The following is a 57,294-nucleotide window of genomic DNA, read 5'->3' on the forward strand; positions in this document are numbered from 1 at the left end:
CATTCTCAATGCAAAAGAAAAATCAGATAATCAAAGGGAAGGTCAGCACCTTGGGAAAATGGATCCAATGTACAATTAAGGTTGAATCTCATGACCATGCTGATACTTGGATAGCAGAGTTCATTTCCAGAAGTTTGAAGAAAAATTGAAATGTCAAGTGTTTAAATTGTGGCAAAGAAGGTCACCTTAAAAGGAGTGTAAACAGGATGTTCCTAAAAACAATGTCTTTTCTAAGCATAATCCATTCAGAATGCCCCTCCCTTCTGGATTATGTAGAAGCTGTGACAAAAGCAGGCATTGGACTAATGGGTGTAGGTCAACAAGGGATATTCAAGGTGACCCTTTGCCTTTGGGAGACTCAGGAGGGGCCTCTTACAGGTTCAGTCATCTGGTTCAGTCATTTCCTGCCATTGTAGAGGGAACTCCTTCCCAGAGCAGTTACAGGACCTCATGCCTATTGTAAGAAACTGTACTGCTCTGGATAGTAGAACAGCTATAGAAGAGAGATCAAAAAATTCAGGAGAAACATAACGTGAGTATTTCAGCAAGCTTCTATAAGTGAATAAAGACCAAATTAAAAATACAAATAAATAGTGTCATTGAAATTCTGATAGACACAGGTACAGATATACCAATAATTTCATCAGAATTTTGACTCAAAATTGGCCTCTTCAAAATGTAAATGTTCAGTTTTTAGGAACAGGAACTTTATCTCAGGTAAAGCAGTGTGTGAGATGGGTTGAAGGTATAGGACTAGAAGGATGGAGAATATTAAAACCATATGTTTAAGATAGCAATGAATTTGTGGGGACATGATTTATTGCCGCAATGGAATACTCAGATTCACATTCCTCCAAACTTAGAAAAAAAACCATAAATCAACATATGTTTTGGGGGGAAAATGTTACAAGATACTATAAAGAACAGTCACCAACCAAGAACAGGGCAGAAAAGCTGCTGATCTTTCAAAGGGACCAACAGTCCTACCTTTAAATTGGCTGACAGACAAACCTGATGGGTTCACTATACCTTTACAAGAAATGGACAGAGAAAAATTTTCCTTCACAGTGCCTGCTTATAATTCTCAGTCTGCTAAGAGATATCAAGGGAAAGTTCTCTCACAGAGACTATTAAATAGCCCCACCCTGTGCCAACCTTTTGTAATTCAGCCATTGGAGAGGATACTTAAGCGATTTCCTGAACCTATCGTTTACCAAGACATGGACAACATTTTCTATTGGATTCACATGTAGATATTTTAGTAAGAATGCTTGAAGAAGTAAAGAAAATTTTGCCTTAATGAGGATTATAAATTTCTCCTGAAAAAATACAAAGGAGATTATATTGATTATTTAGGCTATAAAATAGGTTTACAAAAAAATAGACCCAAAAGGTACAAATTAGGAACGATCAATTACAGACTCTAAATGACATCCAAAGATTGCTAGAAGACATTTCCTATCTATTGGGATAGGCCCTGGTGATGTGACTAATTTAAACAAAACCTTAGATGGTGACAAGGACTTAAATAGTCCCAGGGAATTATCAGCTGGGGCTGAGAGAGAATTGGCTTTTATTGAAGAGAAATAACGTAAGGCACAAATGGATCCATGCTGATCAGATTCTTAGCTGCATTCTGGCCATATCACCCTCCAGTCAGAGGGAAGACAGTATCTTAGAATGTGTAATTTTACCACATAAACTGAGTAAAATATTAAAAATGTATGTGGAAAAGGTCTGTGTGTTAATTCTAAAAGGGAAAATGAGACTTGGTCAATTAGCAGGGAGAGACCCACTGGAAATTATATTACTTTTCATAATGATAAAATTGACAAATTATAAGAAGAAAGTGAACTCTGGCAAAGAGCTTGTAGTAATTTTTTTGAGAGATAAACAATAACTATCCCAAAAGTGAGAGAATTCAACTTATAAAAGAACTAATTGGATTCTTCCTCACATTGTATAGGAACCACCAATACCTGGGGCCCCCACATTCTACACTGATGGAAATAGTTCAGGACAGGCAGGTTACACATCAGAACATTTAAGTAAAGTGCAGCAAAGCTTTCATGTTTCTGTCTAAAAGTCAGAATTTTGTGCTGTTCTCATGGTGCTAAGAGAATTTTAAAGACCCGCTCCACATAGTTACTGAATTGTATTATGTAGAAAGAGTTGTTTTTTATCTCAAAACCATTGAATCTGTACCAGATGATACAGAATTGTTACAAGCTACATCATGAATAGGAACCCTCCCCTATATGTAACACACAGTTGATTCCATACCAGTCGACAATGTCCTCTAGTCAAGGTAATGCAGAAATCAACCAATTACTTATTGGAAATATACTGGAGGCCTCGGAAATCTGTAAAAGAAATCATGTCAATAGCAAAGATTCAAAAAAAGACTTTCCCATCATGTGGCAACAAGCCAAAGATATTTTAAGGAAATGTCCTACTTGTTCTTTATTTATCCAAACACCACTAACTGTAGGAAGTAACCCTAAGGGTAATCAAAGGAATGGAATCTGGCAGACGGATGTGTTCCATTTTGTAGTATCTGGAAAACTAAAATCTGTACACCACACCATTAATACCTATTCAGGTTTTCAATGGACAACTGTTTTGAGTTCAGAAAAGGTGACTTGGTAATCACACTATTGTAAGAAATTATGGCCATCATGAGTTTACCTGCACAAATGAAGGCAGACAATGCTCCAGCATATGATTCTAATGAAATGAAACAGTTTTTGATTTATTATAATATAAAGCATATTACAGGCATACCACACAATACTACAGGCCAGGAAGCTATAGAATGGCCAAATAAAACTCTAAATGATATGTTGAATCAACATAAAGAGATGTTCATAAATACTCCAAGAAGTTGATCGCATGATACGTTATTAACTTTGAACTTTATAAAGGCCAATGAGAGAGGAACAACAGCTGTGGTGAGAGACTGGACAGTAGAAAAACCTACAGAATTAAATCAGATGATATACTTTAAAGACATACTGACTTTAGAGTGGAAACCAGGACATGTGTTATGTTGTGCAAGAGATTTTGCTTTTGTTTCCATAGGAGAAGAAAAGCTATGGATACCATCAAAATTGATGAAGATTTGATGTGAACAAGAGATACCTCTTAATTAGAAGAGATGATAGTTCATCAAGCAACTTGGCTTTTTAATCTGAACTAACCTATAAAAATAACAAGTGTTTTTCATTTGAACAGATATAAATTGCCAAATAGGAATTTTCCCAAAATTAGGGTCAGGGAAGGGTTTTGTTTCTGTCTTTTCAGGAGAATGAAGGTATCCAGCTGAAGAATCTGGAAACCACGGACAAATGAGTCATCTGAAGAGAAAGGGCAAATCATGCATAAAAAATGTCCCAAGAAACAGAGTAAATTGGCAACTGGTATATCACATTCCCAACAGGGTAAATTTCATAAATCTTGGCAAATGTTTGCTTCTGCTGTTTTCTGCAGACATATAATGCAAATGCTCTTTTTTGTAGCCCCAGTTCAATTAAAGATCAAAGCTGGCTTTACAGTTGGAGTGTGGCTCTCTTTCTCTAACGGAAGGAAGCCTATTAAAGCGAAATCCAAAATGTCTGTCTCATTTCAGAAGAACCACCTGATATTTGACAGAAGAAAAAAATTTAAGGACATTTTATTGCCATTAGTCTTATAATCCTTTCGCTATATATTGACTCTTTAACAACTTTTCTTGAGGTATAAATTTTATACGATATATATATACACATTAAACCTTTAATCATGATACTAATGGCCTTATAGAAAACTAAATAATTCTATGAAATCGTTTCATCTACCTTCCTGTACACCATTTTGGGTTTGAGTCTCTATCACTTTTATGCAGTGGACCATGAGCATGCCTAACAGCGATCTCTGAAGTCTCCATAAGGAGGATGGGGCCCATGACAATGATTCCCCCAGGACTATGACAATACCACTCAGGTGAGAAACACCACCTAAAGATCAGTTTTGGACTATAAACTGCTCAGAAAAATTTCAAGTTCATCTCCTCAGCCCACAGTCTCCTGAGTGAAGGGGCCTAGTTGGACCTTGATAGGACAAGGGCAGAAAAGTCCTCCCACTGCTGTCACTCAGGGACCCCACAGGCACCACTCACAGGAACAAGAACAGGCCTAGTCCTCCATACAGACCGGAAGGATAAGGAATAAACAGAGAAGACAAGGAAAGGGCCACGACGAGGCCAGAGCCCAGGCTGACCTCTCACAGCAGCCCTGGCTGCTCACAGTCCTGGGGACAGGACAAGGCTCTGGCCTTCCCAGTGTCCCTGTGATCACAGACCTCAGCATGTGGTTGTAAGGAACCAAGAGAACAAAGCCAGGAAGGGACAGAGCTGAGGAGTGACCACGTCACAGCCAACTGGGGACTGAGTTCTAGCTGGACACGGTCCTGTTCTCACTCAGCTCCCACAGCCTCGCCTTGTCTCATTGAATACCCACAGTTAAATGAACACAGAGTCTGGGAGGGTCTCCATGCGGCCATTTATTTCCTCCAGGAACTCAAAGTATCACAATCCTTCAGTTTACCCACCAATCCACCTGTCAGATCAATGATGAGAACAATCAAGTTCACATTCAGATCCTTATTTCAGTGGGGAAGTCAGGGCCTGCAGCTCAGGGCAGCAGGAGATGGCAGGAGGGAGATGTCCCCTTTTGCCTGCACTGAACCAGGGAGACTGAAGGAAACCCAGACGGGACAGAGACAATCTTCTGGTGTGCAGGGGTGGGCTGGGTTCCATCTTTCTTCACAATAATTCTATTGGAACCCATGGAAATTCAGACAATGTTGCTGAATGAGAACAGAACATCACAGGAGAGACCTGAACACATCTGTCGTTCTGTCAGGCCGTGCAGCTGTCTTCATGCTACAGAACAAGAGTCATGAACAGTTATTGTGAAGACAACAACCCAACAAGCCGCCACTCACTAAAAGATGATTCTGGGAGGCCCTGAAACCCAATCATGTCCACTCTGCCCCTCCCGATATCAGCTCTCAGAGTGTTACCATTACAGTCTTGGAAGGACACATCAGAGCTCTGGGTGCTGTCCCTGTCTAGGATAAATATATATATATATACATATATATATATACATATACATACATACATGTGCTTTATATACATTTGCTTTCATAGGAAAGCAAAAACAGGAACCACAGCAAATTTTAATAGAAGGGCTATTGTGCGTTACAAGATTACCAGAGATCTCCCAAACTATAGCTTTACCCCAAGGGCCTCAGGGCCAATCCTGCCCACCACTCTTACCTGGAGCCTGAGCATAGTTCCCTCCTTTTCCACCTGTGAGAAGAAAAGCTGTGAGAGACCAGGGAAGTTCCTGACCCTAGGAAGCTTCCAGACCTGACAGCAGACCCAGGGTAGAGACAGCAGCAATGAGGGTGTGGATGTGTTTCCCATTAATGAGGCAGAGCACACTTCTAAAAGGGGCTGAGAGAGAACTCAGACCCTGCCCTTTCCTACCTGTGTTTCTCCTCCTCTTCATCACCACAGCCACCACAGCTCCAATGATCACAGCTCCAAGGAGAACCAGACCAGCAATGACTGCCACGATGGGGACTGTGGACTGAGGAGGCTCTGGGAAAGGAAGGACAGGGAGGGAAGGTGAGGGTCATGACCCCAGCTCTCAGCCCTGACCTTGCTCAGGGTCTACAGAAGGCTCCAACTTTCCCTGACCCCAGCTCTGCACCCACTCCCTCCTTACCCCATCTCAGGGTCAGAGGCTCAGGCAGCCCCTCATGGTACACATGGCATGTGTATTTGTGCTCCTCCCCAGAAGGCACCACCAGAGATGCCCACTTCTGGAAGGTTCCATCCCCAGAAGGTCTGGTCTCCACCAGCTCCATGTCCTGAGTCTGTTCCTCCTCCTCCCTCTGCCAGCTCAGGGTGATGTCAGCAGGATAGAAGCCCATGGCCCAGCACCTCAAGGTGACATCACCTTTAGGTCCAGGATGATGGGTCACGTGTGCCTTTGGGGGATCTGTGTGGAAGATTAAAGAAATCCCACAATTAACAAGGTAAACTGAAACCTGTAAAGACAAGATAAATCGATGATCACACTGAACTATGTCTCTGTTTGAACACTTCTGTCATCACACTAGTGACCTGCAGGTAGAGCTGGTCCCCTCATCACAGAACTGCACAGTTTCCTGGAGAACCCAGAAGCTAAGAGGGAATCCACATGAGCCAGCAGGTCACCATGGTCTTTCTTATGCATAAGTCATGCAGGAAAAGGATGAAGGAATGGAAAATAATTAATTTATATATGTGATTAAATTCATATCAAAATAAGAAATTAGGGGCATGCACAACATGACGGTGCCACCACTGAGGCACAGCCACTGTGGCCATCTTGCTGTCCAGCCTTAACTGTCCATCCGAGTGAACAGACATCACCAAAGTGAGCCGTAGAAACGTGGTGAACCTCTGACATTCAGCCAGAGAAAATGCCTCCACAATCATTAGAACCTCTGGGAGACAAAGATACTAGGTATTGTCACCCAGGATCCCTGGAAGTGGAGGGCAGAGGGAGAAGTTGCCCACGACCCCTGCACCTGTGCGCAGCAGTGTGTCCTTCCCTTTCTCCAGGTATCTGCTCAGAGACTTCACGCACTCGCCCTCCAGGTAGACCCTGCTGATCTCCCCAGCACCAGCCTGCTCCCACTTGCTCAGAGTGATCTGTGCTGCTGTGTCCGCAGCCGTCCACGTCGTCAGGTCGTCGTTCAGTGCGATGTAATCGTGGCCGTCATAGGCGAATTGTTTATAACCCCGGAGAAGGCGCTCATCAGACCCCATGTCACAGCCATACATCTCCTGGATGGTGTGAGAGCCTGCGGGGACCCCGCGGTCAGCCCCGCCCACCTGTCCCGCCCCCTCACCTGCGCCCTCGGCCCCGCCCACCCGCGGACTCTAAACTGAAAGTGAAACAAGGTCGGGTCTCTCCAGAAGCTCGGTCCTGGGACCCTGGCGACTCCAGGCCGTGCTTTGGGACGTGGAGGGGTCGTGACCTCCGACCGCGGTCACTCACCGCCCTCGCTCTGGTTGTAGTAGCCGAGCAGGGTCCTCAGGTTCCCTCGGAAAGCCTGCTCGCGGTTCTTGGTTCTTTGTGTGCTACTCTCCCAATACTCCGGCCCCTCCTGCTCCATCCATGGCGCGCGGGGCTCCTTTCTTGGAGTCTCAGCATCGCTGTCGAAGCGCACGAACTGCGTGTCGTCCACGTAGCCGACTTCCACATATCTGGGCTCCAGGAGGCCGGGCCGGGACACGATGGTGTAGAAATACCGCATGGAGTGCGAGCCTGAGGGCGGGGCGCGGTGAGACCCAAACCCTGCTCCCGCGACCCCGGGCTGGAGCGCGGGCCGGGAGGGGAGCAGGGCGCGGGACTCGGGGCGCGGGTGGGGTGGGGGCGGGAGGGTCCAGCTGGGCCACGCGGGGACGCGGCTTCTTCGGTGCAGCCCCGCCCTCCCGGCAGAGCCCGTTTCCCTCCCGATCCCGCACTCACCCCCGCGGGTCTGGGTCGGGGCCAGGGCGGCCGCAAGCAGCAGGAGCAGGGTGCGCGGCGCCATCGCCCCCATCTCAGATCTCGGGCGTTTCCTGAGTTCCGCCGACTCCGTGGACTTTATAACCTGTAAACTGGGCTACGCTGGTTGTTTCTCCGGATTCTCTCCACCCAATGGAGATTAGAACAGCTTAGTTGTCAACAGTGTCTGGGGAAAAGGAGCTGACACTATAGGAGCCTGTCATTGTGTGCTAAATAGAAACAGACCACCCAAAGGAAGTTGTTCGCTTCCAACCATTATCACCGCCAGTGTAGGACTCAGCCATCCATGAGATTAGTGGAGGCCTGAGTCTCAGTAGTTTACCCTGAAGCAACACATGGGGGTTCTTACATATGGGACTTGGTCTCCTTGTTGGTTTTTTTGGGTTTGTGGATCTGGGCATAACATTTGGGGGCTCGTCACGGATCCCCCCACCGGAACTACCACCTGTAGAGTTTTCAACAGGTCGGTAAATCATCTGTGTTTTGTTTCATGTCTCATGTCTGTGTCTCATGTCTTTCTGTAAGCGGGCACAGGAAGTGTAAGAGCCTGTTGATGATCTAGGCAGAAGCAGGAAAAGATCATAGGCGGGCTACCGGGGAGGGGTCCCCAGGGTCCTCTGGTTTCTGTAGAGTATGGCGGGATGCTCCTGGTGTATCAGTTCTGTCTAGAGACATGCAGGCTGTGCTTCTCAGTTCTGTAGAGAGACATGGGGGATGCTCTCAATGTCTTGGTTCTCTAGATAGACGGGCTGGTTGCACTGGCAAAACAGCTTGAGGCTGTCGTCTTTGGTTTGTTTGGCACAAAGAGGATTTATCTGTCCATTGTCCTGTGTGTCTGCGTGTTGTTGTGTTTTGTCCTGGCTTAGACTGACACTGACGTGGGACAGATTCAAATTGCGACTTCTTTGACCTTGAGATTGGGATCACTAATAGGACTTTAGAGATAGGGCCATAAGCATAGGGGTATATTTTCCTAAAAGTCATAAGACAAATAACCTCTACCCGCTGCCTTAAGCATTTCATGAAAAGCAGTCAGCTTGGCCTGTAGTGCAGGGGCAACCTGGGCAGATTCTCCATACAAGCAGGAGGCTGCAGGGCAGCATGCTTGTATGGATGGGTCGCTGGGCTATGCAGCCTTGTTGTTACAATGTAGCAAGGCTGCCAGCCACAGCTGTAGAGAGTGGATGTACCTTAATAGTTTCAAATAGTTTCAAACACTGAACCGAGAATCTGGGGTTAATTGCTGTGGCTGGAGAGGGTAACATCATCCCCCCCCATACCACCCTGCCCCCTCCCATGCTGGTGGATGAGTTCCCTCCACCTGGCCTGGGGCCTGCTTGCCTCAACTTCTGGCCAAACCTGACCAAGGTTTGGCTTCACTGGTCAGGGACTCCCGCTACAGGTTTTAAGCTGCAGTGGCCATGTTGTGACACTGTAGCCAGACTCCCTCCACCAGAGCTGCTTTGGTCATTCAGATCCAATGTGTTATGAATATCTATCATCATTTAGAGGGGCCGGTTACAAATTATTATTCCTTAGGGTATGGAAAAAACTACAGTTAGTCTCAAATGTTTCACACTGATTTTATGTGATGTAAAGTTATTTTGTTATAGTATATGCATGTTTCTGTCCTTGTTTAAAATATTATAACCATACAATCTATTATGTACCACTGAGGGAAACCACAAGAAAGATTTTGGTAAGAGATTTTGTGTTGTCTGGAAAGCGAGGGAGAAAGCAGGAGACTGAAAGAATGAAGAGAGGAAAAAGGATTGAAGGTTTATAAAAAGTTACAGAAGGTCAGAAGGGGATGCGAGCTATGTTTGGGTGGTTTCTCATACCTGCAAATACTAAATGTGCTTGTTTTGTTGAAAAGTTTGTCTCTGTAGGTTTTCTTGCAAGCATGGAGCTGAGACAGAAATGGTTTGGCTATTTTCGCTGTCTCTGCCACCCATCACTGCTTTTATGGGCCTTCAGAGTTTATCACTGAACTCTAGTTACTGAATTTGGGTTAGCAGAAATTCAGATAATTTTTTGGTATAGATAATGTTAAAACTGTCTTGTTTATGTGAACATTCTGTAGCTTCAGATTTATAAGTTTATTTTTTCAGATACAGTCAAAAATCTGTTAAGATAAAAAAAACTAGTTAAAAGTTAATTAGTAACACTGGGTATTGATAACTCAAAACCTATGCATGGGTCATTTTAAAGGAACCATAAGGTATGATTCCATTTTAAATTTTGGATTGCCATTTTGCTAAAGTTAAAAAAAATATGGATGCCACATAATTTCACCACCATCTTGATTAAAGGTGACCACATGGACTGGGTCTAACAAATCTCCAAGATAGTTTGGATTGGGATGACTCATGTCCCACTCTAAAAACCTGGTTTAAAAAATACATATATAGGATTTAAAATCTTAAATTTGCGCCTTAAGATTTTTATACACAAAAATGTACCTTGTTCTGCCAGCTAGACTTTGTTAATTTAAGAGTCACCCAGGTGATAATGGTTATAAGGGCTTAAAGGGATCATAGCAAACAGCTGAGGGTTACACATGTGTGGCAGGACTAGAGTCCCAAAGAATGTGCAGAATGAACCCTAACAGTTTTAGAAATGCCAGTGCCAGGAGACAGCCACCAGAAGCACCAGCTACAGTGAATGGAGCAGGCTGAGATTAAAAGACAGGCTAGGTAGGTGTTGTTGAGGATGGGACCAAAGAAGTATTTTATTTTTGATATTGCAGGAAGATGTTTAAGAAATTTTAATCTTTCTTAAGAAAAAATTTAAATAACTTTATAAGGCTGTGGGACATCTGTGTTTATAAAATGTTTTGTATTGTTAATTTTTTTTTTTTTTGGTTTTTCGAGACAGGGTTTCTCTGTGGCTTTGGAACCTGTCCTGGAACTAGCTCTGTAGACCAGGCTGGTCTCAAACTCACAGAGATCCGCTTGCCTCTGCCTCCCAAGTGCTGGGATTAAAGGCGTGCGCCACCACCGCCTGGCTGTATTGTTAATATTTGAACTTAAAATAAAAAGACTAAAAATTAGGGTCACAGCCATAAGCACCAAAAGCAGAAGACAATGACCTAAGCAGTTTGACAGAGGACTTGCAACAGCACCCAAGCCTGTGATTCTCAGTCCTTGGGAGGTTGGACAGGGGTAGTCTGGGGCCACCTGCAGGTCAGATGTTTGAACTGAGATTCACAACACAGGCAAAACTGCGGTTGTGGAATGACAGCGAGGAATTCTGTAGTGGGGGGATCACTGTGACATGGAAAACTATATCAAAATGTCAAAGCATTAAAAATACTAACTAATGGTTTAAAAATGTATTTCCTTGTTCAAGGTCTATTCAGGCTTTTAAAAAAGTTTGTTTAGTCTCCTCATCTTTGCTAACTTTGTTGGGTTTAAACTGTTTCGATAAACTGAGTCATAAATTTTTGTATTGTTATTAAGAGGTTGGATCTCCACTTTTGGGAGAAGAATATTGTTTCTATGTCAATCACTCCGGGGTAATTAGAGATTCAATGGCCTTGTTTAGAAAATGGATCAATGATAGAGAACAGACGCTCACACAAAAGTTAGATGGTGTGAAAACTTGTCAAACAGGTCTCCTTGGTAAACCACCCTACTTTCAGCTCTTGGTCCCTGCCTTATCAACAGACTCATGGCTTTTGTTTGAGAATGAGCCAATACTGTTCACCTGATGGTATTGAGGTCCCAATCACCCCTTGAACCAGTGGACAGAGGACCCATGGTTGAGTCCTGTCATCAGTACTTGTGAAGGGGGGAAAATGTAGGGCCCAGGGCAGCTTTCCCAGGGCAACTTGGTACACACCTGACAAGATGAGTTCTATAGATCAGTGGAAAGGTAGACCTGAGTCTCAGTTTGCCCTAGGGCAGTGCTGGCTCCTAGACTCCCTCCTGCTCCCATCTCACCCTGGGACCTTTTCCAAGCCTCCACAGGAGACATTAACAAGTACATACAAACTTGTTCTGTTTTTACCCTCGGAATGATTAGCTTCAACTCCAAATCATCACAGAGTGTGGAGTTCTACTCTTGTGAAGGCTGCTAACTCACTGTAGACTGTTGGGAAGTACAAGTCAGTCATCTTTAAGGTACTGATATAATTAATTACAGGAATAAGCCTTATTTAGGTCCTTGTATATGTTTTCAAAGTCAAACTTAAAACAAGTAACTAGAAATAAAAGTTGTAATCAGATATACCTAGGCAGGCCCCATACTTCAGAGAGCTGCAGAATATGGCATTTAAAATAATGATTAAAAAGCTTATTATATTAGACAGAGACTCCAAGATCCTAGCAGTAACTCAAGGTCTCCAACGAAGATTATGGAACACCATGATGCCTCCACCTGGATTATGATGACGCTGACCAATGGGCAAGATGCACAGTGCAACACCTGCTCCCGGGACCCGGTCCAGACTGTGGACAAACAACAGGACATTGGAGAATTGATTGCACCTCTTTTGCCAAGACAATATAGGGTCAGTCTTTTCCGTGTTCCTCTTACATAGGAAGCAGTATTGCTGGATCTTGAGGTAGGTTGATTCCAAATATTCTGAAGAACCCCATACTGATTTCCAGAGTGGATGGACAAGTTTGCACTCCCACCAGCAATGGAGGAGTGTTCCCCTTCCTCCACATCCTCTCCAGCATAAGATATCATTGGTGTTTTTTATCTTAGCCATTCTGTCTGGTGTAAGATGGGATCTCAGAGTCATTTTGATTTGCATTTCCCTGAGGGCTAAGGATATTGAGCAGTTCCTTAAGAGTCTTTCAGCCATTGAGATTCTTCTGTTGAACTTTCTGCTTAGATCTGTACCCCATTTTAATTGATATATTTGGTATTTTGGTGTCTAGTTTCACAATAAAAGCAACATATAGCAAGCTGACAGCGAACATCATATTTTTGTTTTTTTATTTTTTAAAAGAGAAAACAGACTATATTTTTTTCATTATAGATACCAATCCAAGGTTCCACTCTCTCCCCTCCTCCCATCCCCTTCCTATACCCCTATCCATCCATCAGAGAGGGTAAGGCACCAAGGCCCTCCCTACTATATCTAGGCTGAGAAAGGTATTCATCGAAAGGGCAGAGGTTCCCCAAAAGCCAGTATAAGCAGTAAGGATAAATCCTGGTGCTACTGCCAGTGGCGACTCAGTCTACCCCAGTCATGCAACCGTCAAACCACCATCAGAGGGACCAGTTTGGTCCTAAGCTTCTTCCTTCTCAGTCTGGCTGGTGGCCAAGAGAGAGGTAGGGGAGAGGAGAAGGGAAGAGAAGAGAGCAGAGTAGAGAGAGAGAAAGAGAGAGAGAGAAAGAGAGAGAGAGAGAGAGATTAAGACAAAAAAACCACTACCCATTTAGGACACCTCTCCCCCATCACATACCAAGAAAATGATGTTAGGTTCAGCTAAAAAGAGGCTGATTTGGGGCTCAGCATCCTGGTGAGGCTCCCCATAGCCTCCGCTGCCTCATCCACCGGTTCCTGACTTCATTCTCCCTCTGTACCTCAATGCTTCTCTGCTGCAGGCTCACATCAGCCCAGGCTCTGTGGGTGCGAGAAGGAGCATGGAATTGGTTACTCCAGTAGCAGGCTCACCACTATTGCACCAGTGGGCACATCTTTTCTGGCCAGTGAGTCGTGCAGCACGTAGGACCCACAGCTAAGGAAGCCCTGATGAGAACCCTCCCCCCATTCCCACAGCACATAGGACCCACAGCTGAGGAAGCCCTGATGAGAACCCTCCCCCGATTCCCACAGCACGTAGGACCCACAGCTAAGGAAGCCCTGATGACAACCCTCCCCCAGTTCCCGCAGCACCTTCCAGCTCTGTGCACACTCTATAGCAGGGAGGACGCTTCCAGTCAGTTCCCACCTGGTGTCTCTATGTCCTGTAATTAGTGTGCGGTTCGTCAGCAACTGGTCTTGCTTCCTGGTTCTTGTGGGCAGCAGGGGCACTGGCAATTTCCTGTGTTGTTTGTGGGGCCTCTGGCTGACAGCTCAGGGAGATGGGTCAGCCCTGGCACTGGGTGCCATTGTTAATAACCCCTGGCTTTAGAAATAAACCTTTAGAGAGAGCATCTCACTGTGTATCCTTGGCTGGCCTGGAGCTTGCTTTACTGGGTAGATCGGGCTGGCTTCTAACTCACGAAAACCTGCCTATCTACGCCTCCTGAGTGTATATTTCTTCCTTAGGAGATTTCTGTTCATCCCCATGGCCCACTGGTTTATTGGGCTGTTTGCTTTCTTAGTGTCTAGTTTTGGGTTTATGTGCACTCTGGATATAAATCTTCACATGATGTAGAGCTGGCACAGACGTTCTGCAGGCTCTCTTCACTCTGGTAACTGCTTCCTTTGCTGTTCAGAAGACGGTGAATTCCAGGAGGTTCCACTGTTGACTGGTGTCTTATTTCCTGAGCATCACATGTCCTGTTCAGAGACTGCTCCTCTGCCTCCATCTAAAGGTGTTTCCCCTGCTTCTCCTTTTAGTGTCCCCAGAGTTCCAGGTCTCATACAGGGGTGTCTGATGCTTTTGAGGTTGGTTTGAGTGAGGAGTGAGAGATGTCCTCTCCTTTGTCCTGGGCCTTCGAGCTCTCCAGCATTTCCTTACTGTAGACCTATCCGGGTCCCAGCCTGGTGGGCATCCAGGAAGAAGGCAGGGTGGTGACCTATGGCCTGTCCTTGCTTCTGACCCCACGGGTGGTGAATTGCTTCGGAGGGGACTGGGGGACTGCTTTGTAGCTCTCCAGGATGATGGCACACGCCAGAGGGCCTGGGAACATGGACAGCTGTGGGCACTGTCCTGAGGGCTAGCATGGGAAAAGGGCCAGACTCTGGGATTGTCTGTCTCAGTCCCTAAGTGACATCACAGCTCCTCTGAGGGTGGAGGGTCTGCAACCCCTGCATCTAGACATTGGGGCAGGGGTGGACCTGGCTCCAGAACACACACCTTGTCATTCACATTTGATCCAGACCCTCCTGCTGCCCTGCTTCTGTGCCCAGTGAAGACCACAGCAGTGGGTCCCACCTTCCTAATGCTGCAATCTAATACAGTTCCTCACATTGTGGTTACCCCATAAAATTATTTTCATTGCCACTCCATAACTGTGATTTTAATTCTGTTATTAATCATAATGTAAATATCTGTGTTTTCTGTTGGACTTAAGCAACTGCTATGAAAGGGTCCTTCAGCCCCCAAAGGGGTCGTGACTCACAGGTTGAGAACCACTTCTCTAGCTTGAAGGAAGTTCCTTGACCAAGTCCTTTTTGGGGGGTTTCAAGCAGTTTCTCTGTGCAGTCCTGGTTGTCCAGGAACTCACTCTGTATAGCAGGCTGGCCTCAAACAGAGATATGCCTACTCTGCCTCCTGAGTGCTGGGATTAAAGGCATAAACCACCGTCCAGCCACCTGACCAAGTCCTAACCAACAGCCAGGATGGTTTTAGATGCCAGCTCATTGGGAGACTGAGGCACAGGATGTAAAACCTGTTTGGGTTACAGAATAAGTTCAAGGCCAGCCTGGACCAGGTTTTAAAAGTAGAGGTGGGGTCAGGGAGATGGCTCAGCGGGTAAGAGCCCTGGCTGCTCTTCCAGAGGTCCTGAGTTCAGGTCCCTGCATCACGTGGTAGCTCACAGCCATCTATCCTGGGATCTGGTGCCCTCTTCTGGCGTGCAGGTGTATGTGCAGATAGAGCACCATATAATAAGATAAATAAATCTTAATAATTTTTTTTTTTTAAAAAGGTCAGGAATGTAGTTCAGTGGCAGGAAGCTGGCAAGGCTGACAGCAGTCCCCAGGTTCCTTTTACAATGTGGGGGGAAAGAAGCTATCCAGAAAAAAAATCAACAATTTGACGTCATTTCCTCCTCCCCACTCATTTTCAGGTCTTTGGCCAGTGGCGGTTCTGAGCCCTCACCTAAGGATCTGGCTGTTGCAGCCCAGAGAAGGGAAAGGAAGGAGGAAGACTCTGAAAGCCGCTCTTGATTGGACCATATGTCTTGTGGGCGGAGTCAGTGCTGTCCTTAGGGAGCTTGCCCAGTCCACCTCATTTCCCCTTCCTGCTTCCCAGTTCCAGCTTTTCCAGTCTCGCTCCAGCTCCCAGGATCCTTGAGGCTCACCCGGCGAAGCACTAGGTTGGGGGCCACAGGCTCACCCCAGATCCAACCCTGAGAATCCTTCATGGTCCTTTCTAGCTTGCCAGGCCTCAAATATCTACTCCACCGCCGCCGCCCCGCCCTGCCCCAGGTGTCAGTCTTGGGGATCCCTGTGTTTTGGTTTCACCTTATAGCCCTGGGTATCCTGAACTTGCTATGTGGATCAGGAACTCGGAGATCCTCCCGCCTCTGCTATCTGAGACTGGTTTTAAAGGTTCCCAAAGAAATCGGGACCCTTTCTTCGGGTTACATCAAACTAAGCTGAGCTGTCGTTCAATTAGGACGAACTCAACACGCACGGTTTAATCCCGGGCAACATCAACAACTAAAGAAAAAGAAACTAACGCTGTGACGTGAGGGGCTTTGTGGGAGACAGCCGGTTCTCCAGTGTGGCGCAGACAGCCTCCAAGGCTCCTGAACCGGGCCAGCAGATGGAACTCCGCAGCCTTCAGACTGATGGGCATTTAACATTGTGCTGCTTCTCCCGGGACCTTCGGAAGCCGCGATGCCGCTAATGACCGCCAGGGGGCAGCAGGACACAGAGTGGGAGCTGGTCTGCTGCTCACCTGAGGGGCTGTGAACTTTGATTGCTGGGGAAGGCAGGGAGGTGTAGCCTCTGCCCTCTTCATCCTGAATCAGGGAGGGATTCTCCCTTCAGTCCCGAATCCTGTTTTGCGGTTTGCACTGGTCCTTGTGATCTCCGGGCTGAAACTCAACTTCTGAGGATAATTACACCACCAGCTCCTCCCACACTCAACATCACACACTCTCCAATCATTGTCACACACAGAGAGAGACAGAGACAGAGACACAGAGACAGTAAGAAACAGACACACTAACAAAACAGAGATGCTGACACAAGACAGAAGGATCAAGAATTCAAGGCCAGCCTGGGCTAAAAGAAGATAAAACAAACAGCGTAAACGGACACACAGACTTCACAGATCAGCAGCATCTAGACCCATCTGAAGCAGACGCTGTGTCAATTTCCCCTTCCTCCACAAATCCCTAAGACCATCTAGGGCAGGCGACCATAGTCATTTAGGAGGGGTAACATCCCCTATACTGTTCATGGAGCTCTTTCTTTGGAGAAATCGTATTTCCGTCCATTTATTATTTTTTTTGTTTGATATTCTTTTTTTATTATTGAGAAAAGGAAAAAAAGTTTCCCCCTCCTCCCAGCCTCCCATTTCCCTCCCTCTCCTCCCACTCCTCTCCCCCTCCCTCTCCAGTCCATAGAGCAGTCAGGGTTCCCTGCCCTGTGGAAAGTCCTAGGTCCTCCCCCCTCCGTCCATGTCTAGGAAGGTGAGCATCCAAACTGGCTAGGCTCCCACAAAGCCAGAACATGAAGTAGGATCAAAACCCCGTGCCATTGTCCTTGGCTTCTCATCAGCCCTCATTGTTCGCCATGTTCAGAGAGTCCAGTTTTATCCCATGCTTTTTCAGTCATAGTCCAGCTGGCCTTGGTGAGCTCCCAATAGATCAGCCCCACTGTCTCAGTAGGTGGGTGCACCCCTCGTGGTCCTGACTTCCTTGCTCATCTTCTCCCTCCTTCCGCTCCTCATTTGGACCTTGGGAGCTCAGTCCAGTGCTCCAGTTTGGGTCTCTGTCTCTATCTCCATCCATCACCAGATGAAGGTTCAATGGTGATATGCAAGATATTCGTTAGTATTGCTATAGGATAGGGTCATTTCAGGTTCCCTATCCTCAGCTGCCCAAGGAACTAACTGGGGACATCGCCTTGGGCTCCTGGGAGCCACTCTAGGTTCAAGTCTCTTGCCAACCCTAAGGTGGCTCCCTTAACTAAGAATTGTGCTTCCGTGCTCCCCTATCCAGCCTTCCTTTATCCCAATCATCCTGTTTCCCCGAGTTCCCCCCATCCTCCCCTTCTCACTTTTCTCTCCCCATCTCATTTATTTTCTTTATTTTAAAAAATATTTTTATTGGGGCTGGAGAGATGGCTCAGAGGTTAAGAGCATTGCCTGCTCTTCCAAAGGTCCTGAGTTCAATTCCCAGCAACCACATGGTGGCTCACAACCATCTGTAATGAGATTTTGTGCCCTCTTCTGGCCAGCAGGCATACACACAGACAGAATATTGTATACATAATAAATAAATATTTTTAAAAAATATTTTTGTTGTATGTGTTTGTGTGTTTTGCCAGCTTTATGTCCCTGCACCATGTGGATGCAGTGCTCCCGGCGGCCAGAAGAGGGCACCCTATACCAACCTCTCAATCCCGAGAGACTGTAGTTGCAAGTGTGTGAGCTGGTCCTGACCCAGGTCCTCTGGGAGAGCAGTGAGCACTCTATCCTGAGCAATCTCTCCAGCTCCAGGACGGTCCTTGAAAGTGACACCGTCTTCATTTTTATGCTGAGTTTTCCGTGGTTCTTTTCTCTGCAGCCCAGGGCCTGAGACACCAAACCCCCTGCAGGGAGGGTTTTAACTCAGGTCACAGCGTCCAAGGCATGGACACACTGATCAAAGAGAAGGAGCTTCCCCATCTGTGCCCACTGCACACTCTACAGGAAGGTCTGCTGTCCTCCAGCACCAATGCAGCTTTGTTAACACAAACCACGCAGGGAACTTTCCAGATGTCCTGGTCCTCCTGGAGGGTCCCCTGCTCAACTGGGTGTGTTGCCATGGCCCAGCCTATTTTTTAATTTGTAGCCTCTGATTTCGTCTTCATCCCAAAGTTTTAGTACATACAAGTCTTTGAAATGACTTCAATCCCTGTTGTTTGAGATTTCCCCCCATACATCAGGAATGTGGCTTGGTACGAGGCCCACCTCGTATACCCCAGGCCCCGGGTTTGATTCTTCAACACCTCCAAAATTAGGGTGGGGGCACACAGGCTGGGCAGGTGAGATGGCTCAGTAGTTAGAGGAGCTTGCCACCAAGTTAGACCACCTGAGTTCAGTCCCCAGAACCCACAGTAGACAGAGAGAACTGGCTCCCCAAAGTTCTCTTCTGATGCACACACACACACACACACACATACACACACACACACACACACACACACACACACACACACCATGGCCGGGTGTGCCCTTATTCTCACACCACACACACCGTGATACTATTAATGCATAAAATAATTTGCTGGGTGTTGGTAGCACATGCCTTTAATCCCATCACTCAGGAGGCAGAGACAGGTGGATCTCTGTGATTCTGAGGCCAGCCAGGGCTACAGAATGAGTTTCAGGACAGGCTCCAAAGCTACACAGAGAAACCTTGTCTTGGAAAACTAAAATAATGATGATAATAATAATGAGGAGGAGAAGGAGAAGAAGAAGAAGAAGAAGAAGAAGAAGAAGAAGAAGAAGAAGAAGAAGAAGAAGAAGAAGAAGAAGAAGAAGAAGAAGAAGAAGAATTTAACATTTTCCGTGATTATCTTCACATGACTTGACTTCCAATCCTTTGGACAATTTCTCATCACAGTGTGGGTTTTGGACACAGGAAAATTCCCCCACTGGAAGGTCTGAGGCAAACTAGACACAACATATAGATTTGTGTTTCTGTGTTCTTCAACATAAACTCATGCTTTCTTTTTTATTTTATTACATTGATTTACTAATTTAATGAGGGGCATCCATGTCCTGATGCCCGTGTGAGGCTTAGAGGATGACTTCTGGGCCTCAGTTCTCTCTGTCACCCTGTGGTTTCCATGGATGGAACCCGGGTTGTCAAGCTTGGTGGCAGAGTCCTCGAGCTGTGTATCTCGATGGTCTCCTTGGACACCAGTGTGTTTGAACTTTTAATTTGAAGGTTCCTTCATTTCTGGAGTTGGCACACAGGAGAACCCCCACCCTGACTTAGAAAAGGTGTTTACTGGTCTGATAAGTAGTAGCGTTGCCTTGGGTGTCTCTGCGGAACCGTGTCTTCCTGTCCACCTTTAGTAGAGCCAGCTAGTGTTGTCTGGAATGTTGTCAGCCATACTTTGGGGTGACTTCTGTCATGGTTCAGCCACGATGGCTTTGTATGTTCCAGGGTGGAGGGGGTGTGGATTAGAAATAAATATTTTAAAAAAGATTGATTTCAGGTGTAAATAGAATACTGTCAGATTTAGAAGTCAGACAAGTATTAATTGAATCTTTGACTTTTGAAAATGCTAATTCAGAATTCAAAAGGGCGATTGTGCCTTTAAAGGTAAGATCAGCACCAATAGATGAATGGATTAGAAATACAGCTGATACTGGACCTCAGGTTTATGATGATACTTTGATAGGAGAAGTGATTTCTAAAAATTTTAAGGAAAATCAAAATGTCAGGTGTTTTAATTGTGGTAAGCAAGGTCATCTGAAATGAGATTATAGGCAAGGCATTCCTATAAAAAATGTATCTTTTCTAGAGAGAATCCAAACAGAAGGCCCCAGCTTTCTGGAGTATGCAGAAGGTGTGGCAAAGGCCAGCACTGGACTAATGAATGCAGATCAACATAGGCCGAACAAGGTAACCCTTTGCCACTGGGAAATACCAAAGGGGACCTCTTGCACGCTCCAGGGTTCAATTTGGTTCAATTATTCCCTGTCAGCTTTGGAGAATATCCACAGAGCAATTAAAAGACTTAATGCCTGGGGCTGGAGAGATGGCTCAGAGGTTAAGAGCACTGCCTGCTCTTCCAGAGGTCCTGAGTTCAATTCCCAGCAACCACATGGTGGCTCACAACCATCTGTGATAAATTCTGGTGTCCTCTTCAGGCCTGCAAGCATACACACAGACAAAATATTGTATGCATAATAAATAAATATTTTAAAAATACTAAAATAAAAAAAGACTTAATGCCTGTTTGTTAAAGACAGCACTGGATTTGATCAAAGACAGATCAGCCTTAGCAGAAAAAAATAAAAAATCACGCCAGGAGATGGTGGCACACGCCTTTAATCCCAGCACTAGGGAGGCAGAGGCAGGCGGATCTCTGTGAGTTTGAGGCCAGCCTGGTCTACAAGAGCTAGTTCCAGGACAGGAACCAAAAAGCTACGGAGAAACCCTGTCTCGAAAAATCCAAAATAAATAAATAAATATAAAAATAAAAAATCACAAGAAGCCGGGCGATGGTGGTGCACGCCTTTAATCCCAGCACTCGGGAGGCAGAGGCAGGCAGATCTCTGTGAGTTCGAGACCAGCCTGGTCTACAGAGCTAGTTCCAGGACAGGCTCCAAAGCCACAGAGAAACCCTGTCTCAAAAAAGCAAAAAAAAAAAATCACAAGAGACAAGAAAACAAGTATTTTGGGCAAACTGCTATAAATGATCAGAGACAAAAGCTAAAAATACAGATAAATGGCATTGAGATGGAAGGTTTACTAGACACAGGTGCAGATGGAATATAATTTCACCAAAATCTTAGCATCCAGCTTGGCTTCTTCAGGAGGTCAATGTTCAGTTTCTAGGGATTGAAACTTTGTCTCGGGTAAAACAAAGTGCAGGGTGGGTGGAATGTATAGGGCTAGAAGGACGAATGGGAAACTGGTTTAAATTTTTGTTTTTTGGTATTTTTTTTTTTTGAGACAGGATTTCTTTTCTTTTTTTTTTTTTTTTTTTTTTTTTTTTTTTGGTTATTCGAGACAGGGTTTCTCTGTGGTTTTGGAGCCTGTCCTGGAACTAGCTCTGTAGACCAGGCTGGTCTCGAACTCACAGAGATCCGCCTGCCTCTGCCTCCCGAGTGCTGGGATTAAAGGCGTGTGCCACCACCGCCCGGCAAGACAGGATTTCTTTACATTGTCTTGACTGTCCTAAACTACCTGTGTAGATCAGCCTGGCCTCAGCCCCACAGAGATATGTCTGCCCCAGCCTCCCAAGTGCTGGGATTAAAGTTGTGCACCACCATTGCCCAATTCAAATAGGAAAATTAAAGTCATATGCGGGTAATATAGCCATGAATTTATGGGGCATAATTATTACAGCAATGGAAAACACAGATTAACATTTCCCCAATCTCAGAAATAAACCATAAAATAAAGAACACTTCTGAGAGCCGGGCGATGGTGGCGCACGCCTTTAATCCCAGCACTCGGGAGGCAGAGGCAGGCGGATCTCTGTGAGTTCGAGACCAGCCTGGTCTACAGAGCTAGTTCCAGGACAGGCTCCAAAGCCACAGAGAAACCCTGTCTCGAAAAAGCAAAAAAAAAAAAAAAAAAAAAAAAAAAAGAAAGAACACTTCTGAGAAAAATATTAAAAGCTATTATCAAGAACAGTCACAGCCCACTCAGGTTGTACATAAGCAGGACACAGCAGCTGTTTGTCTCTCAAAGACACCAACTCCCTACCTTTAAAGTAGATAAATGACAAATCTGTGTGTAGAACAACAACCTTTGACATCAGAAGAATTACAGGCACTAGGACAGCTGGTACAGGAGAAGCTAAATGCTCAACATTTGAAGCATCGACCCGTTCTTGGAATTCTCCTGTATTTGTCATTAAAAAGAAATCTGGAAAATGCAGGATGGTAGCAGATATAAGAGCCATAAATAAGGTGATTCAGCCAATGGGCTCTTTGCAGCCTGGAATTCCCTAGCTTTCTTTACTGCCTAAGTGATACTCTACGAGAGTGATTGATATAAAAGACTGCCTATTTTTACTATATCTTTACAAGAACAGGAGAGAGAAAAATTTGGCTTCATAGTGTCTAGTTATTATAATAATCTATTGGAAGGTGTCAATGGAAAATTCTTCCACAAGGAATGCTAAACAGCCACACCTTGTGTCAATATTTTGTACAACAGCCATGAGAACTAAATCATAAACAGTTTCCTCAATCTAAAAATTGTCATTACATGGATGATACCTTACTGGATGTTTCAGATGCAGATACCTTAGAAAAAATATTTGATGAAAAAGAGAATTTTGTCTTTCTAGGGATTACAAATTGATCCTGAAAAAAACACAAAGAGGAGATTCTACCAATTATCTAGGATAAAAGACAGGTTGACAGAAAACTCAACCTCAGAAAGCACAAATCAGAAGAGATAAGTTATGAACTCTTAATGATTTTCAGAAGTTGCTGGGATTTTTATTAACTGATTACAGCCTGTAATTGGATTAATTACTCAAGAGCTAAGTAATGTATTTCAAACCTTTCTAGGTATAAGGTCTTTTTTAAATTGATTTTTATTGAGCTCTACATTTTTTTCTGCTCCCCTCCCTGCTTCTCCCCTTCCCCCTTCAACCCTCTCCCAAGGTCCCCATGCTCCCAATTTACTCAGAAGATCTTGTCTTTTTTTACTACCTGTGTAGATTAGATCTATGTATGTCTCTCTTAGTGTCCGCATTGTTGTCTAGGTTCTCTGGGATTGTGATTTGTGGGCTGGTTTTCTTTGCTTTATGTTTAAAAACAACTTATGAGTGAGTACATGTGATAATTGTCTTTCTGGGTCTGGGTTAACTCACTCAAAATGGTATTTTCTAGCTCCATCCATTTGCCTGCAAAATTCAAGATGTCATTATTTTTTTCTGCTGTATAGTACTCCATTGTGTGGATGTACCACATTTTCCTTATCTATTCTTCAGTCAAGGGGCATTTAGGTTGTTTCCAGGTTCTGGCTATGACAAACAATGCTGCTATGAACATAGCTGATCACATGTCCTTGTGGCACGATTGAGCATCCTTTGGGTATATACCCAAAAGTGGTATTGCTGAGTCTTAAGGAAGGTTGTTTCCTTATTTTCTGAGAAATTGCCACACTGACATCCAAAGGGGCTGTACCAGCTTGCATTCCCATCAGCAATGCAGAAGTGTTCCCTTTTCCCCACAACCTCTCCAGCATAAGTTGTCTTTAGTGTTTTTGATGTTGGCCATTCTTACAGGTGTAAGATGGAATCTCAGAGTTGTTTTGATTTGCATTTCTCTGATGACTAAGGATGTTGAGCATTTCCTTAAGTGTCTTTCAGCCATTTTAGATTCCTCTGTTGAGAGTTCTCTGTTTATGTCTGTACTCCATTTTTTTATTGGATTATTTGTTCTTTTGATGACCAATATCTTGAGTTCTTTGAATGTTTTGGAGATCAGACCTCTGTCTGATGTGGGGTTGGTGAAGATCTTTTCCCATTCTGTAGGCTGTTGTTTTGTCTTGTTGACCACGTCCTTTGCTTTCCAGAAGCTTTTCAGTTTCAGGAGGTCTCATTTATTAAATATTTCTCTCAGTGTCTGTGCTGCTGGGTTGTATTTAGCAAGTGGTCTCCTGTGCCAATGCATTCAAGTGTACTTCCCACTTTCTCTTCTATAAGGTTCAGTGTGGCTGGCTTTATGTTGAGGTCTTTGATCCATTTGGACTTGAGTTTTGTGCATGGTGATAGATATGGATCTATTTTCATTCTTCTACATGTTGATATCCAGTTATGCCAGCATCATTTGTTAAGTAGGCTTTCTTTTTTACATTTGATATTTTTTGCTTCTTTGTCAAAAGTCAGGTGTTCGAAGATGTGTGGATTAATAACTGGGTTTTCTCTTCAGTTCCATTGGTCCTCCTGTCTGTTTTTATGCCAATACCGGGATGTTTTAAGTGCTGCAGCTCTGTAGTAGAGTTTGAAGTCAGGGATTGTGATGCCTCCAGAAGTTCTTCTACAGTAGAGGATTGTCTTAGCTACCCTGGGTTTGGTTTTTCCATATGAAGTTGAGTACCATTCTTTCAAGGCCTGTGAAGAATTTTGCTGGGATTTAGATGGGCAGTGATAAGGTCTTAAATAATCCAAGATTATCATCTGAGGCTGAGAGAGAATTGGCTTTGGTGGAAAAAAGATCACAGGATGCACATGTGGATCACTTGGATCCAGAACTTGATTGTAGCCCAGTCGTTCTACCTTCTACTCACTTTTATAAAGGAATTCTTTTTTGATTGTTTGTTTGTTTTATTTTGTTTTGTGTTTTTTGGAAAATGGTTTCTTTGTGTAGCTTTTGAGTCTGTCCTGGTTCTCACTCTCTAGGCCAGGCTGGCCTTGAACTCACTGATATCCACCTGCCTCTCTCCCAGTGCTGGGATTAAAGGCATGTGCCACCACTGCCTGGCTATAAAGGAATTCTTAAACAGAGAGAAAACAGTATTTTAGAGTTGTTATTTTTTAGCACACAAACAGGGTAAAGAAATAAAGGCCTATGGCTGGGTGGAGATGTGATGGAGGAAGGTCATTGGCTAATAAAGGAACTGCCTTGGCCCATTTTATTGGTTAGAACATAGGTAGGAGGAGTAAACAGAACAGAACACTGCGAGGAAGAGGAAGTGAGCTCAGACTCCACAGCTCTCCTCTCGGGAGCAGACGCCTCAGCAAGATGCCATGCTCCCGGCTCCTGGGCAGACACACACAAAGCTCCGACCCAGGATGGACATAGGCTAGAATCTTCCGGGTAAGAACGGTGCTACAGTTTATTAGAAATGGGTTGATCGAGATATCAGAATTAGCCAGTAAGGGCTAGAGCTAATGGGCCAAGCAGTGTTTAAATGAATACAGTGTCCGTGTAATTATTTCGGGTTAAACCAGCCGAGCAGATGGCTGGGGTGTTGGGGACGCAGCCCCGCCGCCCTTATTACTACAGATTGGCGCCCAGACGTGTGGACAGCTGAATCCACTGAAAGCCTGAGAAAGCTTGAGAAAGAGAAGAGCATGTTTTCTTGGTAGCTGCAATTTAATAGAGGCTTCCTGACTCAGCTTTAGCTGCAAAACCCTGCAGCTCATTAAGAGGTCCTGCCACAAAACACTTAAATGGTGTTGACGAAAAGCTGAACGCATGCTTTTCAGTTTTCAGCTGTAGCAGGAAAAAAGTTGCGCTGTTTAAAAATGCCAGCTTTCGGGCTGTCCTGCCAGGGCAAACTCTGACTCTTTTACGCAGGCGGTTCATGCGGTTTGCAAGCACAGGATGCTGAGGCTCGCTTGCTGGCAGGGACCTTGAAACACCATAGAGTTGTGGCTATAAACATGGCTTCAGCCTGTATATCCGCCATGAGGCTGGAAAGCTAAGGAATGGGCTGGATCTAGCTGGCAAAGCCACGGCTTTAGGCCTACTGAGATTGCTTGGTAAATTAAAGACTCATGTGGTCAGAAAAAGAGAGATATACAGTAAAGAGAGATTCAAAGACAAAGAAAATTTCAAATGGTTTACTGTGTGTTAAAAATATATGCAAGCTAAAAGTTGAAGTTCTTAAAGTAAAAAAAAAGGAAGAGAGTTGTTGTGTGTGGTAGTACACACCTTTAATCCCAACACTTGGGAGGCAGAGGGAGATAGACCTCTGTGACTTCAAGGTGTGGTAGCACACGCCTTTAATCCCAGTGCCTAAAAGGCAGAGACAAACAGATCTCTGTGAGTTCAAGGTGTAGTAGCAAACACCTTTAATCCCAATGCCTGGGAGGCAGAGACAGGCGGATCTCTGAGAGTTCAAAGACAGCCTGGTCTACAGAGTTATTCCAGGTCAAAGATATACGCTCAAAAAGCAAAAAGTTAACCTAGGAATGTCACAGCTTAGATTCTTAAGTGCCTAGTGATTTAAAGGCGCAAATCAAAAGTGCTCCTGGATAGTAAAAAATTGCAGATTCACAATAGGACAGATTCAGACCACTAAATGAGTCACACTGTTGGATGAATGTACGTAGGCTTGGGAGAGAGAAGAAAAAGAATATAGAGAATAAAGTCAATGGTTTTAAAAAAAATGTAAAGTCTTTAAAGAGACAGAGTATAGATAGTTAAGAGATTAAAAGAAATAAAGAAAAATAAGCCACGTAAAAATGGAAAATTCACAGAGAGTCTGGATTATGTACACTGTGTTTTCTTTAAAATTTTTGACTGTGAAGGAGCTAAGTACAGAGAGACATTTCATTATATGGACTGCCAAGTGTAACCAGAACGGATATCATGAGGGTATGACTTCAGAATTTGGGTCTAAGGATATGATGCTTTGGAGAGAGTCTTCTTTTGTTTTCACAGAGGATCAGACCTTGTGGATTGCATTTATTTATTTATTTATTGACACATGCTCTGGCATTCTTCATGCCACACCTCTCACAGGAGAAAAGGCTTCTCATGTCATTCAACATTGCCTTGAGGCATGGAGTGCTTGGGGCAAGCCCACATTTTTAAAAACTGATAATGGGCCTGCCTATACCTCTCAAAAGTTTAAGCAATTTTGTTTGCAAATGCAAGTTACACACAATACAGGCCTGCCCTATAATCCTCAGGGACAAGGCATTGTTGAGCGAGCACATCGCACACTTAAGTCTTATCTAATTAAACAAAAAAGGGGAATAATGAAGGAGTTGCCCCCGACGCCAAGAGTGGCCATTGCCACTGCTTTGTTCACTATAAATTTTTTAAATTTGTATGACCATGATCAGACCGCGGCGGACCAACACTGTTCGCAGCCACGGCGGCCAGAGGAACTTGTAAAAGGGAAAGATGTGTTGACTAATGAATGGAGAGGCCCGGATCCTATAATAATAAGATCCAGGGAAGCTGTTTGTATTTTTCCACAGAATGAAGAAAATCCTTTCTGGGTCCCTGAACGGCTAACAAGAAAAATCTTGGAACGGAAGGATGGCGGGGATCACTCTCATGCTGATCGTGTTGACCTTTCTGTTGCCGATGCCGGTGATGTCTTCGCGAGTTGAGAGCCCCCATTGTCCAGATCAACTCTACCTGCCTTGATCTGTCCTTCACAGAGGGACTGTCTGCTGTTTCATACTTCAAGGAATGGGTGGGGGTGGAATTATTTGGTGCAGTCATTTGCTGTGGATTGGTGTTACTTCTCTGACTGGTCTGTAAGCTCAAAACAAAAGAGATAAGGTGATGATTGCACAGGCTCTGGTTGCCCTAGAACAAGGGGCTTCCACTGATATTTATGCTCAAGCAATAGGCCACTGACTGAACAGCTCTTGCACACCTGGAACTCAGGTTCATTGCACAAGGTAGAGTGTTCAGCCTGACCTCCCAAGAGGGGTGTTGAGCTAAAGGCATCGCACAGAGAGTGGTTCTCTCTGAGAGACATGTTGTCCTGCATAAGAGTTGCCTGCCTCATTTTCCCTTTCCCAGAAAAAATGGCAGAGGGCAGGTCGAAAGCATCCCGGGTTCAGTGAATCTAGGGATAGATTTCGTACACGTCTTACATATTTTTACATTGGGAAGTACAACCACTGTCTCTACCCTCATAGGCTGGGAAAGCCTGATTGCTTTTAAAAATGAAAAGGGGGAGATGTGGGGAGCCGTTCCCACATACTCCATGGCAAGATGACGCTGACCATCAGCACCACCACTGTAATCAAGCCAGTGCGCATGTGCATGGTAAATGACAGTTTACCTTGTCAAGCCAGTGCGCATGCACATAGTAACTTTCCATCCCTTGCTCTTTGCCTCTCCCGTGGCGTCATAGGGTTTGACAGGCTGCAGCCAGTCAGAGTTTGACACGTCCGAGGCGAGGACTGTTAAGATATATAAGGGCCGGGTTTTCGACCCTTGAGGTCTTCGCTCTGTAAGCTTATGCTCTCCCTCTCAAGACGCATAAAGCTTTTCTGCAGAAGGATCCTGAACGTGCCGCGTCGTTCTTGCTGGCGAGACGGTAGCGCCGGACAGTCCTTATTGTACAGTTTTACTCCGTTAGAGTTAAAACTTTTCCTTTTTATTTAGACAAAGGGGAAAATGTAGAGGGATATTGGATTGTACTGTGAAATTCTAAGACTCTTGGTGAAGTTACCCTTGAGTCAGGGGGCGGAGTCAACAACCAGCTGTCTGGAATTAGCCATAGAGGTTTTGGAGGAGCCAGGATACGATAAGATAGAGAGGCACAGAAAAGTGTAGGGTGGGGCCTAGAAGGATTCATGGGTCTTTTTGATGTGGAAGCATGGAGAGAGAGGGTCAGCTGCTTGTTTCTCTGCTGCTTTTTTGCCCCGTTATCTGACTCCTGAGATTTATTAATGATAGAACAATTTATATAAACAATTCACACAGCTGTGTCCCCTGGTTGAGGAGTGGATTTCCTCCACTCCAGATAGAGACAGTGACAGCAGACCAAGGAAAACATCCATCCACAGTCAGCTCGGTGAGCCCTGAGCTCACTGGTCCCTCACAGGAGCCTGGGTGAGTCGGGGATCACCACTGACAGCCACCCCAGTGCGCATGTCCGCTCACACAGCTGCACCACTGACAGCCCCCCCAGTGCGCATGTCCGCTCACACAGCTGCACCACTGACAGCCACCCCAGTGCGCATGTCCGCTCACATAGCTGCACCACTGACAGCCCCCCCAGTGCGCATGTCCGCTCACACAGCTGCATCACTGCAGCCCCCTGCACAGCTCCCAGCAGCTCCACTCCACATCTTCTCTCCCTCAGGAACTGCAGCTGGTTTAACCCTGAGAGGGAAGCGCTACATTGTGTCAGCTCCGTGAACCTGTATCTTCCTGTGTTTCCTGGGCCTCATCAAGAAAGTTCACACAGTCACCTCGCAGTTCTACAGAATTTTCCTTTTTTATAATTTTAAAACGTTTTTTTTTAATATTTATTTATTATGTATATAATATTATGTCTGTGTGTATGCCTGTAGGCCAGAAGAGGGCACCAGATCCCATTACAGATGGTTGTGAGCCACCATGTGGTTGCTGGGAATTGAACTCAGGACCTTTGGAAGAGCAGGCAATGCTCTTAACCACTGAGCCATCTCTCCAGCCCACAGAAGTTTCCTTTACTAACACAACCTCAGGCCAAGTGCTGTTGTGTCACATGCAGCCCCAGTTCCCCTCACACTGAGGTCACAGTCACCTGAGCTTTCCCCTCAGAAAGGCCCCCCAATTCTCCCCTCTTCTTCCTTCTGTCTTTGACATGTGATCATACATATCTGTGGTTTTTCAAGACAGGGTTTCTTGGAGCCTATCCTGGAACTAGCTCTTGTAGACCAGGCTGGTCTCGAACTCACCGAGATCTGCCGGCCTCTGCCTCCCGAGTGCCAAGATTAAAGGCATGCGCCACCACTGCCCAGCATGATCTTATTTTTGAGTCATTCATCATATACTTATTGTGTATGAATGTTATCTGTGGTCAGCACTGGGACCCATCATCCCTCACAAGACAAAGATGGCAGCCCCATGACAGAAATGATCGTCTCCTTGGTCATCAGACATCTCTGCTAAGGCTCCTGGAGCTCCTGACTGGACGTCACAAAGCTAGAAGAGAAAACTGCAGAGGCCGGAACCTGGAGCAGGGAATGAAGGAATTTCCATCTCTGGCATTCTTCATAATCTTTTATTTTAATTTATGAATTTTACATCTGTAAGTGTTTTCTATCTTTTTTTGTTTCTTTGTTTTCAGAGACAAGGTTTCTCTGTAGTTTGGAACCTGTCCTGAAACTCACTCTGTAGACCAGGCTGGCCTTAAATTCACAGAGATTCACTTGCCTCTGCCTCCTAAGTGTTGGGATTAAAGGCATGTGCCAACATCGCCAGGCTATAAGTGTTTTCTTGCTAGTAGTGTTTGTACCATGTATCTGCATGGTGTCGACAGGGGCATTGGATGTCATGGAACAGGAGTTAAGTATGATTATGAGCCATCACGTGGGTGCTGGGATCTGAACCTGGGTCCTCTGCAAGGGTAGCAAGTGCTCTCAACCGCTGAGTCATCACTCCAGTCCCTGGACCATGTTTTTTTAATTTTTATTTTTATTGATATTTATTGAGCTCTACATTTTTCTCTGCTCCCCTCCCTGTCTCTCCCCTCCCTTCTTCTACAACCTTCTCACAAGGTTCCATGCTCCCAATTTACTCAGGAGATCTTGTCTTTTTATATTTTCTACTTCCCATGTAGATTAGATCTATGTAAGTGTCTCTTAGTGTCGGCATTGTTGTCTAAGTTCTCTGGGATTGTGGTTTGTAGGCTGGCTTTCCTTGCTTTATGTTTAAAAATCACCTATGAATGAATACATGTGATAATTGTCTTTCTGGGTCTGGGTTACCTCAATCAAAATAATGTTTTCTAGCTCCATCCATTTGCCTGCAAAATTCAAGATGTTATTTTTTTCTGCTGTGTAGTACTCCATTGTATAAATGTACCACATTTTCCTTATCCATTCTTTGGTCGAGGGGCATTGAGGTTGTTTCCAGGTTCTGGCTATGACAAACAAAGCTACTATGAGCATAGTTGAACACAGCCCTTGTGGTATGATTGAGCATCCTTTGGGTATATACCCAAAAGTGGTATTACTGGGTCTTAAGGAAGGTTGTTTCCTAATTTTCTGAGAAATTGCCACACTGACATCCAAAGGGGTTGTACCAGCTTGCATTCCCACCAGCAATGCAGAAGTGTTCCCTTTCCCCCACAACCTCTCTAGCATAAGTTGTCATCAGTGTTTTTGCTGGATTTTTTTTTTTTTGGGGTTTTTTCAAGATAGGGTTTCTCTGTAGCTTTGGAGCCTGTACTGGAACTAGTTCTTGTAGACCAGGCTGGCCTCAAACTCACAGAGATCTGCTTGCCTCTGCCTCCCAAGTGCTGGAATTAAAGGTGGACCATGTTTTTTAATAAACATAAATCTAAAGTAGGCTCAGCCTGTAAATCCTCGAGTCTCCACTGGAGGCAGTACCAGGATTCCCAGACGCAGAGAGGGAGATGGGACCTTGGGAAGAACACAGGACAGATTTGAGGTGAGACCCTCTGGATCCCTCCTCTCTGCCCATCCTACAACCCAGGTTAGATTCTGATAGATGGGAAAGAGGAGAGAATGTAAAGGGAGGGGTTGAATGGAAGCAGGAGCTCAGGAAGTTCATGCTCTTATCCCAGTCTCCTGAGTGCAGGGGCCTAGTTGGGCCTTGAGGGGACAGGGATGGAAAACACCTCTTACTGCTGTCACTCGGGGACCCCACAGGATAGTGAAGCAGGCACCACTCACAGGAATAGGAACAGGCCTAGTCCTGCATACTAACTAAAAAGACAAAAAATCAATACTAAAGCCAGAGGAAAGAGTCACAGGCAGAACAGCAGCCCTGACTGTCACAGCAGCCCTGGTGGCTCATAATCCTGGGGACAGGACGAGGCTCTGGACATTCCACTGTCCCTGTGATCACAGATCTCAGCATGATGTTCTAAGTGACCAAGAGAACTGAGCCAGGAGGGAGCAGAGTTGACCAGTGACCTTGTCAATCTCAACAATGCACTGAGCTTCACCTGGGCACAGCCCTGTTCTCACTCAGCTCCCACAACCTCATCCTGCCCCACCAGATGCACACAGCACAGTGAACACATATTCTGGGAGGTTCTCCACGCTGCCATTTATTTCCTCCACAATCTCTAGCTCAATCCTTTATTTTACCGCCAATCAACCTTTGAGATCAAGGACATGAACAATCAAGTTCACATTCAGATTCTTATTTTCTTATTTGGAGAAATCAGGGTTGCAGCTCAGGGCAGCATGGAGGAGACAGGATGGAGATTCCCCTCCTGTCTGCAGGAACAGGAAGGTTGGCTGTGGAAGGGAACAGGGCAGTGCAGGGGCAGGGTACTGGTATGCGGGGGGGGGGGGGACTGGGCTCCCCAGTTCTTCACATTGAGCCCATAGGATCACAGGGAACATCAGACACTATTGCTGAGAGTGAACTGAAGGGCTCTGGATGTCACAGGAGAGACCTGGACACATCGTCTGTCACTCCATCCACACCAGGCAGCTGTCTTCACGCTACAGAACAAGAGTCATGAACAATCACTGTGAAGACAACATCCCAACAACCCACCACTCACTCAAAGCTGATTCTGGGAGTCCCTGAAACCCAATCATGTCCACTCTGCCCCTCCCCAAGTCAGGTCCCAGAGGGTCACCTTTACAGTCTGGGAGAGACACATCGGAGCTCTGGGAACTGTCCCTGCCTGGGGTAAAAATATATGTATTCATGGGAAGGTAAAAAATTCGCCCCTAGAAAATTTGCTGGAGGAGCTATTATGTATTGCCAGAGCTCCCCAAATACATCAGCTTCACCCCACAGGCCTCAGGGTCAATCCTGCCCCCCCCCTTACCTGGAGCTGGAGCATAGTTCCCTCCTTTTCCACCTGTGAGAAGAAAAGCTGTGAGAGACCAGGGAAGTCCCCGACCGTAGGAAGTTTCCAGAACTGACAGCAGACCCAGGGTAGAGACAGCAGCAATGAGGGGTGTGGATGTGTTTCCCATTAATGAGGCAGAGAGTCTTCTAAAAGGGGCTGAGAGAGAACTCAGACCCTGCTCTTTCCTACCTGTGCTTCTCCTCCTGTTAATCACAACAACCACCACAGCCACCACAGCTCCAATGACCACAGCTCCAAGGAGAACCACAACAACAATGACTGCCATGTTGAGGTTTGTGGACTGAGGAGGCTCTGGGAAAGGAAGGACAGGGAGGGAAGGTGAGGGTCACGACCCCAGCTCTCAGCCCTGACCCTGCTCAGGGTCTGTAGAAGGCTCCAGCTTTCCCTGACCCCAGCTCTGCACCCACTCCCTCCTTACCCCATCTCAGGGTGAGAGGCTCAGGCAGCCCCTCATGGTACACATGGCATGTGTATTTGTGCTCCTCCCCAGAAGGCACCACCAGTGATGCCCACTTCTGGAAGGTTCCATCTCCAGAAGGTCTGGTCTCCACTAGCTCCATGTCCTGAGTCTGTTCCTCCTCCTCCCTCTGCCAGGTCAGGGTGATGTCAGCAGGGTAGAAGCCCAGGGCCCAGCACCTCAGGGTGACATCACCTTTAGGTCCAGGATGATGGGTCACATGTGCCTTTGGGGGGTCTGTGTGGAAGATGTAAGAAATCCCACAATCAACAAGATAAACTGAAATCTGCAAAGACAAAGCTATAACAATGATGACACTGAACTGTGTGACTGTTTGAACACTTCTGTCATCACACAGTGACCTGCAGGTAGAGCTGGTCCCCTCATCACAGAACTGCAGTTTCCTGGGAACCCAGAAGCTAAGAGGAAATCACATGAGTCAGCAGGTCAACATGGTCTTCTTATGTGGTGTTCTGTAGTATAAGTCATGCAGGAAAAGGATGAAGGAATGGAAAATAATTACTTTATATATGTGAATAAATTCACAGAAAAAAAGACTAAGAAGGAGGTACATGAGGTGCCACCAACTTCTGCCACCTTTGAGGCACAACCACTGTGGCCATCCTGGTGACCAACATTAACTGTCTTACCAAGTGAACAACCATCACCAAAATATGTAGAACTATTGGGTGAACCTCTGACAGTCAGAGAAAATGACTCCCCAAGTCACGCCTCTGGGGGTGAAAAATAGCAGGTATGGTCACCCAGGATTTCTGAAGTGTGCTATGGAGCCCAGTGCAGCACTCACTGGGACACAGCGGTGCTCACAGCGTGTGTGGATCTTCCCTGTCACTCCAGTCCTGGAGTTGCAGAAGACCCTGTCTCTGAGGAAGTTCAATTCCTAATTCACTAGGGCAACACTGTGACTTGGTGGGGCTGAGGGAGAACAGGGGACTCCGGGACTGCTAAATCTGGCAGAAATAGACTAAACTCCCAGGAATCTTTCTCATTTAAAGGAAACACTGACTTGTTTCAAAGCTACAGAAAAACTGTGTCTCAAAAAAAAAAAAAATTCCAGCAACAACAAAACCCCACTGACTTAATTTGTCTAATTATCCAGAGTGTCAGTCCCTATGGCACCTGTGGAGACTGATACACATGATAATACAGGGGAGGGAGAGAAGGAATACCGTCCTAGTGAGGAAGGAAAACGCACTAAAGGGAAAATGCCAACTTCGAAAATAAAACAAAGCGCTGGGCAGTGGTACCACACGCCTTTAATCCCAACACTTGGGAGGCAGTGGCAGGCGGATCTGTGTGAGTTCAAGGCCAGCCTGCTCTAGACAGAATGTTCCAGGACAGGCTCCAAAGCTACAGAGAAACCCTATCTCAAAAAAAAACAAAAAAAGAAAAAAAAAGAAAAAGAAAACAAAGCATACCAAAAAATGAAAGAAAGAAAAAAAAGAAGAGAAAAAAGCCTCCACAATTTAGTGTTTATCCAGGGCTCCCTATAAGTTCCCACGTGACAATTCTAGGAAGAGATAGAATTGGGGTGTGGGAGGGATGCAAACCTCACACAGAGGAATCTGGGAGAATGTATTCTTTGGAAAATTCTAGAAACTGGGGGAAGCAGCCTAGGGTAGGGGTATTCGTGTCTCCCATCAGGTGAAGGAGACTCCGGTCCTGGTGTGTAAGGGCTGACACACTCAGATGACAGGAGTCAGAGTCCACACACATTGGGTATGAGCAGAGAACCTGGCCTGGGAGAGGCCATGGCTGACAGGGGCTGCAGACTGAAGGAGCCACTGTTGGTGATGTCGGGATCCTCTCTCCTCCCTCCTGAGACAGATGTGGAACTGTCCAGGGAGAAGGCTGAGCCCTGGGAGGTCAGTGCGGTCCCTGCCATGCTGGATGAGGAGACCCAGGGACCCTGTCTGCCCTCAGAGACAGGGGCATGACCCCAGCTGAGGGTTTCCTCTTCCTCAGGACTGAGCCCAGCCCGAGGGCAGAGGGAGGAGTTGCCCGCGGCCCCGCACCTGTGCGCAGCAGCGCGTCCTTCCCGTTCACCAGGTATCTGCGCAGCCACTGCACGCACTCGTCCTCCAGGTAGGCCTTCTCTCTCTCTGCAACACCAGCCTGCTCAAACTTGCGCCTGGAGATCTGCGCCGCGGTGTCCGCCGCCGTCCACGTCTCCAGGTCCTCGTTCAGGGCGATGTAATCGCGGCCGTCGTAGGCGTGCTGTTCATACCCGCGGCGGAAGCGCCCGTCCGACCCCACCTCACAGCCGTACATATTCTGGATGGTGTGAGAGCCTGCGGGGACCCCGCGGTCAGCCCCGCCCACCTGTTCGGCCCCGGGGTCACCCTCGGCCCCGCCCACCAGAGGTCAGCCAGCGGAACAGCCCCGTCCCGAGACCACGCCCTCCGTCGCCCGCGCCCCGCCCACCCGCGGACTCTAAACCGAAAGGGAAACCGGGTCCGGTCCCCGCTCTCCTCCCGAACCGCGGACCTGGGACCCGGGGCGAATCCGGCCCGTGCGTGGGGACGCGGAGGGGTCGTGACCTCCGACCGCGGTCACTCACCGCCCTCGCTCTGGTTGTAGTAGCCGAGCAGGGTCTTCAGGTTCACTCGGAAAGTCTGCTCGTTGTTCTTGGCGTTCCGTGTGTTCCTCTCCCAATACTCCGGTCCCTCCTGCTCCACCCACGGCGCCCGCGACTCCATCCTCGGAGTCTCCGCGTCGCTGTCGTAGCGCACGAACTGCGTGTCGTCCACGTAGCCGACTTCCATGAACCGGGGCTCCCCGAGGCCGGGCCGGGACACGATGGTGTCGAAATACAGCAGCGAGTGCGGGCCTGGGGGCGGCGCGCGGTGAGACCCCGACCCTGTTCCCGGGTCCCCGGGCAGGAGCGCGGGCCGGAAGGGGAGCAGGGCGCGGGGCTCGGGACGCGGGTGGAGAAGGGGCGGGAGGGTCCGGCTGGGCCACGCGGGGACGCGGCTTCCCCGGTGCCGCCCCCGCCCTCCCCGCGGAGCCCGTTTCCCTCCCGACCCCGCACTCACCCGCGCGGGTCTGGGTCGGGGCCAGGGCGGCCGCCAGCAGCAGGAGCAGCGTGCGCGGTGCCATCGCCCCCATCTTAGATCTGCGGAGACTCTGAGTTCCGCCGTCTGCGTGGACTTTATAACCGGTGACAGCGGCGACGCTGGTTGGTTCCCTGTGATCTCTCCACCCAATGGGAGGGAGAACCGCCGAGTTGTCATCAGTGTCCGGGCAGAAGGACCCGACCCAGGTTAGGAGCTGGAGAAGTGAAACTGGGGACAGGGGAATCCCCAGCCCTGGGCTTCCCCACACAGACCTCACCCTCCTGGGGACTAAGACTTTGCCTGAGCCCTGTGCTGCGGGATGGAGCTCTGTGCGTCGTGGGGTCTCTGAGCGCCTAAGGACAACTGCTCCTCAGTTTAGTCAGGAAGAAACCTAAGAGCATGGAAGATTCCAGGTAAAATACAGCACTTAAAATGAATGTTCACGGAAACAGGTGCAGTCGGAGTCCTGGAGGGTGCGGGGCTGCTGTGGACACCTGCATGGGGGAGGGGTGACTGGAGTTTTTACAGCTCTGATTAAACACTTTCGACACACTGTGTCATATGTGACTCTCCCTGCAGGAAGGAGGCCCTACTCACCTCTGCTTTCACTTTCTACTTCAGTTTTGTGTGGCTGCGATTCGAAGACATCAAGTAAAAAATCCAGAGAAACAAAAATTGAACAAATCTAATTTTTCTCCACACTATTGAACACGGAAGAAACCTCAAATACCAGTGTGTACCTCTGCCATGAGAATCACTCTCTGTCCAGGAACTCAGAGGCCAACTGTTATCAGATCCAGGGTTCCACAAGTCTGTGACAATCATCTCCCTCATCTCTTCAGCTCATAAAGAGTGAAGGTCAGAGAGACAGAGAGACAGAGATATGCTCACAGGTTATGTAACTTCTACCACACGGTCACCATTATTCTGCTGTATAATTAGTTACAGTTCCTCTCTGACTGTGGTTTATTCACTAAAGCAACTGTACCATGGAAGTGTGTGCACACAGGTAAGCGTGGAGTGTAGACAGGGTCAGTGCCCTGCTGTATTTGGTCTCCACAGGGGTCTCTTCCCATGGAGAAGGGGTCTACTGTGCTGAGACAATGACCCAGGTCCACACGGACAATCTCAGGACTATGGAATGAAGATCCGTGTAAACACAGATGATCATCTGGGAAGAAACACTAGGAGTCCGAGTGTAAGCACAGGCTGTGAAGACAGGATCCTGAGTGAAGAGGCAAAGTCTCTGTTTACAGGTGAGATCCCTGGGCATCAGGCCTGGCAGTGTGAGCTGCCCACTGCAGGTGAACACAGGAGCCTGGTCTCTGTGGGAGTCTGTATGGTGCTTGCAGGCCAGTGCCTCTGCTTTAAAGAGAAGCATCTCTGTCCTGCATCCCAACCCACTTTTTGCTATTCTATTCCTGGAAGTAACTTTTCTTCTAGAAGTTTCTGGGTCTGACTATTGGAGAGAAGGAAGAGGAAGGGTGAGGGGAGGATGGAATCAGTCTGACCTGCAGGTCTGTCATGGTTTTTGGTTTGTTTTTGTTTTTTTAAGACAAGGTCTGTCTCCACAGCTCTGGCTGTCCTTGATCTCACAGAAACCCACCTGCCTTTGCATCCCTCGTCCTGGGATTAGAGGCTGTGTCACCACATCTGGCTTTAGTTACTTTTCTATGGCTGTGACGTGACCCTGGCAACTTATAAAAGGACTTGTTTCATTTGGGTTTAAGTTTCAGAGGGTTTGAGTCATGATGGCAGAGGAAGGTGTGGCAGGAACAGCTGAGAGCTCACATCTTGATCCACAAGCAAGTGTCAGAGACACTGGGAATAGTGGGAGTCTTTAAAACCTCTGTGCCCAACCCCAGAGACACACCTGCTCCAACAAGGCCACACCTCCTGCTTGTTGGGGTTTGGTGCTAACCCGGACCATAAATTATTTCTCTTAACCAGACCCCAACATAAACTCTCTCTGGACCAGCGTAGAGGCGTGGGAATAAAGACACAACTCACATGGTTTTATTGGGAGGGAGATTCTCAGTGGTCCCCTCATGAAGTCATGAGTTCACGTCCTGAAGAATTTTTCTCGCTTATTCTCCAGACAGCATTTATACCAACACGCTAACTGAACAGGAAATACACCAGCATTCTGCCTCCTAGGTAACCAGATGAATGGCTTTTAGTCACATACACAACTCCTGTCTGCTGTGTATGCTAGCTGTCATGTAGGCTTGAATCAGCATCTCTATCAGGCATCCTTCAAATTACAAGAAAGGAGCAACAACATCCTGACCCTTTGTTAGGGCAGGGACAGCCTGTCTGCAGGGCCATGTGACCACCTCGGGTGGGGCCTCTGGCTTCAGAGCCTGGCTGCCACACCATATGGAAATATGGGCCTACACCTGCTCTTTCCCAACAGTTCCATCAGCTGGATCTGAAGTATCCAAACCTCCGAGCCTGTGTCCATTCTCTTTCAAACCCCACAGTATTCAGTGTGGGATGTCAGATGCCCTGCAGGGTTCTGCAGATGTGTCCACTGTGGTCTGTAGACAAACACCCTCAAACAGGAGGACCCCACTGCACTAGGATCTCCCCCTTTGCTTCTGTCTCCTCCTGCCCAGTCCTCTGCCTTCTCCCTCAGGCCTCACCCCAGCAGTGCCCTGTAACATGAAGCGGGGGCCTGTTTGTTTGTTGTTGGGGTTTTTGTCCTCCCACCAGGTACCCCACAACTGTTTAGCCCCAAAGAAAATCACACATAGGTCTCCATAAATTATAAGCTGATTGGCCCATTAGCTCTAGCCTCTCACTGGCTAACTCTCACATCTTGATTAATCCATTTTTCTGATCTGTGTTAGCCATGTGGCTCAGTACCTTTTTTCAGTGGGGCAAATCACATCCTGCTGGTTCGGTGATTGGGCAGGAGTGGGACGAATCAGCTTCCTCCTTCCCAGAATTCTCCTGTTCTCCTTGCATCATTTCTATTTCCTGTCTGGTTTTTTCACCTATATTTCCTGCCAGGCCAATCAGCATTTATTTATAACATGATTGACAGAATACAGACAATTCTCCCGCACCAGTGCCCAGCACCCCTCACTCCAGAGCTCTGCACTAACACTGTCTCCTGCTTTGCATCTAGTTTCTCTCTGTGGTCAGCCATCTTGCTGTGAGCCAGGCTGTGTGGTTTCCTTCTGTAAAAGCTACAATAGGGGCTGGAGAGGTGGCTCAGAGGTTCAGAGCACCTGTTGCTGTCACAGAGGATCCATGTTCAGTTCCCAGCACCCACATGGTCCTTCACAACCATCTGTGACTCCAGTTCCCGGAGATCCAGTGTCTGGTGTACCTGCATACTCATAAGCTTAAAATATACATCTAATAAACACAAAATTATCAAAATACATTTAAACAAAATTCTCAAGCATGTCCCTCTTCCTCTCCTACACATCTAGAGTGTGAGTCCCAGGGGCTGAGGGCACAGAGCTGTTGAGTCAACATTGCACCTCCAGCCAAAGGAGCCAGAGCTGGAGCAGGACAGGGACTGGTGACTGAAATAGACTGTGCTGAAATGGTAATTTGCAAAGCAGCAGAAAATAAAAAATACAAAAGATTTCATTTTATAGACCTACTGTGCACAGTGGATCACAGCCTCATTAAAGAAGACACTGTGTGTGCTCGTCTGTGCACTTGAACCATGTGTTAATTTTTTTTTTTTGGTTTTTTTTTTTTGAGACAGGGTTTCTCTGTGGTTTTGGAGCCTGTCCTGGAACTAGCTCTGTAGACCAGGCTGGTCTCGAACTCACAGAGATCCGCCTGCCTCTGCCTCCCAAGTGCTGGGATTAAAGGTTTGTGCCACCACCGCCCGGCGAACCATGTGTTAATTTTTAATTGCTGCTGAAGAAGAAACATTTTAGTCACTTAAAGAGTCCCTTGTGACAGACCATGACATCCCCAACATCCAGAGAGTCCTGCAGTTAGTGATGTCCCCTGTTATAGAAGGAGCAGCAGGCCTGCTTTTCATCCCGCCCAGCTCCCTCACGGCTAGCTTTACACCCGAAATAACAACAAACAAATTGTATTCTTTTAAACACTGCCTGGCCCATTGTATCTTGCCTCTTCTTGGCTAACTCTCATATTTTGATGAACCCATTTCTGTTAATGTGTGTAGCACCACGAGGTGGTTGCTTACCGGGAAGATTTTAAGCTGTATCCATCTTGGAGAGGAGAGCTACGGCGCCTGCCTCATTGCCTTCTACCCAGCATCCTGTTCTGTTTACTCTGCCTACCTAATTTTCTGTCCTATCAAAGGGACAAGGCAGTTTCTTTATTAACCAATGAAAGTAACACATAGACAGATGACCCTCTTCCATCACCCTGTCCCCATTTTCATTCTTATTTCAGGCCTTCCAGGCTCTCACTATTAATATGAAAGAGAAGCATCAGAGTCTAGGGTGAATGTTCAACCCACTGAAGAAAAAACGCTAGACTAGGTCTGAGCCCACAGAGGGTGAGGCTGAAGGGGGAAGTGTGGCTGGCTGAGCTGTCCCACAGGTTCCTGTCCACACTACTCCGAGGGTCTCGGGTCCCAGGCTGTCCTGCCCTCATCAAACTTACAGCCAGGTGGAACATTACATTCTTTTCCACCAGTGGGAAGAAGACATCTTGTTTCTTTCAGTGATGAAGCAGATCCATGGAAACCAAAAGAGGCTGCAAATCCTGGAACCAGTGGATTTTCTAGAACTCTGAAACAGCAGTTAAAGAAAGGGCATTAATTGGTTAAAACAGGATCCCTTAACTTGGGATGAGGATGTGAGGGAGGGCCCTACTGAATCTGAGAACTTTGAACCCTTAGATTCTCAGGTTTATCTCATCTGTAGAAGCAGTCTCTCTACCCTCAGCCACGCCCCCTGGAGACAGGGCTTCTTTGTGTAACAGTCCTGTCTGTCCTGGAACTCTCCCTGTAGACCAGGCTGGCCTCGAACCCACTGAGATCCACCTGCCTCGGCCTCCTAAATGCTGGGATTAAAGTCGTGAGCCACCAGCACCCAACAGCTTTTTCACCTTTGATTGAGCAAATCAATTCTTCATTGTCTGTTAACCAGCAGTGACTTTCTCTGGAAATGTTAAGCAAGACAATCCTGATGTCCCTCAGAACCCAACATTAGTTACCTCTAGAATTACTGTTAGCATCCAGGTACACCTTGCCCTGCCCCTTGGGGACCTCACAGAATGTGTCACCCTGTATACATAGCAGGCAGTACCCTGGGCTGCTGTGTGGTCTCTGTGCACATGTGCTGTGCCCCATCCCTTTAAAGAGCACAATTTCACTGACTCCTTTCTCTTCCTCTTTTTCTCTCCCACAGTTGTCTCTCTCTCTCTCTCTCTCTCTCTCTCTCTCTCTCTCTCTCTCTCTCTCTCCAGCTCTCTGCCTCTCTGTACCTCTGTTTCTCTCTCTCCCCCACAAGACTGCTCTGTGCTGCCCTTCTCTCTCCCCTTGCTCCCCACACCCCGCCAATAAAACTCCACATAGCTCTGCCTGCATGGCATGTCTGTCTCTCACCCACCCTGGAGCTCCTTGGATCCGCCCTGCCCTCTCAGGTTCATCTTTTGCCACATTTTAACACCTATAACCAGACTGCAGGCAGAGCAGACAGCTAGAGGGGACAAAGGGAGTATAGTGCCAGAGGGGATTGCTGCAAAGCTAAAGAGCTTAATAAGTTTGCTAATTCACTCGAGCAGAAGTCTGTAGAATATGTGTGGGAATGGATTTTAAGGTGTGGAATAATGGTGGAAGGATTATTAAAACTGGGTCAGATTGGGTTTATTGATATGGGCCCTCTAAGTGCAGATTCTAGATTTAATATGGAAGCGCTCCCAGTTTAAAAAGGTCAACTTTTTAGGGGCTGGAGAGATGGCTCAGTGGTCAAGAGCATTGCCTGCTCTGCCAAAGGTCCTGAGTTCAATTCCCAGCAACCACATGGTGGCTCACAACCATCTGTAAAGAGGTCTGGCACCCTCTTCTGGACTTAAGGCATACAGACAGAATATTGTATACATAATAAATAAATAAATATTTTTTAAAAAAAGGTCAATAGTTTGCTTGAATGGTTGTCTGAAGCATTTGTCAAAGATGGCTTACTGATAAGGACTTGGAGATGCCTGACACCTTTGGCTCAGTGTTGACAAAGGAATTTTAAGGCTCAGGGAAATTGCAGTGCTGGAGTGAGTGTGCTGTGTAAAACCTAATCCTCCACAATGGGAAGTCCAGAAGACACACCCTTCACAGATCCTGTAAGTCCAAGTAATGAGGGGCACCAACAGGGTTCAAGAGTTTTGTTGTCAACCTTTTCCTTGAGCCAGAACTTTAGGGCTGGAGATGTTGCTGCTCAGTGCAGCTCTGATGTGGGAAGGTCATTTGTCTATCTGTTGCTTTCATTGGTTAATTAATAAAGAAACTGCTTGGCCTGATAGGTCAGAACATAGTTGGGTGGAGTAGACAGAACAGAATGCTGGGAAGAAGGGAAGTGAGGTCAGACGGAATGGAGCCAGCCACCAGGTCAGACATGCTGAATCTTTCCCGATAAGCCATCACTTCGTGGTGCTCCACAGATTATTAGAAATGGGTTAAGCAAGATATGAGAATAGGCCAAGAAGAGGCTAGAGCTAATGGGCCAATCAGTGTTTAAAAGAATACCATTTGTGTGTTGTTATTTCGGGGCATAAGCTAGCAAGGCAGCCCGGAGCTGGGTGGCAGGAATGCAGTCCGCAGCTCCTTCTACACAGCTCAGCTGGACGAATTGGGTCCCATGGTATCAGGGACAAATGGCAGCATGGGATTGCTAAAGACAAGGTGATCAGAGTTATCATAATTGTCAGCACAGGCGAAAGTAATTTTATGGTGGCATGAGTCACATGGACTTGGTACTGGATTAATCATGGTGTTTCCAGGCAAGAAATAAATAAGAAGCTGTTGTAGTCAGTGTTCTATTGCTGTGAAGAGACAGCATGAACACAGCAAATCTTATAAAAGAAAGGATTTTTAAAATATTTATTTATTTATTATGTGATGGAGGAAGGTCATTGGTTAAATAAAAAGAAACTGCTTGGTCCTCATTGGTTAGAAGATAGGTAGGTAGAGTAAACAGAACAGAACGCTGGGAGGAAGAGGAAGTGAGCTCAGACTCCACAGCTCTCCTCTTCGGAGCAGACACCTGAGAGAGACGCCATGCTCCCAGCTCCCGGGCAGACACACGCGATGAAGCTCCGACCTAGAATCTTCCCGGTAAGACCGGTGCTCACAGATTATTAGAGATGGGTTGATCGGTATATCAGAATTAGCCAGTAAGGGCTAAAGATAAAGGGCCAAGCAGTGTTTAAATGAATACAGTTTGTGCGTTGTTATTTCGGGGCAAAAGCTAGCCGAGCAGGCGGCTGGGGTGTTGGGGACGCAACCCCACCGCCCATATTACTACAAATGGCGCCCAGACGTGTGGACAACTGAACCCACTGAAAGCCTGAGAAAGCTTGGGAAAGAGTAAAGCATGTTTTCTGGATAGCGACAATTTCTCGGGTCTACTCTGCTTGCCAGAGGCAAGCAAGCACCTCATCTAAGAGAGGCTTCCTGACTCAGCTTTAGCTGCAAAGCCTGCAGCTCATTAAGAGGTCCTGCCACAAAACACTTAAATGGTGTTGACGAAAAGATGAATGCATGCTTTTTGGTTTTCAGCCGTAGCAGAAAAAAGCTGCGCCATTTAAAAATGCCGGCTTTCTGGGCCATCCTGCCAGGGCAAACGCTGACTGTTTGAGGCAGGAGGGCCGGCTACCGAGAGAGGACTTGAGTGTTGTCTGTTGTAGCTTGCTGGCTGGCAGGGACCTTGAAACACCATAGAGGTGTGTCTATGAACATGGCTACAGCCAGTACTTCAGCCATGAGGCTGGAAAGCTAAGGAATGGGCTACATCTAGCCGGCAAAGCCACACCTTTAGTCCTACTGAGATTGCTTGGTAAATTAAAGACTCATGTGGTCAGAAAAAGAGAGATATACAGTAAAGAGTGATTCAAAGACAGAAAATTTCTGAATGGTTTAAAGTGTGTTAAAAATATATGCAAGCTGAAAGTTGAAGTTCTTAAAGCAAAAAACAAAAAAAGGAAGAGAGTTGTTGTGTGTGGTAGTACACACCTTTAATCCCAACACTTGGGAGGCAGAGAGAGATAGACCTCTGTGACTTCAAGGTGTGGTAGCACACGCCTTTAATCCCAGTGCCTAAAAGGCAGAGACAAACAGATCTCTGTGAGTTCAAGTAGTAGCAAACACCTTTAATCCCAATGCCTGGGAGGCAGAGACAGACGGATCTCTGAGAGTTCAAAGACAGCCTGGTCTACAGTTATTCCAGGTCAAAGATATACGCTCAAAAAGCAAAAAGTTAACCTAGGAATGTCACAGCTTAGATTCTTAAGCACCTAATGATTTAAAGGTGCAAATCAAAAGTGCTCCTGGACAGTAAAAAATTGCAGATTCACAATAGGACAGACCACTAAATAAGTCACACTGTTGGATGAATGTACGTAGGCTTGGGAGAGAGAAGAAAAACAATATAGAAAATAAAGTTAATGTTAAAAAAAAGGTAAAGTCTTTAAAGAGACAGAATAAAGTAAAGTGATAGAGTAAAAATAAGCCACATAAAAATGGAAAATTAACAGAGAGTCTGGATTATGTACATTGTGTTTTCTTTAAAATTTTTGACTGTGAAGGAGCTAAGTACAGAGAGACATTTCATTATATGGACTGCCAAGTGGAACCAGAATGGATATCATGAGGGTATGATTTCAGAATTTGGATCTAAGGATAAGATACTTTGGAAAAGAGATTATTCTTTTGTTTTCACAGAGGATCAGACCTTGTGGATTGCATTTATCCTGATATGGTATGATAGACCACGCCCTCCTGAAGGGTTGGTGTGAACACCTTCAGAAAATTGCTTCGCTCAACTGCCAACTGAGATGAAACTAGCACACAGGTTATACCATGAAAGACCTAATTAACGACGCCCCCATTCAGCAGGAAGCAGTTTGGAGAGAAATAACTGCGCCCATGTTCCCAAATATGGTTTATAAATGTTCTTTTACATTTAAAGGGGGATATGATATAGGTATGAATAATTTGCATTAGTATAGATTTTGCTTTATTGATAGAGATTTACGGTCAATTTTGTTATATGTATATGCATATTTCTGCTATTGATTAAGGTATTGTGATTATGTAGTTCATTTAAATGTGTACTGTATAATTAAGAAATATAGGTTGTTAATGGATAATCATCGATAATAGTAAAGCTTGTAGTCATGTTAGTTAGATTTTCTAGATATATAGAGATATATTTTAGATAGACATTCTTCATGTCTTTCAAAGATTACAGAATAGGACATTTAATGTTTTAATAACTGAGGACTTTTCATGACAATGAGACACTCTGCTCCTGGCAGCACCAATCTACTTCGAGAGGAAGATGGGCATCGAAGAGGATCCTTATGGAGTTTGATAGCCATTTAGGCTAGAAACTGCTCTTGCCTGGACTATTCCATAAACTGGACACAGAGAACCCACAGAGAGAGGACTACTGAACTTGCCTAAGGTGAGATGATCTTTCGGGGTTCCTGATTCATGAAAGAGTCTGCGAGACATTCTGCAGGACACAACAGATAGTGACTGAACTGACTTTGAATTTTCCTGCTTTATGGAAATGTCTGCTGGATACCATGGGCCTGAAGGCTGAAGATGGATGCCCCAACGGTACAGAGGAACTTTGGGTGATTGTCCAGGCAGCGAGATGTCTCTGTCATTTCTAGAGTTTTAAAAGTTGCTTTTTTCTTGTTTGCTTAGGTAGTATTGTATCTTTCTGGAGACTTTGATGGAGTTAAGAATAGTTAGTTATAGTTATAGTTTTCCTTAGTTATGATAAAGATTATTGTAACTTTTACTTGATAACTGTTTTATTATATGTAATTTTGCTATGTTAAAGTTAAAGCCTTTTTTTTTTGTTTAAACCGAAAAAGGGGAAATGATGGAGGAAGATCATTGGTTAAATAAAAAGAAACTGCTTGGTCCTCATTGGTTAGAAGATTGGTAGGTGGAGTAAACAGAACAGAACGCTGGGAGGAAGAGGAAGTGAGCTCAGACTCCACAGCTCTCCTCTCCGGAGCAGATGCCTGAGAGAGATGCCATGCTCCCAGCTCCCGGGCAGACACACGCGATGAAGCTCCGACCTAGAATCTTCCCGGTAAGACCGGTGCTCACAGATTATTAGAGATGGGTTGATCAGTATATCAGGATTAGCCAGTAAGGGCTAAAGATAAAGGGCCAAGCAGTGTTTAAATGAATACAGTTTGTGCGTTGTTATTTCGGGGCAAAAGCTAGCCGAGCAGGCGGCCGGGGTGTTGGGGACGCAGCCCCGCCGCTCCTATTACTACAATTATGTATACAATATTCTGTCTGTGTGTATGTCTGCAGGCCAGAAGAGAGCACCTGACCTCATTACAGATGGTTGTGAACCAGCATGAGGTTGCTGGGAATTGAACTCAGGACCTTTGGAAGAGCAATCAGTGCTCTTAACCACTGAGTCATCTCTCCAGCCCCTAAAAGAGAGCATTTAACTGGGGTTTGCTTACAGTTGCAGAGGTTTAGTCCATTATCATCTTGACAGAGAGCACAGCAGCATGCAGGGAGACATGTGGCTGGAGAAACAGCTGAGAGTTCCGCATCTGGATTCTCCGCAGCAGGAAGAGTGAGAGCCACTAAGACTGACTTGGGCTTTGGAAAACCAAAGCCCACCACAGTGACACATGTCTTCTAAGAAGGACACACCCACTCCAACAAGGCCACACCTCCTAATTCCTCTCATCAGTGCCATTCCTTGATATCCAATCATTCAAATATATGAGCCTACGAGGACATTGCTATTTAAACCACTGCATCCCACTCCCTGGCCAGGATAGGCTTGTAGCAAGATCATAGTGCAAAATGCATTCAGCTCAACTTCTAAAGCCCCCATAGTCTGTCACAGTCTCAACATTGTCTAAAAGTCCAAAGTTCAAAGTCTCTTCTGTGACTCATGGCACTCTCTTAACTGTAATCCTTTGAAAGATGAAAATAAAAAAGCAGATCACATATTCCCAACCCTCTGTGGTACCGGGTGTACATCACTGTTCCAGGAGGGAGAAAAGTGAGCACAGAGGAAATACAGGACCAAAGCAAGACCAGAATCCAGCTGGGCAACTCCACACTCTGCATCTCCATGTCTGGTGTCAGAACGCTCTTCATATCTCCAACTCCTTTCAGCTCTGTTGACTGTGACACACTTCTCTCTCTCTTGGGCTGGTTCCACAGAGTTTTAGCGTCTGACCTTGAGAGGTGTCCCACACTGTGCCATCCCTCATACAATGTCCTCTCTGGGCCTCCCATGCAGGGACGCCCTGACACACAGCATCCTCAGCTGCTTTCCTTAGCTGCAGAGAGAGTTCCCACAACCCATGGACCACTTCCTCCACGGAAAGGACAGCACTTTGTGCTTACTGGAGTAGATGTTTATTCTGGGTATGGATTCCTGTCCTGCACTTACTGTGTTTTCAAACCCACCATCGATGAACTTGCAGCATGCCTTACCCACTGCCATGGTATTCCACACCAAAGAACTCACATCACCACAGAGAAGTGGACAGTGGCCCACGATCATGGAATCTACTAGTTTTACCCAGCTCCCCTCCATCCTGACACAGCTGGCCTGACAGAGATGGAATGGCCTTTAGGAGACACAGTTACAAGTCAATTAGGTGACAGCAGCCTGGGGGCTGGGACAGGTCTCCAGAAGGTGGTGTAGGCTTTGAACCAGCATCAAATATATGGTGCAGTTTCTCCAGTAACCAGGATCTGTGAGTCCAGGACTCAAGGGATGGAAAAGGGGACAGTTCCACTCACTGTCACCCCCAGTGACCCACTAGGAGAATTTTGGGTGGGGAGGGTGTCACTATAAGAAGGCAGAAAGCCAAGTTCTAGGAAAGCCTTGGCCACACAGGGCAGCTCCAGTGAAAACCTTATAAATACCCATCATCCTCTACACTGGTGTTTCCTCCAGCTGATGAATCCCAGAACCTCGGATGAACTAAAACTTCACTTTTCTGAAGACGCTGGTGAAGTTAGTGTTGGCTGAAGAACAGCTGAGTCTACAGCAGGACCCGTGTGCAGTCTTTCTGGCCATTTAACCACAGGATCCTTTCTGCCCAGTGTGGTCTGGATGTGAGCACACGCACAGGAGATTCCCTCAAACCCAAGCACAGGGAAGCCTGGCTCAGCAGATGGGAAAGGTTGGCAGGGAGCTCACTTCAGTGTGGATCAAGTTACAGGAGAACTTGAGAAGGACCACAGCATAGAGGAAATTACCCTGGGGTAGCCAGGTGCTGGGAGAAAAACAACCCTGCTAGTCATGACAACCAAAGACTTCAGAATGATGTTCATGACCATGACCAAATCCCTAGTTTGCAAAGTAGTGTGTCCCTGTGACCTTGTCACATGTGCGTATAATGTGCTAGGGTCATTTTCCCACTCTATTCCTCTGTCTGTTTTCCAAGTCTTCATCCCCAGTGTTCCTCCTGCTCTAATGGATCACTCATGGATTTCCCATGATCCTTCCTGGTAATACATATTTCTTGTTTTATTACTTTTTTTCTTTTATTTAATTTTTCAAGACAGTGTATTTCTATGTACCCCTGGCCTTCCTGAAACTCACTATGTAGATGAGGCTGACCTCACACTCAGTTCCGAGTGCTGGGAGTAAAGTTATGTAACACCGTGCCTGGCTCTCTCTTGTTTTATGAGACAGTTTTTCACTGCCCAGTCCTGGCACATGAAGGCTTCATGGAGTCCAGTTGTTTTCAGACATCGTCTGGACACTCCTTGAGCCTCTCGTTCCAGTGCAGACCTGGTCTACTGGGTAGGTTTCCCACTGTCCTCCTTCTGTGTAATTCAGGTCGTTTCCCTCCCACCTGGCCTTGATGCTCACATTGGCACAGCAGCCGGCACCAGCCCAGTCCCCAGCAAGGGGCTCAGGACAAGGACTCTGTCACTCCAGGATCCTCACATACAGGTGGCATCCATTCTCACCCTGAGGGGGGACCTGTCCATGTGCTCCATGTCTTCCCTGATGTCGGGGCTGAGGGGACCCTGGTGGCAGATGGTGGGGAGGGTGAGGAGAGAAAAGGAGAATGGTGGCCTTCGTGTGGTTGAAAACTTGTGTCTCATGTGCAGCTCTCAAATTCCTCTGATTTTTCATTTATTATTTAAGATTTATTTATTTTATGGGAACAAAACTCAGTCTTCTCCGAGACAGTATGTGTTCTGAACCACTGAGCCAACTCTCCAGTTCCTCTCAATTAATTTTTAAATAATTATCTTATGGTGTGTTAACAGAAATTCTATTGTGTCTGAGAAGGAATTATTTCCAAAATAAAGCAGCAGCAGGGGGACTGGGTCTTTTACACTTTGTTTAACCCCACCCTCCTCTTGTGCGTTTTGTTAGAAGGTTGCTGGATTTTCCTGCTTCCTTCTTTTAATTTCAAAAACTTTTAAGGGCCTGCCTTTATTGTGGTATAGTACTTGTGTTTTAATAAATAAAGCTTGCCTGAAGATGAGAGGACAAAGCTAAGGCACTAGAGGCTGGGCAGTGATGGCACAAACCTTTAATCCCAGGATTCAGGTGACAGGAGCAGACAAATCTGTGAGTTCACGGCCACCCTGGGCTACACGAGATTGACCCAAGTGGTGGTGGCGACAGGAGAGATATGGCTGGACAGAGAGAGGAATATAAAGGGGAAGAGACAGGACCTGACTGGAGCGTGGATACTGAGGTTAGTGGAGAACATTGCAGGAGGCCCTTTGTAGTAATAGGAGTGGCGGGGCTGCGTCCCCAGAGCCCCAGCCGCCTGGCTAGCTTATGCCCCGAAATAACAACACACAATCTGTATTCATCAAATGCTGCTTGGCCCATTAGCTCTAGCCCTTACTGGCTAATTCTGATATCCTGATCAACCCATCTCTAATAAACTGTGTAGCACCGGTCTTACCGGGAAGATTCAGCATGTCTGACCTGGCAGCTTGCTTCATAGTGTCTGCCCAGGAGAGGGGAGCATGGCCTCTTTCTGAGGCATCTGCCCCAGAGAGGAGAGCTATCCAGTCTGAGCTCACTTCCTCTTCCTCCCAGCATTCTGTTCTGTTTACTCCACCCACCTATGTTTTAACCTATGAGGCCAAGCAGTTTTTATATTATAATTAATAATAAACATTATAATGACCTTCCTCCATCATTTCCCCTTTTTCTATTTAAACAAAAAAGGAAGGCTTTAACTTTAACATAGCAAAATTACATATAACAAAACAGTTATCAAGTAAAAATTACAATATTTACATCTATTTTATCTTTAACATAACAAAGGAAAACTATAACTATCTATTTTTCAACTCCATCAAAGACTCCAGAAAGATACAATATTACCTAAGCAAACAAGAAATAAGCAACTTCGGGCTGGAGAGATAGCTCAGAGGTTAAGAGCATTGCCTGCTCTTCCAAAGGTCCTGAGTTCAATTCCCAGCAACCACATGGTGGCTCACAACCATCTGTAATGGGGTCTGGTGCCCTCTTCTGGCCTGCAGACATACACACAGACAGAATATTGTAAACATAATAAATAAATAAAATATATATAAAAAAAAGACTTTAAAAAAAAGAAATAAGCAACTTCCAAACTCTAGAAATGACAGAGATATTTTGCTGCCTGGACAGTCACCCAATGTTCCTCTGTACTGTTGGGGCATCCATCTTCAGCCTACAGGCCCATAGTTTCCAGCAGACATTTCCATGAAGCAGGAAATTTCAAAGGCAGTCATTATCTGCTTGTCCTGAAGAATGTCTTGCAGACTCTTTCATGAATCAGGAACCCCGAAAGATTATCTCACTTTTAGGCAAGTTCAGTAGTCCTCTCTCTGCGGGTTCTCTGTGTCCAGTTTATGCAATAGTCCAGGCAAGAGCAGTTTTCTTGCCCAAATGGCTATCAAACTCCATAAGGATCCTCTTCGATGCCCATCTTCTTCTTGAAGTAGATTGGTGCTGCCAGGAGCAGAGTGTCTCATTGTCATGAAAAACCCTAAGTTATTAAAACATTTAAAAATGCCATATTCTGTAATCTTTGAAAAATATGAAGAATACCTATCTAAAATATATCTATGTACATCTAGAAAATCTTAACTAACATGACTACAAGCTTGACTATTATTGATTATCCATTAACAACCTATATACATTACATTTTTAAATGTACTATGCAATCACAATACCTTAATCAATATCAGAAATACATATACATATAATAAAATTGACCTTAAATTAATATCAGTAAACCAAGATTTATATCAATGCAAATTATTCACATCTATATCATCTCCCCCTTTAAATGTAAAAGAACATTTATAAACAATTTTTGGGAATATGAGCGCAGTTATTTCTCTCCAAACTGCTTCCTGCTGAATGGGGGCGTCGTTAATTAAGTCTTTCATGGCATAACCTGTGTGCTAGTTTTATCTCAATTTTCTGATGGTGTTCACAGCAACCCTTCAGGAGGGCGTGGCCCATCATACCATATTGGAATAGAAGCAATCCACAGACTCTCACCCTCTGTGAAAACAAAATAAGAAACTCCTTTCCAAAGCCTCATGTCCTTAGATCCAAATTTCAAAGTCAAGGCATTTTCAAAATATCTATGTTGGAATAGTTCAGCAGCATTTATAAACAAATACCTTTTAGCAGCTGTTGCTCCTTCCTCAGCATTCAAACAATTCAAAGAGAGCATAATAGCATACAGTATCAAAATTCTCTGTTTATTTTCCATCTTTGTACGGCTTTATTTTAACTCTATTTTGTTTATTTTTACTTTTAACTTTTTGTTTTGAGTCAGGTTCTCTGTATATCTTTGACCTGGAATAACTCTGTAGACCAGGCTGTCCTTGAACTCTCAGAGATCAGCCTGTCTCTGCCTCCCAGGCATTCGGGATTAAAGGCGTATGCTACCACACCTTGAAGTCACAGAGGTCAATCTCCCTCTGCCTCCCAAGTGTTGGGATTAAAGGTGTGTACTACCACACCCAACTACTCTCTTTCTTCCTTATTTTTGTTTTTTACTTTAAGAACTTTAATTTTAGTCTGCATATATTTTAACACTGTAAATCATTTAAAAATTTTCTTTGTCTTTGACGCTCTCTTTACTGTATCTCTCTCTGTTTTTCTGGCTGCTTGAGTCTTTAATTTACTAAGCAATCTCAGTAGGACTAAAGCCATGGCTTTGCCGGCTAGAGGTAGCCCATTCCTTAGCTTTCTGCCGTTTCAACCTTGTGGCTGAGGTACCGGCCAGAGCCGCATTCAGTGCCACAAGCCTACAGTGTTTCAAGGTCCTTGCCATCAAACAAGCTACAACAGACAACACTCAAGTCCTCTCTCTGTAGCCGGCCCTCCTGCCTCAAACAGTCAGAGTTTGCCCTGGCAGGACGGCCCAGAAAGCCGGCATTTTAAAACAACACAGGTTTTTTTCCTGCTACTGCTGAAAACAAACAAGCATTCAGTCGGCTTTTATCAACTCCGTTTAAATGTTTCGTGGCAGGACCTCTTAAGAGCAGCAGGGTTTTGCAGCTGAAGCTGAGTCAGGAAGCCTCTCTTAGATGAGAGCACTTGCTTGCTTCTAGCAAGCAGAGCAGACCCGAGAAATCGCTGCTACCAAGAAAACATGCTTTACTCTTTCCCAAGCTTTCTCAGGCTTTTTGTGGATTCAGTTGTCCACACATCTGGGCGCCATTCTGTAGTATGAGCTGCAGGCCTGCTTTTCGTCCCGCCCGGCTCCCGCACGGCTAGCTTTACACCAGAAATAACAACACACAAATTGTATTCTTTTTTTTTTCTTTTTCGAGACAGGGTTTCTCTGTGACTTTGGAGCCTGTCCTGGAACTAGCTCTGTAGACCAGGCTGGTCTCGAACTCACAGAGATCCACCTGCCTCTGCCTCCCGAGTGCTGGGATTAAAGGCGTGCGCCACCATTGCCCGGCACAAATTGTATTCTTTTAAACACTGCTTGGCCCATTCTGCTTGGCCCATTAGCTCTAGCCCTTACTGGCTGTTCTGATATCCTGATCAACCCATCTCTAATAAACTGTGTAGCACCAGTCTTACCGGGAAGATTCAGCATGTCTGACCTGGCAGCTTGCTTCATAGTGTCTGCCCAGGAGAGGGGAGCATGGCCTCTTTCTGAGGCATCTGCCCCAAAAAGGAGAGCTATCCAGTCTGAGCTCACTTCCTCTTCCTCCCAGCATTCTGTTCTGTTCACTCCACCCACCTATGTTTTAACCTATGAGGCCAAGCAGTTTCTTTATTATAATTAACCAATGACCTTCCTCCATCACCCCTTTGTTTGCCTGAGCCTTGGCAGAGGTAAGATCTCTCTACTGATTTGACTGTTTTGCTTTTCTGATCTTCATCTTGAACCCCAATATCTGTCTCTGGGTTTTTATTATTCCTGCTCCACCCACGGAGTGCAGACCCCTGAACCAGAGTTACAGATGGCTGTTAGCCTACTGTGGATGCTGGGAATCAAACTCAGGTCCTCTGAAGAGAAGCCAAGTGCTCTCCACCCCTAGACCCTCGCTCCTTCCAGTCCCAGGCAACTACACTCACACTGTGTGTGTTAATGAGCTTTACGTCAGCTCGACACACGAACTCCAGTCATCTGAAAGGAGAGAATCTCAGCTGAGAAAACGCCTCCATGATATCCAGCTGTAGGACATTTTCTCAATTAGTGATCAGGGGGAGGGTCTAGCCCATTTTAGTGGTTCTGGCCCTGGGCTGGTGGTCCTGAGTTCTATGAGGAAGCAGGCTGAGCAAGCCATGAGGAGCAATGAGTAAACAGCATCCCCCATGACCTCTGCATCAGCTTCTGTCCAGGTCCCTGCCCTGTGTGAGATTCTGTCCTGACTTCAGTGATGAACGGTGTTGTGGAAGTGTAAGCTCAACAAACCCTTTCCTCCCCATCTGTTTTCTGGTCCTGGTGTTTTGTTGCAATAGAAACCCTGACTGAGACCTGAGCCAACTCAAGTAGCCATCAGATGCTATTCTGCTTTATTTTCTTTGCTACGGCAAACACTGTGACCAAAAGCATCATGGAGTAGAAAGGGTTTGACTTTTAGGTTACAGCCCGGCCTTGGAGCTGAAGGCAGAAACTGAAGCCGGGACCAGCTCACTGGCTGGCTCTCACTGACTTCCTCTGCAAGCTTCTTTCTGTCCACCCCAGGTGCCCCTGCCTAAGGGTGCGGTGTCCACAGTGAGCTGGGCCATCTGACATCAATCTGTGCGGCACCCATTGCTCTGCTCCTAGAACCCTGGCTGGGGCAGTGAGGGAATGAAGAAAGGACAGACACACACGCGATGAAGCTGGGATATGGGGGTTTCTCTAATGCTGCTGACACCTTCACAACCTGGAACCCCAACGTTTATAGATACAGTGGAGGACGGGGTTGGCTAGTCTGGGTACAAGGTCTCTACAGGTGAACAGGAAGCCACAGTTGGTAATCTTAGCACACGTTCACCCATAGTTCATAGACTCTCATGCTTGGCTCCCAAGAAGAGCATTGCCATCTCTGGAGCCAGGCCTGTGCTGGTAATGGTCTTGACTATGTCCCATGGGCCATTTGATCATGGAATCCTCAGAAGGCCATGGCCATGTCGAACACACATTCACTCACTCAGGGCTTCCTCTGCTCCCTACAAATCAGCAATCAAGAAAATGCCCACAAACACATCCTCAGGCCAATCTGATGGAAGCAATTCCTCAGATGAGGCTCACTCTGCCCAGGTTAGACACCACAGGAAGCAAAGCTCCATGTGTAGTTGGATATGTGCTGTCAGCAATAATACCCAGGGCAGACACCATCTGGAGTGTTTTTTAGACTTTATTTTATGTGTATGCATGCTTTGTATGTGTCTGTGCTCATGTGCAGAGCCCGTGGTGGCCTGAAGAGGGCGACAGACCCCTGGAACTGCAGTCACAGATGGATGTGAGCTGCCATGTAGGTGCTGGGAACCAAACTCACATCCTCTGTAATAGCAGCCGGTGCTCTTGACCATTGAACCACATCTCCAGCCCCACCATCTGCTTCTGTTTGAGGCAGATCAGGGGCTCATTACCTCCCACTGCAGCCTCCACCTGCAAGACCCTTTTCTAGAGGAGGGTGGAAGAGGGCAGGGCTGTGCTGGTGTTCTGGAAGAGCTAAGGGGTCACGTTGGACAGGATTTGAATCTTAGGAACTCTGGTGAGACATCCACCTCTCACCCCTTAGCGTGTTTACAGGGGCTTTACTGGGCAACTAGACCCACAGTGGTGTCCTAGTCGGGGTTTCTATCGCTGTGATGAAACACCATGACCAAAGACACTTGGAGAAGAAAAGGTTTGTTCATCATTGGAGGAAGTCAGAACAGGAAGTCACACAAGGCAGGAACCTGGGGGCAGGAGCTGATGCAGAGGCCATGGAGGGTGCTGCTTTCTGGCTTGCTCATCCTGGTTTGTTCAGCCTGTTTTTATTTTCCACCCTCTGGTTGTCCTGAAACTCACTCTATAGTCCAGGCTGGCCTTGAACTGAGATCCACTGGCCTCTGCCTCACAAGTGCTGGGATTAAAGGGGTGTGCCACTATGCCCAGCTCAGTCTGTTTTTTTGTAGAGCCCAGGACCAGGGATAGCACCACCCACAATGGACTCTGCCCACCCTCATCAGTCACTAAATAAGAAAATGCCAGCAGGCAGTAGTGGTGCTCACCGTTAATCCCAGCTCCTGGAAAGCAGAGGCAGGTGGATCTGAGTTTGAGGCCATCCTGGTCTACAAAGATAGTTCTAAGATAGCCAGGGTTACACAAAAACCCTGTCTCAAAACCAAAGAAGAAAAGGGGGGGGGTTGGGGGAAAGAAATGGAAGAAAATGCCCTACAGGCTTTCCTATGTGGTCCTATGGAGACATTTTCTTGATTGAGGCTTCCTCCACTCAGATGACTGTGGCTGGTGTCAAGTTGACATAAAACCATCCAGGACACATGGGAGTGGGCAGAAAGGGCGCTCTAATCTTAACTGAGTGGGGAAACCTAGCAAGGCTTTCCTAGAATTTTCTGGAGTTCTGTGAACATCTCCTACCAGGACTCGGCCAAATCTCTTCAGGAAAGATGGCTCAGTGGTGAGAGGACTTGATGCCCAGCCCTCCTGTCAGGTGGCTCACAACCACCTGTAACTGCAGTTCCTCAGGGCCCAGTGCCCTCTTCTGGCCTCAATGGGTATTACACATGTAGAAAGCTATTTCTGATTTTCTGAGGCAGGTCAGCATGAGCCGCAGTCAGGTAGACCTGGTGTGAACACCCCCTCAGGTTGCCTGTTAGTGCTGAGGAAACTGGCTGCACACCAGCATTCTAAAGCAACTCAACTGCCAGGATCTGAAATCTCAACCAGCAACACACGTTCTAGTCTCTGCCTGGCCAGAACAGGCAGGGCCGCGGGCAGGCGCCTCATCCAGGCCTGGCCCTGAAGATGCTAGGCAGCTGCCATGGAGCACACTCCAGCCTGCTACACGGTCACCTGACACCTCCTGTTCCTGCCCCTCCAGGGATCCCAGCGACTTTGCCAAGAACTTCCCAATAATCATGGAACAGATACAGAGCCATGTAAGAAACTTCACACATGACCTTCTGAACATCAGATCAAACAGGAGAAAGGGACGACAGACTTCAGGCCCCTGTCCTGGTTGATGCTGTGCCCATTAATCTTCCCCACCCAGAAACCCAGCCTCTCTACACAGCTCTGCTGGCCCAAGGGAGCTGAACCAGGCCTTGCTTACAGGTGC

General features: G+C 46.3%; 1 protein-coding gene across 8 annotated transcripts; it reads right to left on the reverse strand.

Annotated features, from left to right (window-relative positions):
- Positions 1 to 4,524: 4,524 nt before the first annotated feature.
- LOC142854163 (H-2 class I histocompatibility antigen, Q10 alpha chain-like) lies at positions 4,525 to 36,451 on the reverse strand. 8 transcript variants are annotated; one of them, XM_075979349.1, is made up of 9 exons: positions 36,324 to 36,451; positions 35,849 to 36,118; positions 35,304 to 35,579; positions 33,447 to 33,504; positions 5,775 to 5,992; positions 5,534 to 5,647; positions 5,321 to 5,353; positions 5,062 to 5,109; positions 4,525 to 4,921 (listed from the first exon to the last, which is right to left on the reverse strand). In XM_075979349.1, the coding sequence occupies exons 1-9, from the start codon at positions 36,394 to 36,396 to the stop codon at positions 4,917 to 4,919; spliced, it is 1,095 nt and encodes a 364-aa protein (XP_075835464.1). In that variant the 5' UTR covers positions 36,397 to 36,451; the 3' UTR covers positions 4,525 to 4,916. The 8 variants fall into 8 exon arrangements, with proteins under 8 accessions (XP_075835464.1, XP_075835468.1, XP_075835465.1 ...); XM_075979353.1 differs by lacking the exon at positions 5,062 to 5,109; XM_075979350.1 differs by lacking the exons at positions 33,447 to 33,504; positions 35,304 to 35,579; positions 35,849 to 36,118; positions 36,324 to 36,451 and adding exons at positions 6,625 to 6,900; positions 7,098 to 7,367; positions 7,572 to 7,726 and having other exon boundaries at positions 5,775 to 6,050.
- Between the last annotated feature and the right edge of the window lie 20,843 nt (positions 36,452 to 57,294).

The sequence above is a fragment of the Microtus pennsylvanicus genome, chromosome 7, assembly GCF_037038515.1.
Source record: "Microtus pennsylvanicus isolate mMicPen1 chromosome 7, mMicPen1.hap1, whole genome shotgun sequence".
NCBI lineage: Eukaryota > Metazoa > Chordata > Mammalia > Rodentia > Cricetidae > Microtus > Microtus pennsylvanicus.

Bases quoted from the DNA above. Each gene is read 5' to 3' on its own strand.
- LOC142854163 (XM_075979345.1), bottom strand. From the start codon at position 36,396: ATGGGGGCGATGGCACCGCGCACGCTGCTCCTGCTGCTGGCGGCCGCC. The intron at 36,119-36,323 runs GTGAGTGCGGGG...CGCCGCCCCCAG, and splicing joins CCCGACCCAGACCCGCGCGG to GCCCGCACTCGCTGCTGTAT. The intron at 35,580-35,848 runs GTGAGTGACCGC...GGGTCCCCGCAG, and splicing joins CTACAACCAGAGCGAGGGCG to GCTCTCACACCATCCAGAAT.